Raw genomic sequence first — 68,285 nt, 5'->3', positions numbered from 1 at the left:
GCAGAGAGAGAGAGACGGATGGATGGAGTGGTTGAACGTATTGATAACTGATATCAGAAATGAATCGGTACCAGGTTCAGATGCTTCACCCCCCCCCCAACGCTTTCTGACCTCTCTGTTCAACTGTACATCTACTAAGCAGAGACTAGAGATGAGATGACTTGCAGCACAGGATTTGAATCCACATTGTGTTGGTTATATAAGGGTATGTGCCTTAGCCCACTGGTCCAGCTGGACGTGAACCAGATTAGTATCTGGAAGCCTCAGGCTTTTATCTGCAGTTCTTCCCATCATTTACTGAACAAACATGCAACGGATCCTTCAGCTCCATTTAAATATAGTTAAACAGTGGCTCACGGTGTCATGAGGAGGAATCGCTTCGCACGAACGCAACAACAAGAAACAACTTTATTCATCCCTCAGGGGAAATTCCCTTTGCTCAGTGGCGACAACATTCACACCCAAGCCCCACCAGCAGGCCGGCGTGAACACAAAGCCTTAAAGCCAACCTGAAACAGAGCAGCTGGGTGAGAATCCATGCCCCATCCCTCGACAACAGCAAACACACCAGATGCCTGAAAGACAAGGATAGAAAACCCAGAAGCGGGACGGCAAACAACATGATGGAGCCGCTCCAAAAGTCAGGATTTGGTACGCCGTCCTAAGCTGACAGCTTTGGTTCGGGTCAGGTCAAACATTTTAGATGATGCTTTACTGTGTATTTGGATGCTTACACATGCTCGACAAACAAACATGACATTATTGCGAATGCTGTAAATGAGTTGATTTGAGGCAAACGGGGCGACCTACAAATGGAACTGTGTGGGCGCTGACTTCAGCCGGCTGAAACGACTTTACCCTACGTACAGCCTGCACAGCGCATCAATGTCATCCCACTGGTAAGACTGACATCTCTACAGGGTTGTCAGCATAATCCCTGTGCATTAAAGACAGATAATCACACTCCTATATGTAGAGTCAAGGTTAATCGAGATGAACCCTCCTGACATAAAGTTGACGTTTCCCCCAATTCAGTGTTAAAACCTCTGCATCCGTGAGGGGGGATCTGAAACACTAATACTGTAATCCCTCACGCATTCACGCGTCAAGACGCACGACTTCACCTCATCGCGGATTTTTAGTAGCTAGTCACATGATACTGTACTCACATCCTATTGGCTGACAGCATCCTGAAGTGTTCTACGTCTCAGTCTCTGACTTCTGTGAGACACAAAGTGTTTTAAACAGTCTATCAGAGTGTTTTAAAGGTAATACAGATAGAAGGTGGTTTAATATCAGTATGGGGGGGTGGGTTCAGAAACGTTTAGATTACCCTAAATAATAAGATAAACTGTCCCACGGAGGGGTATCTATACATCAGCGGACCCTAAACAACCTCATGATGACAGGTTCAGAGGTTTGTCCACTCAGAGAACTGTGGTTACAGCGGGGTTGTTACACGGTTCTCAGGCACACAGAATCATTTCCACGACGGAAGGACGACTCTCTTATGAAGCTTCACCGCTTCAACTAAAACGTCAACATGTGAAGCTGAAGCAAAGAAAAGAAAGAAACCTTGAGAAGGACCCACAACCTCTTTGACCTGACAACCACAACCAGGTCTTTCAGCCATTGGACCACTTTTGGTTGATGTTCCTGCTGCGTTCCATTTTGAATTCCTATTTGCTTTCATGTCATTATGGATCCATTTGCTCTGTTTTCAGTTTCTCATGCAGTTCTCCTGGTGTTACTGGGGTGTGGACACGTCCATCATGTCAAGCACCTCTGCTTTAGCAGCAGCAAGCTGGCTACCAGTGTTAGCAACCTGCAGACCGAGAGCCTAACAGGCATCAGGCTAACTAGAAGGTATGGGAGATAATACAGCCAACAGAGACTAAGAACACACTACAGGTCACAAAAAAACTGGTTCTCAGGGGGTCAGAACCTGGTCAGCTGATGGCCCTCCAACAGCTCCACAGAGACAAGGGGACAAACAAACTGAACTGAGTTGGATGTTTGAGAGAACCTCAGGAGAAAGTCTCTCGTGTCACAAACAGATGCATTATGGGTAACATGACCAACCTGTAGATCACTAGTTTGTGGCGATGCACACAGGTGCCTTAGATAGACTAGATTATTAGCTGAAGACAGACCCCCCTCGTATGGATCAGACATCTGGGGGGAACATTGGTCTTGACCTTGGAGACAAACTCAGCAGCGCCCCCGCTGGCAGCATCCGTTCATTTGAAGGAAGCAGCGCCGCTCGTCAGGGCAGGATTTCACCTCTTCCAGACTGCGACCACATACGGCCGTCTGGGCTGTCCCACATTTCCTGCTCCCATTCTCGCCCCAAAACAAGGATAATGCCTTTTGCACCTGTCGAACTGCTGTTTATGCATTTTCATGTGACCTAGAAGTTAGATTGGAGTTTTCTCTGAGGTCCCGTGGCTTCGTCGGATTAGAGGTCCCCTGCAAAAATAGAAGGAAGGCACAGGAAACCATACGAGGGCTGGGACGGAAGGTTTTGCCTCCACCCAAGGGGGTAGGACACAACTGTTGCCGCAGCCTACGTGTGGTGGGCCATCAACTAACCTGTTTTACATCTGCCCACCAAAGCTGCTCTTGTTTTTTGGGGACATGTTCCGTCTACAAGCCGTGACATTCAGTAGTAAAATATGATCTATTTTCTGATAAATAATTAACTAAAACTGTAGACGGTCAGTAAAAGAAACGATTCTGTTACAAGCGTGAAAAACTGAAGAGCTCTGCTTGAGCAAACGATTTTAAAGCCACAAAATATAGATAGTTTAGTAAGTATATCCAGTAGATATGTGACAGCTGAAGCGTCTGCACTTTATAAGTAGAACACGCCATCAGATAAACCGTGTCTCTCCTGATATCTGTAATAACATAGATATCAGTTGATCGGCTGACTGATTGATCTATAAACCTTAAAGCCACATGTGCCAAACTCACGGCCCGGGGGTCAAATGTGGCCCGCCACATCACTTTATGTGGCCCGCGAGAGTATAAAGGGTGGCTAAAAGTAAATAGGTCAAAAGTGAGCTTATACCAAAAACTATATTTCCCACAATGCAGTAGTTAAGACCATTTTAACTCTGACTAGATGTTGTGAGCAAAGTTAATGTCCTAACTTGTGTCTGATGTTATTTTTCTTTATTGATTGATAGTTTGATCCTTGATTGATGGAGTTCTGGGTGTTCTTGTTTGGGTGTTTGTAGCTTGAATAAGTAAGTTAAATAATTCAGTTATTTAACATTAAGGAGTAGTTACATTTAGTTACATTACACTGAGTTACATTTAGTTACATTTAGTAGTTACATTAAGGAGTAGTTACATTTAGTTACATTACACTGAGTTACATTTAGTTACATTTATTAGTTACATTAAGGAGTAGTTACATTTAGTTACATTACACTGAGTTACATTTAGTTACATTTATTAGTTACATTAAGGAGTAGTTACATTTAGTTACATTACACTGAGTTACATTTAGTTACATTTATTTGTTACATTAAGGAGTAGTTACATTTAGTTACATTACACTGAGTTACATTTAGTTACATTTATTAGTTACATTAAGGAGTAGTTACATTTAGTTACATTACACTGAGTTACATTTAGTTACATTTATTAGTTACATTAAGGAGTAGTTACATTTAGTTACATTACACTGAGTTACATTTAGTTACATTTATTAGTTACATTAAGGAGTAGTTACATTTAGTTACATTACACTGAGTTACATTTAGTTACATTTATTAGTTACATTAAGGAGTAGTTACATTTAGTTACATTACACTGAGTTACATTTAGTTACATTTATTAGTTACATTAAGGAGTAGTTACATTTAGTTACATTACACTGAGTTACATTTAGTTACATTTATTAGTTACATTAAGGAGTAGTTACATTTAGTTACATTACACTGAGTTACATTTAGTTACATTTATTAGTTACATCTGGCCCTTTGAGGACAGCCGTGATGCTGATGATGTGGCCCCCAGTGAAGATGAGTTTGACCCCCCTGTTTTAAGCCTTCTTGTAGATTAATATATAAAGATAATATTGTTTTTCCTCCGGTGTCTCTACTGACTGCATTCATTTTCGCTGAAGCAAAGAAGCAACTTGAGGCTGTGCTGAAGTCCATTGGAGGAGGTGGTGAAAGTTGACCTCTGACCCCGGCCATCTTGGTTCTGTCTGAGAATCTGGGAGACAGCAGCTCAGCGTTGGGCTGGTATCAGTGATGTGTGTCTGTCCTCTGACATTAAGCTCTAATCTGCCTTCACATTGTAATCAATCTGTCGCTATGACATCCAGCCATCCGTCACTCCCCAGTCCTCATCCCATCTCATCCCCCCCTTCCTTCAGTTCCTCATATTTACTCCATCTGTTGCTGAGTGTGTGGATGAGTCTCCTGAACAATGATGAAGCGGAGACGATAACACACTAGAACTACCCTGACGGGGCGACCCTTGTGCATTAGTAGATGCATTATTACTACATCCTAACGACCTGATATTAACGCCACCATGTTTTATGTAGGCATCTAACAGGACTACTTCAGCGGGTGACCCGGTAACCCACTCCTCACAGTAAAGTTCCTCAATCCCAGGCATCAAACAGCAGCTTCAAAAAATATTTATGGGATGCACGAATCATTTGATACCAAAGAAACGTCAAACTGAACGGTGACGTCTTCAGCAGGTTGACACAGATCAGAAAAACCATCTTCTGATCCAGAAAGAGTTGGATAGCAGAGTTTTGTTAACGGGGGAGGGGCTCGGTTGAGTCTAGCTTTGTCTCCATCGAGTCCCATCGGATGAACGTGTGCCGCTGAGGTCGGGGTCCTACCTGTCCGAAGACCGAGTCCACAATGGGGCGCAGCTTCCGCCTGTCCCCCTCCTGCAGCCACAGGTCATCGGGGTCTCCCACGGGGGAGGACAGACTCAAGGACTTGGCCTTAGGCTTCGGGGGCCTCTTGATACTCGCTGAACTCCATCGCCTGAACGACTCGATCTTCTTCTTGATGGAACCCTGGAGGACGAGACAGGAAGCTGCAGTTTGAAAACTGTCCAGGAAATTAAACAAAGATGATGAAAAAGAGAAGAGAGGATGAACAAATAGGAATCTGTCTAAGTTGTCACACGGGCAGCCTGTAGGACGAGCCCCTGCATTGGTAGGATTTGGTTGAAAGAGTCAAGAACATCGTGACATTGATGGAAATCACTGTTTCACACACAGACTGGCTCTCAAATGAAATGGGAATGAAGCAAACAAGACATTCAGCTGGAAATTTCTGAAATGGTGAAGAGGCTGTTTGCCAGCCGGGCCTCTGGGTCACCGCAGGAAATCCTGTCGGTCTTGTCAAGGCACCGGTGTCAGGATTTAGGACGCTCTGAGTCCCGTTCTGGCGCCAGCGTCCACTGACCTTCTTCATTAACTTCCCCTCCGGCGCCTCCACGGATGAAACGCTCTTGGTGTCGGTCATCTTTGCTGCCCAGCTCACATGAACAGAGATGGTCCCTCCTGTCACACTCCTCCTCTTTATCTGTCTCTACAACATCCCACACCGGTTGATAATCTGAGGCATATCTCCTACTGCTGTTGCTCCTCCTTCTCTCTCTCGCTCTATCATCCCTTCGCCGGCATCTACATCCATCACTCACTGCTACATCCGTCCATCCACGTCCTCCACCACACGCCAATGATAAGTCAATCAACCGCCCAAATTCAGGTGGAGGGATGGATGTTTTGCTTCTGTTTTCTTAAATTTAGAGGTGTTAGAAATGATCTCCCGTGGGGAAAAATGTTTTTCAAATTTAAAATTAGATTTATTAAAAAAGGGGAAACACTTTGACGCATCCTGTCTTTTTCCTTTTCTCTTCGTGTTCGTGGCATTTCTTTTTCTTTTCTTATTTCCTCTCCAGACATCTCTGACCATCGTCAAAGGTCTGTGACCTGACGTGCTGACACGAGCTATTAGCAAGATAGTAGCATAAATACATTCCCAGGACTAACATGGTGGCTTGGACCACCAGGGTCGCCACCCATGATTACCAGCTGGGTAAAGTCAACCCTTCGAGGCGTCCACAGTCACAGTTTTTCAGGCGGATTCAAACTCGAGTGACTCTTGCTGCAATAATCTGACCTCCTCAAGAGGGAGCAGTGGAGTCAGGACTCATTAGACGCACGTTCAGTTTGATTCGAGGCGTTTGATTTGAGAATCATTCAAATGCATGATTTTATCCAGTGGCGTGCTCCAGATTCTGGTTGTTCTGTCTGAAGTCGGCTCCGTGGCGCGCCGGCGTCTTCCCAGTAGTGTACCCTTAATCATGGCCCAAGTCCGCTGGGAAAGGCTCCAGCCAACCCATGACCCGTGACGGCGGAAGAAGCGGGTACTGAAGATGATGATGAATGAGTGAATGTCTGAAGGCCTCGATGAAGAATCTCAGACGCTGAAGCAGAACGATCCGAGCGGCTGTTAGGAAATGTGTAAGATTTTGTTTAAGATTAGTCAACGTGTTGATTAAATGAATGACTTCACGGTGTTACGCATGAGGACTGAGGTAAACCACAGGGGGAAAGTACCGGCTCCTATTGACTGTTGCTCAGGGCTCAGTGTTACCAACCAAAGATGAGCAAACAGCGTTCACTCCCAGTCCTTCAAACAACAACAGTGAGTCGTAATCCATTCACCGTGGACGTGGAACAAAGCACTATTGTCCTCAGGCCTCAGCTGGAAACTGTAGACAAAGTCTGACAAACATTTCTTTGATATAAACAGGAAAAAGATCCAGCCATGGATTACTTTTATCAACCAGTAGTAAAGAAACCTTTTCTGCAGAAACAGATTGAGTTTGGAGCCTGGGAGCAAATTTAAAATGAACTTTAAGTTTGAAAGATTGAACTCAAAGAAAAATTGACCAAAAACAAACATGGCGTTAGAGAACAGTGCGCCCCCAACGCTCGCGACTTCACCTCATCGAGGATTTTTAGTAGGTAGTCACGTGATACCGTACTCGCATTCTATTGGCTGACAGCATCCTGAAGTGTTCTACGGTCCGTCCGTCTCTGACTTCCATGAGACACCAAAGTGCTTTAAACAGCCTGTCAGAGTGTTTTAAAGGTGATGCAGACAGAAGGTGGTTTAATATCAGTATGGGGGGGTTCAGAAACGTTTAAATGATAAGATGAGTTTGTCAATCTATCCCAGGATTCGTTAATCACGTGTGGTTCCTGGAACGCATTAACGACGAGGAACGAGGGCGTAGTGTTTAAGGGTGTATACTTCTGCGTGCACCACAGCCATGAGCTTTTAAAGAAACCCGCCCAGCGTGCAAAGAGTGTCACTTCTCTGGTGAGCATCTGTCACCCCCAGCAGAGGTACCGTGGCTTTAAACCCTTTAATGCAATCCTTACCATGTGCTCTCGCTCTCATTCGTTGCTCGTGGCTCATTGGTCAGCTGTTTCTCACAGCGCTTTATGTAATCTCTCTGGCTCCATCCGTCCCAACATCTTGCTCTGTCAATGTTCTCGCTGTCCTGCTGTTTCATTGTCTTGATCCTGATCTGTGTGTTTTACGTCATTAGCGGTGCTCCGTTAATCGCTTCTATAATATCCCAGTCATGTCTCAGAGATCGTGATTAACGTCATCTGATTTCATTTACCTCGATGTCAGTGAAGTTTGCTGACCTTCTTCTGACCCCCTGGTGTTTCTACTGCCTCCATTCACTCTACATGCCCCCATTCAAACTCTGCTTTACTTTACTGAGCACCACAACCAGCAAATCACACATTAGCCTGGACATTTTCATTTATTAAATGTACTTTACATCAGCCTTACAAATATTAATAAAAAAAACCTGTTGCTAATGCCCCCATGAATGAAACGCACAAAAGGGTCAATATATGTACTTAATATACAAAGTAGGAATAACTGTAATGTCCATAAATATAAAACAGGTGTTCTGTGTTTCACATACTGATAAAAATCACAATCAAATTTAAGAATTTGGATAGAAATATGAAATAAAAACCAGGCAAACACTCCACTGTTCATAAGAACCTTAAGAACCCAGAGAAAAGAACAGGACAGGAACTGAAAAGAACCAGTAGACTTAGAAATAATGAATACACAATGGGAAAAACTAAAAATTTAAATCTAAAAAGGAGGGAGAGAGAGAGAGAGAGAGAGAGAGAGAGAGAGAGAGAGAGAGAGAGAGAGAGAGAGAGAGAGAGAGAGAGAGAGAGAGAGAGAGAGAGAGAGAGAGAGAGAGATAATCTGCATACTGAATGGCTGAGAGGAGAGTGGAGCTTTATATTTCAGTCGAACCAGTTTAATCCTGCTCTGTCTTTATATTCTGAATCTTCACTCTGATATTCTCTACAAATTACAACTACCTCTGCCGTAATCCCACTCCGCTGTGGCCTACATTACACCTCCGCTGGGCGATGGGTCTGGCCAGGGGACGGTGGCGACAGCTGTGTCAATCAAAATGGTTATCAGAAATGATCAAATCCAATCATTCAGAAAGGTAGTCAGACAGTCAGCAGCTCAGATTTTAGATGCTCCTGGATTACAGGACCTGAAAAGCATAATCCCACGTTTTCATTTTATGTTTACGTTGTCACGGAAGTGCTGCCATCCTGTGGCCAATCTGGACACAACAACCAAAGCAACCCATGCATTCAGCTTCCAAGCCCTTCAAAAGCCTCCACGTGTTCAATTTCAATGCATTTAACTAACAGATATAAATGTAAATGTTTTCTTTAAAAAAAGCAACTTCAAAATGTCTTTCTGAAAAAACAAATCAACAAAAACAGAACAAAAGTCTCAGTCTGTACAAATGACTTCGACCTGTTAACACAACGCGCTCCAGACGAAGACGATCGTGACGGCAGTAAAGGAAACATCCACAAAACGATCTGGACAATGTTTCTCACAATCCAGGTGCGTCATCATGATCAGGTTCTGACTGCTGGCCCGTCATCTATGTTGTCCCAGGCGTTCCCGGACCAGCATCTCGACTCCTCCTCCTGATGGGTGATTTAAAGCTTCTCACTGGAGCCATCAGCAGCCCTCCTCCTTCCTCCACCAGTCCATCAAACACCGCCACCAGACTCTGTCGGATCCTCACGCAGAAGTTTGGACAGCTGAAGGCGTACAGGATGGGGTTCAACACTGGATTCAAGAAGGCAAACGTGGTGGCTATGGGCAGCCCCACCTCCACCAGACTGGTGTTGGCGATCTGATACTGGGCTATCACTTCGATTATGCAGAAGATGTGATAGGGAGCCCAACACAGTACAAATGCTGCAATCACAAATGTCACCATCTTGGTGAAGCTCTGGGAAAGCTGACTTTGATTGGCCTGCTGAGATGCCGACGGGGGGAAGGTAGCAGGGGGCTTAGCCAACGAACCGGAGGTAAGAGTCCTGAGAAAGATAACAGGGTGCTTCTTGGTGGGAGGTTCCTTCGTAGCTCCTGATGTCAAATTGTTGGTCGACACAAGAAGTGTATCTGTCAGCTTGTTGACACTCTGCCTCCTGCTCCTGCTTCTGCTCCTCAGGGTGAGATAGATCTGAATGTAGCTCCCAGCGATCACCATCAGAGGAAACAGGAACGCAAGAAGCAGCTTGGAGATGGCCGTTCCTGCCTGCCTCACATTGCAGTCTCTCAGCAATGTCGCTCGAGAGGTCGAGTACAAAGCAAAATCATGGTAGCACAGTTTCCTCCCATCTACTTTCTCAGTCACAGAGCGGAATACAAAGTAAGGTAGTGTATTGACCGCAGCCCACAACCAACCCAACGCACACACCTTCCACGCTCCGGCCACCGACCGATGATTCTGGCTCCACACCGGCTTGGCCGCCAGAAGCCAGCGATCCAGAGATATGGCTGCCAGCAGGAAGGCTGACACAAACATGTTCAAAAAGAAGATGGAAGCCTGTGTTTTGCAGAGCGGCGTCCCGAGTACCCAACTATGTGACGAGCTAAAGTAGAAGGTGAAGAGGGGCAGCGTCAGAGTCGCCAGGAAGTCAGACAAGGCCAGGTTGAGCACCCAGACAGACGCCACGGTGCGGCGTCGTAGACGGAATCCTATCACCCAGAGGACCAGGGCGTTCTCCAGGATCCCCAAACAGGAGACCAGACCGTGGAAACAGACCACCACCAAGTTGGCTTTTGTGTTGTTGTTGAGGCTGTGGTTCCTCATGACCTGCAGCAAAGGACAGAACAACTGTTCCGTGGCTGCTTCTTGAGTGAAGGATATGTTTGTCATCTGTGCTCTGAAAGAAGAAGAATCAGCGTTTAGGTGAGGGTAGATAGAGAGATAAGAGTACAAGTCTTTTCTTGTTTCAACGCCGTCTGCAACAAGCTGCTATCTACGGTGGGAAAGACGATGGTGTTGACGACGGTGATATGAACAGCAGGCTTGTCTTCTCCTGAATGCTTATAACTCCCTGACTAAATGATATGACAATCATTATCATCATCATCATCGTCATTATCATGCGCTTGGCTTATCTTTATTGCTCAATATGTCTGCTGTCTCATCCTTCCGAGGATCAAATCCAGCGTCAGAGGGATAACAAGGAAAGACAAGGTTATGAAAGACATGATTTCATGTGTCGTGTGTTCGTCTCTCTCCCTCTCACAGGCTTCTAAACACTACAATAAAGCAGTAAGGTATGGGGCACACCTACAAGGGAATTTTATATAGGAACTGTATAAAAACTATTTTCTCGTTAAACTAAAACACACAGGTTCTCCTTTAAAAGCAAAAAAAAATGAGCAGACATGACAGACTCTACAGCATCCAGCAGGGACAAACATGCCAAAGCCTGTTCCTATGCACCAACCTCATTCCAGCAGCTGCACATGCTTAGCTACATGTGTGGACATCCTAGCATGTCAGGCTGACAGTGTTAGAAGGTGGTCATGTAGTAAACTGACTGGTGTACTTACATTATCCCAAATATTTCCAGCAATTTTCAAGCTCAAACACAATAGTTGTAGGTCCTCAGCCGTCACAAGAGGAAGTGGGGAGAGACGCTCGGGATCATGACAGCAAAGTTTAGTACACAACTCGTCTGTCAACATTTCTGCCAGAGTCTAGTCAGCTAGATTTTCACTGACATTCATTGGCTGTTTGTTTAACGAGGAAGAGCAGCTCCCATGATTCCATTCAGTGTAGGTATCCTGCTGCTGAAGAGACCCCTAGTGGCAGATATGACAAACTGCACCTTTAAAGCTTAATAAATGCTACCATTGATCTGTTTACAGTAGCTTGTTAGCAGTGCTAACATTAACTAAGCAGATACAGGTGTGTAATCCTATTAGGAGATATTTAAATAATTATATTAATCAGGACAAACAGATAAATTGTATGCATGAGCAGGTGAGGTGATATCAGGGTTCGGGTTACAAGAGGAAGGCTGTGGAACATTTAACCCTTCCTAACAATTTATAAAATACATAAAAACTGAACTATTCACATGTATTCCCTTACATGACCCCATTGACGAGGCAAGCACCACCTCAGCACTAGTCTGCACACGAACGCAGACATATGAGGAAATCTGTCCATGCTAAGTAGCATGACTCATTCCCCTGTCTAATTTTCATATGTAGGTCACAACTGAACGTCATTCATTGCCGGTTTCCATCTTTGCAACTTATTTGGGAAGGTTTTGTCCTGATTTTCTGCATCAAATTCATCTCATGGTTGCATTAATTTTCTGCATTTGTATGTTGAGAAACATTCTTCAGGTGTTGCCCTCAAAGATTTGGATTGTGGATGAAAACCTCTTTGAGGAAGACAACTTTCCATTTGTTGCCCCTTCTTGAGGCTGCTGCTGCTTACTGACGTGTAGGACTGGGATTACAGTATTAGAGACATCAACACCTCTCTGGAGCCGTTTCAGCAGAACTCTAAACATTTCAACTGAAGGACTGATTTGTCAAAATGACTCAGAACATTTTCCCAGCAGACTTTGTGTTGTGAATGATATCTACAGGTTATTCTGAACTAGCAGAACATGATCTGACGAACAGCTTAAAGAAGGTAAGAAGTAAATGGAAATGATAAAATAATCACGATTCTAAGGTGACTGTAAAACTTACCCTGATCACAGCAGACAGAAACAGTCAGAGTCCTGATTGGTGCCCCGTCTGTTTGCCCTCATGCCACACTCATCCTTCCAGGTGGAGACACCCAGTAGATCAGACACACCCATGAGGTGTACCCGTCCTCGCTTCCTGGACTTCCTGTGTGGTGGATTTCAGTTCACAAATGTTGGGGGGGGGGGCGTCATACTTTCTTCTGAGTTCCAGCTGAATGATATGTGTGATGTCTGAGTCTGTCCTGAGAGTCACGCCACGGCTGAACTGGTGTGGACAGGTTCTCCTGAGATGGTGCTGCAGTTTCCATGACGATGCATTGCATAAACACAGATTCACTGAGACGTCTTCACGCTCATTGACACAACAGTAGTGATAAATGTTGATCCACGACAACAAAATGAGAGCCCATAAAATTTAGTTGGAAAACGAGTCGAAGACTTTGTCGCCACCTGGTGGTGAAAACCCCCTGAGAACAACTGACTTCCTGTCCTGATCCAATGTGGAAGAAAAACAATTCAAATTATAAAAATTCAAACAGAAAATCCAACGAGATCAATTTTTGCACGCTATTATGAGCAATCAGGTAATGATTCTGTGTGACAACAATCGTTTTCAAAAGATCTGCTGACACTTAAATGGAAATTCTCAAAGCTTCAACTAAATTACAAAGTTAAATTCTAAACTGGCACTGCAGGTAACGGAAGCCAAGATGTATGGAAGTTTAACAGATTTTTTAAATAAAATGTATTCCTCATTTAGTTTCATTTATGTGCCATACCCGATCAATTCCAGCAAACGTTCCAGTATGACTCGATACAAAAAAGTAAAGACATAAAGACATTATCACATTGTATTTAAATGATTAACTATTATTTTATTCCATGTTCCAAACATACATCAGATTGCAGTGATGTCTGTGGTCTCTTCATATTTCTTTTAACATTTTAGTAAATAAGCAAACAGTCCAAACTGAAGTCTAGCCTGGAGCTGGCTTGGTGTGTGATTTCAGGCTGCTGATTGGCTTATTTTAACATCATCAACAGATAATATGATGACCAACTGGTTACTGAACCAGTCAAAGGTTTTCTGAAGGCGCTGTCATATTTACAGGAAGGTTGTAAGGAACTAGGTTTTCTTGGCAGCTGCTGTAAACACCCGTTGAACCTTAGTGCACTGCAGCTGTAATGGAGCCGTGACGCCTTCAGTTGTTGAAGCAAAAAAGTCCCCGAGTAACAGTTAACAAGCTCCGCAACCCAATTCATTCAAGATTTAAAAAACCAAACAGAACAGGAGTTATTAATGCAACACAACAAGTCACTGAGGAAAATATCAAACCAGCACCCCTCAACAAATTAGACCAAAATCTGCCCCCACATCTGGATTCAGGTCAGACCGACAGAGAAGGAATGACAGACACACTGTATGTTAAAGGGATTTGAATCAAAACACAGATTCAAATGTGTCTTTACTTGTTTTCAACTGACTCGTCAAAAACAAATGAATACAAAGTCTAGATCAGAGATAGTCTATCAGAGGCATGGCGCTTTAGTCCAGCGATGGGATGTCAAGGATATACAGTTATATCCCAACCTTTGTCAGCAATAAACACGTTGATAACTGGTGTGGCCCTTCCACACATCCTGGTGGTTTCTTGATACTCATTTATAGTAGAACTTAAATCCATCGTGATGTGAATTTGATTAAATGTGTTTACCTCCGCTGTTTAAAACCAGGAAACAGTTTGAGGAAACGTACTCAGATAATACTGGTGTGTGTGACTAATGGTGATAGCACAGCGCCGCTAACAGTAAACTGTGACCCCCTATGTCTCCACCCATCATAAAGGACTGTATATATAGGCTATGGACGGGGGGGATGCTTCTCCAGAAGTTACTGCAGTCATCACCGCGGCAACACGACCAGGTACAAAGTTCTGTTTCTTATTATTCTGACATGATAAAACATTTGGCTTTGAATGTGGAACTCTTCAACCAAACAAATTAGTGAAAAAATATTGAACTCATTTACAATTGTAGAAAAATATCGATTATGGAAGATTTATAATCGAGCTGTGTAAAATTCAATTACTTCATTCCATAGGTATTCTACATTCCACAGGTATTCTACATTAATATTTGAAATACTGTATATCAATGTGTTTTCATTTGATTTGTTTTTTACATCTTATTTTATTGTTTTAACAAAATATAGCAAATAGTTTTAAACCGTATTTGACAGGTCTTTATACGCTGGTGTGTATTTCCTTTGATTCTTTATGCGATCACTGAATAATCTGAGCTCACATCTAATAAACGAAGTGATTTGTTAAGGCGCGTCGGCCCGTTCTCTTTCTCCTGTCTACTCCACTGAGCTTTTTTCCTATCAATCCTCACGTCACATTAAACCAGCAAAGAGACAAAATGGGCTTTAAATGGGAATTGTTATTTTGTGGGACAGATATTGATATATATTTGATAGATGTTTGAGCGTATGCTTCCCTAAAAAACTTTAAAAAGGCAGCAAATCCTTATTTACAATTTTTTTCTCTCACTTACTCTGATTTTATGTTTGATGATTTGAACATACGGCTTGGGTTTTAATCTCTGATTTAATGACTCTGTTTGTAAACCAGTCATGCGATGATAAAAACTCAGAAGACCAATGAGTCAGCTATACCTTCACCACCCCGTCAGCAGATACCTAATCGCTCCTGTCTTCCCATAGATCAGTTATGGCTTCATTGCTGGGCACTGCCCTGCTGGCGTTGGTCCTATCAGGGCCAACCGTGGCCTTCGCCCCCATCGGCGGGGGCTCGTCCACTCACATCAGCATGACGGGAACGGTTCTCCTGCAGACGGTGACAGAGACGTGTCGGGCCGTGGCCGAGGCGGCCGGTCATGAGTTCAAACCCACGGTAGGATGGAGGACCCGTGAAAACAAAGTCGTGTAAGAAAAGCAGAGACACCAAAAAATCAGAGATTCAGGCGATGAAACACAGCACGTAAATCACTGGTGTTGTTTTTATATTTAAACTGTCTGAGTTTAAGGATAGTTTCATGGCTCTATTGGTGGAACATGTTGGATATTTGGTCCTGCAAGTATCACAATTTAGTGGTTGGTGTGAAATGTTCTGCAGACATTTGTGGTTACCCAGGGTTTAAGTTTTTTTTAATATATGCAAGATTCAAATGAGTAAAATAACCACAATCACATCGAATATTATAAGAATTTACCAGAGACTGACTTTGTGCCATGAAGATAAAGCCTGAGACTTTATAGAAATACATTCTTAAGGCAGACATTCCTTTCTCGCTCACTTCTTTTCAAATAAGGGAATCTTTGACCTTTAACCTCGTGCCTTTGACCTCTGACGACAGGGTTCGTCCCCTGAGGAACTGGTCCAGGCTTGTCTGGGCCCCAGAGCCACAGGAGACGTGTCTGGCGCCAAGTTTCACTCTGCACTTCAAGAAATCTACATCCAGAATGGGCTGGTGGACCGCGACTTCGTCAACAGGTGGGAAAGAGATTCACACCCAAAAGATTGTTCAAAGCATTTAAACTCCACACATTCCGAGGCATTCTACTGTTTAGGATTTACTGTAATTCGGTTTCACGGTTTCACTTCAAACAAATATTTCCAGCGCTCCACACCACTTCAACTCGGAGGCCTTCCAGGAAGGACGTCTCCTCATCATGGAGGGCATGGCGTCCATCAAGGCGAGCATTCGCTCGAAGAACTTTAAAGCTGCCAGAGAAATGCTGGGCAGAGTCCTTCACACCCTGCAGGTGACAAGGGGGGGTCCATGGCCATAGGATGAGGGTGTGTTGAAGTTGTGTGGACGTGAAGTCTTAGGTGTGGTTAAGTGTCGTTGTGTCTCCATGTCAGGACTTCTACAGCCACAGCAACTGGGTGGAGCTGGGCTACACAGAGCCCTACGTCAGCCTGATACGTCCGGATCTGCCTCTGGAAAACCTGGCAGGTGTGTGTTGATGTTCTCACACACATAGCAACCAAACCAAAGAGCAGCTGATTGTGTCTTTAGAGTGCACAGTCCTGACGGCGGTGCATGACGTGACTTTGCTTGTGTAGGTGTCGACGTTGCCACCTGCAGCGACTGCAGCAGTGGAAGCTGCCCCAATCCCATCCTCCCCAACATCCTGGAGGAGAAGATACTCACATCGGGCTACATGGGCATCTTCTCTGATGCCAAGCCTAAAGGTATCAGCCACAAACATGTCTGGAGCAGGACTCGCAGACAGAACACCTGTTAGAACACTCTTAGAACCTGCTTGGACAGGAAGACAAGTTTCCTTTTTCCCACCTCAGGCAAATGCAGCCATGGTGGTGAAGGTGACCTAACTGGTGAGGCCGTTCCTCGTGGAGGCATCAGCAAAGATGAACGTCGCCCGGACAACGCTGTCCTCCACGACACCGCTGTAAATATTGCCACAGCGGCCAGCCTGCAGCTGCTAGAAGACATCCGGTTGGCTGCTGGGGACAACGACTTTCTGACGTGAGTCCGGTGGAACCTGATTAGGGCGGTCGGTGTTTCGCTCTGTGGTGAAGACGACCAGCGAGTAGAGTCAGGAGGTCCGGAGCGTCAGAAGGGTTTTGACGCTGTTGTCTCTCTCTGGTGCTCATCACAGGATGATGGGGATCGCCCGCTCCTCCGTCGTGTGCTTTGTGATCGACACGACTGGCAGCATGTCGGATGACATCGATGAAGCCAGGAGGGTTGTTTATCAACTCATTGACCTCAAAAAAGGATCACAAGATGAGCCATCGGAGTACATTATGGTGCCTTTCAACGACCCTGGTATGAACTGTTCTACCACACTAGTGGATCACCACTGGTGGAGGTTTGGTTAGTGTTAAAGACTTGGGTTAGGGTTAAGGTTAGGTTTAGGGTTAGGGTTAAGAATAGGGTTAAGGATAGGGTTAAGGATAGGTTTAGGGTTAGACTTATTCACCCTAATTTCTTTCACAAATTTCACAAAATCAATGTTGGTGAGCATTTGGCCTCCATTGGAATCCACTCACCATCCATTCATTGACGGGTGTGATCCAGTACAGTAAGGTGCTGATCGATCATGATTATTGGTTGGGTGACAAGAAACGGTGATTCAATTTTCAGTTTTGATTGTGACTAGAAATGCTGTGTCCAGGCTAATGAAGGAACGTGCACCCGTCAGGTGGGTGGATCTCCTCCATTCACGGTCAGTGCTCACCTACATAGATTTTTATAAAAGATTGTGAAGAAGCCTTTAGTGTAATAAATCCTATGTGCACATTGACAAAGGTTTAGATATTTTTTTTCAGCTCATGATAAAGGGAACAATTTGATTAAAAAAAAAAAAAAGATAAAAATGAAGTAGATGAAACCACTTATGAAAATTGAAATGTGTGTTTTACAGATTAGAATTGATATAAAGGAAGATGCATTCAATCTAAAACACTTTAAAGCATGGGTTATTTGGTACTCAACCCTATTTTGTGCTTTGGATCAGAGTTTGGACCCACGTTCAGGACAACAGATCCCGAGAGGATGAAACAAGAAATTTCCAAGCTCAGACCGACAGGAGGTGGGGATTACCCTGAGATGTGCTTGTCAGGCCTGCAGGTACAAAGACGACGATACTGCCGTGTAACCAGGGGTGTTGAACTCCAGATGTGTGTGTGGATTCCTGTCAGAGGTGCGATGGACTGACTGGGTTCATTCCCTTCCTCCAGTTGGCGCTCACTGGGGCCCCGCCCTCCTCTCACATCTACGTTTTCACTGATGCAACAGCGAAAGACATCGAGCTTAAAGACGCTATTGTTGCCCTCATCAGGAGCACCAAGTCAACGGTAAACCCGACCGTCACCGATGACTTGTTACCTCATTAGGCCGAAGTGAAATCCATCCTCAGGATCTTTGCAATCTCAACAGCTTTCATTCTTCATGACTGGGCACGGTCGTAGGAATCGTCGATCCCTCAGAGCCTCCTTTCAAGACTACAAGGACCTGGCTTTGACTTCTGGAGGCCAGGCCATCCAGGTGTCTAAGGGTCAGCTGTCCCAGGCCACAGAAATCATCCTTGACACATCCACCTCAGCTCTGGTACAACTATGGACTTCTGAGCGTTCATTCCCTTTTGTGAATGGAGCAGGTTAAAAACTGGAGATAAATCTTTCATTCCACCCTCCATCAGGTGACAGTCCTTCAACGAGATATAAACCCTGGGAAAGATGTGACCTTCCCCTTCACACTGGATGAATCCCTGAAAAACATCACCATCTACATCACAGGAACCTCCATTAGCTTCACACTGACCAACCCTTCTGGTAACACACAATTCTCAATGCAACGCACACCCCCCCTGAATGGAAATGCTGGTTTTTGACACCGTTTAAGAGCCTCCAATGGCCTTAATATTTGTAATGACTCTATCAAACACCAGGTGTGACCCAGAGCCACGTTGAGGCCAGCGGTAAACTGGGGACCATCCAGACTGTCGGTAACCTGAGGAGAATTTCTCTCAATGCTGACAAGGAGACAGGAAACTGGCAGATACGCATACAATCCACAGATCCATACACCGTTAAAATCACAGGTAAAAAAAAGGTTCATCTTTTTTGAAATTTACATTTACTCTTTGAGCTCTTTCTGGGCAGTTAGCATAGTTTAACATACAACTGGTAAAAGAACTTATCAGAGAATTTATATAGTATAATAAAGCACATTGTTGTTCAACAGTCAGGAGACGCTTGTAGGCGTAATGAAATGTTAAGGAATTCCCTGATCGCTGTTTACCCACGGTCTATACTTGTGTTTCCAGGCCAGAGTACGATTACCTTCATTTATGACTTTGTGGAACCTTTCGCGGGACCTCACCCCGGCTATGCAGTTCTCAGTGGGCGTCCACAAGCAGGTACACAACACACAGGGAAGCAGTGTTGGTGTTTAACAATGTTAGTCCAACCTTAACGCCCTCGTAAACCAAGAGATAACCTGTTCTCTAACCCTAAACGGAATGGTTCTACAGTGCGCCTCGGTCTTTGCGGTCAATGCGATTGAGGAATCCGCGATCGAGATCTATTTATCTTACTACTTACGGTAATTTAAACATTTCTGACCCCCCCCCCCCATACTGATATTAAACCACCTTCTATCCGTTTTACCTTCTCCCACACTGACTGTTTAAAACACTTTTGTGTCTCACGAAAGTCCGAGAGTGACAGAACGACGTGCACTTCCGGGACCCGGAAGTGAATGCGTGCACGGAATCACGTGACTGCCTACTCAAAATACGCAATGAGGTGAAGTCGTAATCGTTGATATTAAGTTATTAACTTTTTAAAGGGCTTTTTGTTTCACATGAAGTCCAAAATAAGTCAGAAAGGGATGCTGGACTTACACTGGTCAGGTGCCCAAAAACATAATGAATGCTCCTGGTGCCAGACTGGTAAATGAGCAGCTTCTGTCCAGTTTGCCATCAGAATTAGCTCCCATCTGGAGAATGCAAATCTGATCTCCCCTCGTCCTGAAAGAAACAGTGAGACAGGACAGGAACAAATCTCAGTTGATGGAACTAAACCGTGTTTCTGCATCACTATTTGTCCTCCTCTTCTTTCCCCTGCCCTGCTGCCTGATTACGGTCACCTGGAAACCCAGGACGGCCAGCCAACCTGATGCTCACAGCGATGGGAAGGAAAGGGCCGTCCTCCATTACTGTGGAAGAGGTTGTCCTGGTAACTGTGTCTAGCTCTGGCAGTTCGGGCAGCAGCACATTGACTGACATGGGCAATGGAGAGATCCTGGTGACTGTGGATGCGGTCCCTGGGGGCGAGTTTGTGGTCTCTCTGAGAGGAAGGGACAAAGTGTCAAACACTGAATTTCAGAGGCAGTCAACAACCCTGATGTCCGTCTCCAAAGTGAACATCCAGGTCAGGCTCTTCCCCTTCTTAACATCATGTGTGCTAATTTATGAAGTGGTGCTTCAGCTGCAGTGTCATCATCTCTTTCTCCTCGTCCATTTACATCTAGGCTGCGATCAGCAGCAGCGTGGAGCCAGGAGAGACGTTTAAAGTCCCCTTCAGCGTCATAAGCAACGGCCCTGGTGGCATATACACAGTCGATGCCAGAAATGACAGGAAGTTCCCCATGAGCTTCCCAACCAGGTGAGGAGAAAGCAGCTGAAAACAGTGTCCTCACGAAATGTCCTTATCCACATCTCTTACCTAATGCCGTTCCAGCTGTCTGAAGCCCATGGGAAACCATTTCCTGTGGTTCTCAAAGGAATACTTTGAGCTTCTCATGCCTGTAAACTAAAGCCCCTTAACTATGTCCACTGACTTTATTATTATTATTACATCCCACTTCGAAGCGGTGATGTATTGTAATGTCAGTGTTCGTCTGTTAGTCCACCAATTATCTTCACAACCGCTGCAGATAGAAATACAGAACAAAAAGCACATGACTCAGGCAGCAAAGGGGTTAAAAATGAGATGACCTTGACCTTGAGAAAACTAGGTCTAGGTCAAATTTAAACTTTGTACACTCAGGAACCAGATGAGGGAAAAGGCCAGTAGATCTGTAGATCAAAGCTAGTGCTTTGATCAGTGACAGTAGGTCAGAGCACTAGTGTGGATCTTTGACCTATGCAATATGTCAGGGTAAAATTGTTAATTCAGGGTGTCGCGAGATGTTGCAGTCTGTGACTGCATTGGTTCTTGTTATTATGTCTTTGTACTTTGACATTGTCCTATGACTTTGTCCTATGACTTTATTATTATTTTATTGTTATTATCCTGACTTCATTATTATTATTATTTATTATTATGTCTTTGTCCTATGATGTTGTCCTATGATTTTACTATGTCCTATGTTGTCTAAAGTAATGAATCCAAGCTAATCTGACGTGAAGCCGTTGTACGCCACAGACTCAGGGGGGTTGAATGCGATGTATACCAACATTTCCTCGTTCTCCAATGTTTTTATACCTTCCTCCCCCATTGAGACCCTTTTCAGGCCTTGGGTGAGTGGTGCTTGTTAACGCTCCACCTCAGTGAGTGGCAGTTTGAATATTGTGTTGACAAATTGAACATGACATTATTACTACCATTATTATTCTTTAGAATCATCACATTCAAAGTCTTAATGAGAAAACTGTAGAACTAAGGACTCTGACCTTCGGGTGGCACTTATTGCTCATTAGCAAAGGCCGGCATGGACAGGTGACACATGATGCCTTCCTGACATTAGCATGTTAGCATCGTCACAGCGAGAACGTTAGCATAGACATTTGCATGTTGCTCAAACCACTCGCGTCCAAACGTTTCTCTCGTCTCCTAACAGCCTCAACTTGGTAACTGGAGTGTATGCTAACGGTACGCTGATCATCACACCGCCCGCAGACACGCCTTCAGGAACCGATGCCACTCTGACCATTGAAGTCAAGTCACCCGGCGGTGCTGACAACAACTACATAGTGCTGCGACTGTCTGTTGTTACCAAGGTAACCATTCATTTTCTGGTTCACGCATGTGGAAGGAGGGTAAAACACGTAATGCAGATTCTTCACATCAGGAAATGAATGCCTTTGTTGCTCTTGAGCTTTAATTTTTCCCGCGTCTCCTTCCAGATTACAGACTTCGATCCGCCTTCGTGTGAAATCGTCAGCGTGCCGTATGGCGACTGCCCGCAGGACGCGGAAGTGTGTGACCTTTTTGAGTGGGACCTGGTGGCCTACATCGCCGACGGCAACGGCACTGGGATCGACAGCATCGCTCTGCGTCAGGGCATTGGGAACTTCACCCACGGCCCCCTCAGCGATCCCATCGTTCGTGCAGAGTTCAGATTCTCCTGCTGCTCGCGCGACGTGGAATTTGTCGCAGTTGATAAAATAGGAAATGTGGGCAAGTGTTATCACTCCATTGAGCCCAACGCCGGTCCGGCTTTGACCCTGTCGTCGTCTTTATGGCTGTGCCTGCCGGTGTCTGTGTACGCAGCGAGGCTCTAAAGACCTTCGATTAGGTTGATCAGATACTGTACTGAAATAAACTATCAGCACTGATTGAGCCCTGGATGAATGTGTACTTGAAGTTAAATATTTATAAAAATACAGTGTTTGGATAGTCCTCTAGTATTTGCAGCACTTTTATTCTGAAATGAATTCATTTTGAACAAATCAGTTTGAAACTATTTTTACGTATTAAAATGCACACGAACATGCCTGTAATGTCTTTTGTCAGACGCTTTAAACAGATGATACACACAATAAATTCAGACTACTCTGAACCCGAAGCAGAACTTTGTTTTAAACACTCGGCTGTCTTACCCTGAAAAATATGCACGCAATAAAGTAACTTATCAATACATGACTAACGTCAGACAATATTTTTTAAATAATAAGGTGTGGAGGATAAATACAACAAAATAAAATAACCAGCAGAAAAAGTGACCGACTGACCCACAGACCGACTGACCCATAGACTGGTACCAGTCCACGACTCGGGGGTCAGGGACCTCTGCTGTAGCAGCGAAGCAGCTACGGGTCGTATCTTCACGGTCAGGTCTTCCGGTCTGCCTCGTATCGCTGGTATAAAACTGTCAAATCAAACTTTGGCTGTGAGCAAACCAACACCTGATAAAAACGGTTTCAACACCGGGCCACAAGCGTGGAACGGATTCCATCCACCCAGAGAATCAACAGTGAATGATGATGTCTGCTCAGGTGTCAGAGGTTGATTGACGACAGAGGACAGAACAGCTGGAAAGTTTCCTGCTGAGGAAACTCAATAAATAAAATCTCAATAAATCTCCATAAATAAAAGCAAGGAAGGCGGTTAGCTTCAAACCTTTCATTTACGGTGATTTAGAAACCATACATCTTGACTTGAAAGAAATTAAATGATTTCTTGCACCGATAGAGCTTTTAATATTTATCGCTGTTTTTGAAACAACATTGAAAAAGTAATCAAATGAAAGACATACAAAAATACAACTCTTTAAGCATCTGTACTTTTACAGAGAAATAGCAAAACCCAAATGTAATTATCTTTTTAGATAATCCATACCACAAATTAAAATTAGACCACCTGCTGACAAAACAGCAAGAACCATCGAAGGATTACAATAAAAATAACCTGTTGTTTTGAAAAAGCAGGCGGTCATTGGAAACGCTATCTGAACACTATTATGAATGGCTGAAGAAGTCATGACACTTAAATATCCATGACTGAATTAATTTATTTTTCAACATTGAGCGTGTAAAATTTTTCTTTGACGATAACTTAGCAGTCATCCAGATTACTCATTTACTAGTACGCCAAAATAAAGATTTGTCCCATTCCCCGTCGTGTGAACGTCTCACTTTCCGTGGACATTCTTCACGTGTTTCTTCAGGTGTCCTGACTGGGAGAAGTGCTTTGGGCAGTGTGGGCAGGGGTGTGGTTTCTCCCCAGTGTGGGTGTACTTGTGCCGTTTTAGATTGTTGGAGTCTAAAAATCCTTTCCCGCAATACGGGCACCAGTGTCTCTTCTCCCCATTATGCCATCTCAAATGTAAATTCAGATCACCCCTCCTTGCAAATTTCTTTTCACACAGGTTACAATGGAATGGTTTCTCTCCGGTGTGGATGCGTATGTGGGCTTCCACATCCAGTTTGGTGAAACACCCCTTGTTGCAAATCTGACAGACAAAAGGTTTCAGCCTCCTGTGCACCATCTGGATGTGTTTGGTGAGGCCGAAGGTGTAGACGAAGCCCTTCCCACAGTGCTGGCAGACGTGGATCCTCCCGTTGCGGTGCGCCCGGCCGTGCCGTTTCAGACCCTTGGAGTCCGCGAAGGACTTCCCGCAGAGTGGACAGGAGAAAGGTCGTCGACCTTTGTGGAGACGGACGTGGCTTTCCAGAGCGACGTTGCTGCTGAGGACGCGGCCACACTCCCCACACTGGTTCTTCAGCAGACGCCGTCCAATGACCGATAAAGGCTGCAATGGTGACACGACGGGCGGGGCTCTGAGAGGTATTGGGTGCAGGGGAACGCTGGGAGGGTAAACTAAAGGACGCTCCTCGGATCTTGGGGACTTGGTCTCTTTCCGTGCAGGTGAGTGTGGAGGTTTTAAGTCTAAAGCAGAAGATTTGGGAGGAGTCCAAACACCTTTAGATCTACATTTTTTCCCAGCCTTACTGCTAACATGGTGTTCTGCTAGCCGTCGTTTTTTAGCTTCATTCTGTAACTGATTACAATTTTCCAATTTGTATGCCGTTTTCGCTTTTGCTATTGGCTTGGTATTCATCTCTCTGGGATTCTTTTTAGCATTAGCAGCATCCTGATTTAATCTGGCTTTAACGGAGGTGCTTTCCCTAATCTTTTTAAGAATGGTGCCACCGTTGGCCTGTTTGGGCCCCTCTGTCCGACGCTCGGGGCTTCTGGAGTCGGTTATCTCTTTGATGCCAACAGTACTGGACTTATCTGAAAGGTCATTTTTGGTGACGTTCAACATCCTACAGATGGCAGGAAGTGATGCATTGGTAGAAATTTTAGGGCTATTTGAATTTTTATCCAAAGCCGATGCTTTAGAACTAACAATGGTAGATTTTGTCCTTTTAGGAGTAACACTATCTTGACTCAAACTAGTCTTCCTCGGTCTCCCAGGAGTTCTTTTATTGGTTGGGCTACCATTGATTTTTCCATTTTTCGGGCTAGCATCACGTCTTGCTGGATTATTTGTCTTTGGATGCATAGAAATGTTTTTGCTTGCTGAATTTTCTTGAGCTGAGCTTGTCCGCCTCGGACTCCCAACAGGAGCTTTTTCATTTTTGGAACCAACTTGACTGGAACTAAACATCTGGTGATTTGCAGAAGCAGAATCATTATTGGCCCCAGACCTCGTTGATCTGACAGATGATTTACTAGTAGTCCCCGTGGGTTTACCACCATCAGTAAACTGTCTAGACATTTTGCGACTAATATGAGTTCTCTGACTATTTGCTGCGATTGCACTAAAGGAAAAACGTTCACCCAGCTTGTTTTTCTGCTTTGGACAGTCATCGTCTAATTTCAGTTTCTTTGGTGCCATTTCTGTTGGCGACTCTTGATCTCTTTCCATTCTTCTAGTTTGCAAGTGGGTTTTGATGTGACTTCGGAGACGGTCTATTAGTGGGGTTTTGTGAGGCCTGTTCTTGTTGCTGGATCCTGCACCAGAAGCTCTGGTGTCCAATGATTCATTGGATGAGGGCTATGAGGGGGAAAACCACATCAATTTAGTTTGAAATACTCTGATACTGAAACATTAATATATCTTAAAATATAAAACATGCTAGCAACCCACCGAACTGCTGGTGTATGAGTTTCTCAAACACCACAATCACCATCCAAACTGATTATTCTCATGTTATATAAGAGACTATACTTTTTGACCAGAGCAAAAACTATTTTATCCCAACAAATTTCATATTTCTGAATACCATGAGATGAGTTAATGAATACATTACCTTTTCCGGTTCTTGTGAACGAGGGTTCGAGGTGTCCTCAGATGGGGTCGGATGCAACAGGGTAGCAGGTGGTTGCTTGTCGTCCATGGGTCGGTCTTGAGGAACAGAACAATCCTCCACCACGATCATCTCCGTATCCACATCAGGAGTGCCAGCTACTGCTGGAGGCTTAGTTACTATGGAAGTCATTGGAGGGTTCTCCAAAACTGGTTTTGACTTATCGATGGATGTTGATGGTGGCGTGATCCCACTGTCGGGTAACTCCACCACCCTGGACAAGTTCTCAGAGGACAACGATAACTTCTCTTGATTATCGTTTGGCTCTCTTGACATGACTGGGGTATTGATAGATCCAACAGGAGTCTTGTGTAAACCAGGACAAATGTCAAGTGTTCCTTCTGGCTGTGCTAACATACGATCACATGGTGCTTTGTCTTCTATGGTTACTCCTTTTGAAAAGACATGAGACTCCAAAGAACCGTTTGCAGGCAGTGTAGACAAAAAGACAGACTCGTTGGGCGACACTAGGAATGGAAGCCTGGATAATCTGACCACACAAGAGAGTTTCTGCTGTGAACGTGTTTCTGTATGCAGACGTCTCCCAGAAACAGAATCAGTGCTCTTGGGAGATTCCAAGCTGTCCTCTGCGTTGTGCCTCTTATGAGACAACACGGTGGTTTGTGCACCCTCAGGAGGATTCGACTCCTGTGATGGAAACACAACCAATGACACCGAAGATGGTGCAATTGACTTGTTTGAATCATCCCCAGCGGTCACGCGTGTAGATTTAGTGTTCGACTGTCTGAGAACTTTTAGACATGTGCGAGACGTCCCCTTTATTATTTTCTTAGGACTGAGGGAAACAGAACGTGTTCTGGCAAATAAGTCATCAGCTGTAGATCCAGTTGACACAAAAGAAAGTTTTCGAGGTGGCGGCGGAACTGATGATTCAGACCTTGGCACAATAATTATTGTATGAAGCAACGTGCTACGCAAATTCCTGGATGGTACAGAGGTAACAGGAGGACTGGGTCGACCGCACGAACTCGTTTCAGTTGCTGAGGACACTGATGAGGTTGTGTCCTTGGTGACAGACTCAGGATGAGCTTGCTTTGGTGTAACCGCTTGAATGTGGGCCTGAACTTCATCCGTAGTCTGGTGACACTCCACCAGTTTCTCTTTTGTCGACTGCGTTGTTTTGGATGGCTCCACTTCCTGCTGGTCGACTTCACCTCCATGACTTTGAACAGAGTGCAGGGGGGTCTGAGCCGAGGCCTCATCCACACCCTGGGGAGCACACTGGGTTTTGAGCTTCGCTACCATCGTCTGCGTGGACGATGATGCTTTCTTTTCCACCGACTGATTCATAGCCTCAAGTAGTAGCATAGCATCCTGAAGAGGTACAGAGGAGCCACAATCTGTGGTTTGAACCGATGATGTCTGGGGTGTCTCAGCTGGTGGAGGGTCGACCGTTTCCTCCGTAGAGGAAACTCCATCAGCACCCTTTTCTTTCTCCTGCACTGGTGGAGCGACAGTAGCTGAAGAGACGTTAGTCTGAATTGGAACAATTTGTGGAGAGTCGACTTCTTTCTCTGCTGGAACATCAGAAGTCAGTGGCTGAAGAGTGTCTTTGGCTTGCCGCTGCAGACGTTTCGCTCTCTTTGGCGGTCTCCCTCTTTGACGCCGTACTACCTGAGGCTGGGAACTGGTTTGTTTCTTCACCGATTGGCTCTCGCTTCCACACTGTTGTGACACCAGTAATGGCTGCTCTCTTTCAATATTTCCAACTTCTGGTTGATGTTGAGCAGACAAACGCTGTTTTCCACACGCCGCGGTTTCCCTTTGTGAACAAACGTCCGATATCTTCAGGCCAACTCCAGACTCCTCACTCATGTCCTCTTTGACTCCAGGAAGTGAGGCGAGCGATGAACGCCATGATTCCGCTGACTGACGCTCCGGTCTGAGTGAACCATTATGTATTCCCGAAATGGAATTATCTATGACCAAATGGATCTCTTCAGGTCTCTGAGGCTGCATTTCTCTATTTGAACATGGGGTGTTCAGTAGATGCTCTTCATTTGGAATTCCACAAACAAAAGCATGTGATGACGTACATGAGGTACAGCAGTGATAGACAGGAAAGAAAAATATTAAGATGTGAATTGTGAGAAGAAAACCTGACCCAAATTGATTGCTGTTATAAAAACATTCAAAAAAAATCACTTCAGTTGTAAAATTGAAGTTGTAACTTCTCACCTGCTTCATGGTCATCATGTTGTTCACAAGCTGGACTGGATTTGATGTCCTCTTGCTTCCGAACAGACTGCGGAGAAAAATCATCATGAGATACTGAGAACAGGTAAAAGAAAGTTCCCTGTTGTGACACACGTACCTCCTGCTTGATGAATGGAAGCACCACATGGAAGTTGTCATAGTCGTGCTCCTGCAAAGCATACACCCTCCCCTCACAACCAGGATGCCTTATACTTTGTAATGGTGAGGAGCTCACTGGTTCACATTCCTCTATCAGCAGGTTACTGGAAGCCACCAGATCTGTTAAAAAGACACAAGAGTCCCGTGAGTGACTTTTGAGGCTCACTGCAAATGTCCTAAAATAGAGCAAAAGGTTAGGGGAATGACTGGTATGTGTCTTTTTGGCACAAGTGTAGGGTGACAAAAATGGTTTTTTTTAACGTTATTGGTGCAGTCTTATCCTCTAACTAGCCAATCACCCAGCAAGATTCATTTTCTTTAAACCTGGATTCATGAAATACAATTTCACCTGCAGTCTAGAGCATCATTCTGCACATCTAGCTTCAAGTTCATTTCCTCTGCAGACAAAATGTTGACTTTTTCCTCTGCCATCCCTCACTGATGTGTCCCTAAGTTCTTGTGAACATCTTTCATGCTCTCCCGGATCAGGCAGTGCTGAACATTCTAATGGTGTCTCCTGCAGCAGCACCTGCTTTCCTCACAGGAGAGCCTCACCTTCAATCCGTGAATTAAGAAACCTGTTTTTCCCACTGATATAACCAGAAGTCAACACAGAAAATCACTCTAATAAGATGAGAGCATCACGTGTTACAGTCACACCGCGCAGGAAGTAAAGACCATCTGTTGTGTTCTGCTCCGGTATTATTCCAGAAATAATAATAATAATAAAAATAATGATAATGGAATAGAGTTTATGTTAATGTGAAGGAGCCTTGATTAGAACACGTCTTGTCGCCCTGATGCTAGCTCTAATGCTAGCTCTGATGCTAGCTCCGATGCTAGCTCTGATGCTAGCTCCGATGCTAGCTCCGATGCTAGCTCTGATGCTAGCTCTGTGGTGCTACAGTATGGTTTCCCTCCTGCTCCTCTTCGCGCTAACGCAGGGCTAAGCTAACCGATGCTAACAGCCTCTTCCCCACGCATGAAAACCACTTTCTCTGCCCCGGTGAGAACACCGCCCGACATTACTGACACGGACACGGACACGGACGCCCACAATGAAGTCGTGACGCGGGGAGACCCACCGCACTGGACCGCTGTGTCCCGTCTCTCCGCGCCGCCGCCCCGGCCCGGAAGCGGGACGCCTCCCCGGCACGCCGCCCGGCCGCCCCTCGCCGTCTCGAACTGGCTGCACCTCGCCTTCAGGTCCTCGTTCTCCTGCCGGATCCTGGAGATCTCCGCCTTCAGGCCGTCCACCATAGTTTCAAAAAGTTTGGTGGTCTCGGCCACGGCGCTCTTCAGCATGCTCGCCATGACTGACGCGTACTTCGTCTCAAAATCGTCGGCTGACATTTTGGAGTGATTTCTTGTTCGGCGGATTTTCAACTGAAACACGCTAGAGTAACATTCACGTTAAAGGCGTGAGGTTTTCCTGTCACGGAGGGGGTCCTGTCACAGAAAGAGCCCTCTGCTTTACAAGGTCTTCTTCTGCGTCTTTATTTATTCGTAATATTTTATGGTGGTTGGTGAAAGGCGCGTCGCATTACCGCCCCCTTGAGGACTGGAGTGTGAAAAATAAAACATCAGCTTTACGTCACTCCACTCCACTTTACGTGTGTCTGCCACAAATATTGGATTTGTAAAGTCACTAGTAAACGTTAAAAGCATATAATATCATGTTGCTGTACAATAAATTAGAATAAAAACACATACTATTATATTATATGCTGCTAGCAACACCCGTGACCTGCGGAAGCGGGTGAAGACGAGACGACGTATGAGACTTTTTCCCCCCCCAGAAATATATAAAAATCTTTTTAAAAAATGTGTAATTGTTTATATGCTTAAATAGATTCGGACTAAACAGATATTATTAAAACACATTCATAAATAAAGTTGAGAACGTAACTGGGAATGGTTATGTTAAGTTTAGCCTGGAGACAAGTTAATTGAACTTGAGTCATTTTTTGACTTAAGTCACATCTCCTGCAACTAGTTAACGATTTGAGCTGAGGTTCACCTGTAGTTAAAAATCAAGAGTAAGTCAAATAAAACAATTACTTATTTGTAAAATATTACGTAAATCCAACTGTACTTTAATTATTTAATTAAAGTGTATTTCAATTATTTTATTTGCACATCTGGGATCTATCTATCCTTCATTGTGATTTCTAGGGTGGACATCAGTGGAGTCTCTCGACATTACAGATTATAAAAAACAAACGAACAAAAATCTTCACATCCCCTTTTGGGCATTATTCTAACAAATATTTCACAAGTTAATGTCAACTAGTAATTCTATAATAGTTTGTAAGAAAACGGTTTCTGCCAATGCGCATGCGCAGTCCTCCAGTTGCTGCTATGAAGATTGTCCCTCATCGCGATCTGTAGGAAGTGCGATTGTTTACGGAATCAGTGCAGGAAGGAAAGCTGAGTGGAAAACAGTTTCTGACGTTAGAAAAGCTAAGAAAACCAGTTTATTTACTACCGGATATCACGTATGTGCATATTAACACGCTTATAGCATGATTTAGATAACATCTTATGGCGCAGTGCTGACAATAAATTACGTTAATTGTTTCAACAAGCTTCAAGCTAGCTAGCTAACGGTAACAACACAAGCCAGCCAGCATTTGTTCTCATGGGAATTAACCCCACGGTCATTTCTAGTGAACTCATCTACATCTATAAACCCACTCACACTGAAAACTGACTGACTGGAGGTATAGAGAGAGCTCCCGACTAGCGCACTGTTAGCACAATGGCCGAAGCGATAGTCACGTTCCAGTCCCAGCTCTCTGGGGTGATGGAGACGGTCTTCAAGGCTGCCATGTATGAGATCACCCGGCTGGTGGAGGACAGCTTTCTGGAGGAGATAACGCGGTGCAGGGAGCAGGTGGAGACCCTGAAGAGGCGCTTGAAGTGGTCGGAGAGCCGGCATAGAGAGCGAGAGGGAGACCGGAGAGGTGGCAGCGGGATACCCGCTGAGGAAGAGCCCAGAGGGGCAGGTGAGTCCTGCGTGTTCCCGGTAATGTACGGAAGGTAACGGTTATTCACTGAGTCACTGGTCACTGATCAGCTCGTCTGTGCACATCGATCCGTTATTGTTACCTCAGCGAGCTGAACTGTGATGCTGCATTGATTAAGACTTGTAATAACAAGTGAAAACATGGATGAAAACCAGAACCAATGCAGTCACAGACTGCAAGAACCCGCGACACCCCTGGATTCAAAATGTTACCCTGACCTACTTTCATAGATCAAGGCACTAGCTTTGATCTATGGTCTTACTCACACTGACCTCCCTCGTCTTGCCATCTTATCCGCTTCCTGATTGTACAAAAGTTGAAATTTGACCTTGACCTACTTTTCTCAAGATCGAGGTCATCATCTCTTCTTCATCCCCTCTCCTGCCTGAGTCATGTGCTTTTGGCTTCATCTTTCTATCTGTAACGGTTGTGAAGATATTTGGTCAGCGAGATGTAATCATGGATAAAAAGCGACTTTTGTCCATACGAAGTTGCTGAATCTGCTTTTCAAATACTCCACAATTCACTGATGAACACTAGAACCAGTTACCATGGAGACGAGATGCTGATGCTTCAAACGTATTTTGATGTAATTTTCTTCCCACATGTGCTGGGGTGATCGGGAAAATGTAGGCTAATGGTCTTGGTGGCAATTTGCTTTCTGTTGACCTGTATCTGTCATGTCAACAGAAATACATCACAATACATGATGAGTATTCATGTATTGTTACATGAATACACATCTGTTTTAACTATAGCAGGTAAAATTTTTTTTAAATGACTGAAAATGTATTTAACATTCCCTGTTACAGAGAAAACCTTTAAACAGGAGAGTGTGCTGCCAGAAGAAGAAGTGAAGAGCTCCCAGGACACTGGTGGAGAGACACCCAACTTTGAAAATGAAGGAGCGTTAAAGCAGGTATAAGATTGCGAATTTCACCGTTTTCTAAGTTTGTTGATGTGAACTTCTCAGGAGTCCAATAATATCTAATATTTTACACTACAGTGATCCCTCATTACTCGAAGTTAATGCGTTCCAGGCCCACCCGCAAAAAAACAAAATTCCACAATATAGCGACCAAATATTTATTTAATTAAACAGTTACAAACCCTCCCCATACTGATTATAAACCGCCTGACATCTGGATTACCTTTTCCCACACTCTGATAAGACTTGTAACACCCTCTGTGTTTTTTAACGGTGGGCAAGGATGACACACACTTGACCGGTCTTTATTTGGCGTCCAGCCACAAAAGGGAACAAACTACATCTGACAACAAGCTCACGCTCTCACGCCCCCTTCTCAGTCTCGCCAACACATGCAGAACACACACACGTAGGCCAACTCAGGGCAACACACACACAACAGAACAACACAGGTTATCAGACATTTCAAAAAACTGTTGTATGAAAGGAATGGGAAAGTCAAAATGAACCTGGGGTATTATTTGAAGTACATAATTAAAGAAAAGTTTTGGTGGCATTATTATTTTTTTATGATCAAGGGGAACCTTTGCCAAACAATGTATATCATAAGTTAATGTAAGATGCATAAGATGCTGTCAGCCAATAGCATACGCGTACAGTGTCATGTGACTACCTACTAAAAGTCCGCAATGGAGTGAAGCACCAACGAGCGGGGGATTACTGTATTGTCTTTTAAATGCAGTCACATCAAACCACGGTGGTCTCTTGATGCATTGTAAAGCCGGTGTTAATCTCCCTGCATTGATGCTACTTCTCTACTCGTCTGCCAGTCTCCAGGTGTGCAAAGTGAAAAGCTGGATAGACTGCTTAAGGAGGAAGCCCTTCGGATCACGTCAGAAACTAATGAGTCCCCAGAGAGATGGGGAGTCAGTTTGGAGGGTCAGTCTCTTCATGCACACAGAAAAATTCATGGAAACTCTTTTTTTGATAGAACGTTTAATGTGAATAACGTGCAGCAAATTTAAAGTCATGTTTGAATGTAATACAGTGGAACTGAATGAAGATCTGGTGATGCATTGATTCTATTGGTGGTGTTGTGGTCTCTGTGTCATGTATTCAGAAGTGAAATTTTCTCCTTCTTGCAATGTTTAGAAACAGAAGCATCGAATCTACCAGGTCCCAGCAAACCATACAGTGACCAGAAGATTCCAAAGAGCCATGTTGACTGGGAAACTGGTTTTGTCCAGAGGCAATCAGGCCAAGATGAACCCTCAGGTGACCCATCACTTTACCAAGTATATGGTATTAAAGATTTGGGTGGCTTTAGCAACAACAAGGTCATCTACAAAGATGGAAATATGGTGGACATGGGTAACATGGAGGACTTCCAAGGATCGCCATCCCACCTGGGTGAAGATCTTGGTTATATGGGGCACTTGGAAGGGGAAGCTGAAGCAACTGAAGGAACAAAGCATCAGGCTTACCAAGAAAGTACTCTACGCAGTAGAAGGGCCACAGCGAGCTCAAACGCAGGCTCGCCTTCAAGGACTACCGTTGATGTAGGTGGAGAGTTTAGCTGTTTATTGATCAATGAAGAGGGGTATCTACAGGACCTGAGTATTTTGCACCCCGAACATGTGTCTAGTGAATCAGGGGGCAGGTTGGGTCTTCGAAGCCAGGCCACCGTGGACGTGTACGGGCCCTCAGACGCCTACACTGACACTTTAAGCTTGGATGAGAGGATGCAGCATCATGTGGGAACGAGGGCAGGGAGGAGACACGCATGTAACCAGCCCCCCATATCCTTCTCTGATACAGCCTCATTAAAGGCCCATAAGCACTCACAGAAAGGCGTTGGGCAGGGGCCGCCCTACTCCTGCACGCAGTGTGGAAAAACCTTCACTCAGGCCTGCAACCTCAAAGTCCACCAGAGGATTCACTCAGGGCAGGGGCTCCACCTCTGCAGCCATTGTGGAAAAAATTTTCCTTCTTTCACTGACTTAAAAACACACAAGTGTGAGCAAACCGGTGACAAACCGTTTTGCTGCTCTGTATGCGGGAACAAGTTCAGTCGTCTTTGGAACCTGAAGCTGCACCAGAGAATCCACACGCAGGAGAAACCTCACAGGTGCACGATGTGTGAAAAGAGCTTCACCAGGGCAGACATACTGAAGGTCCACCAGCGCACCCACACAGGAGAGCGGCCCTACTGCTGCCCTGTTTGTGGCCTCAGCTTCAAACGCCTGGATCATCTCAAATCACATCAACGCAAACATATAACCGATCTTTAGAGCTTCACATTTATGGGAGCAAGGATCGTGTAATTTAATGTAGACGGGTGGCACAGAAAACATAGAAACATACTGCTTTTATTCATGAGCCATTCATCATCCAAACTCACATTTGATTTTCTCTCCACTTTTATTTTTTGGTTTATATTGAAAAGCTTATCAAAAAACATTGAAAAAATGTACATGTACACTTTGTGTTTGATGATATAGATGTTATCTGTACCCATTTGCTGCTGCGCATTTTGTTACCAAACATGAATCACTGTAAGTAAAATTTGCTTTGTTACAAATTTGAAATAAAACTGAAAAATATGTCTGTAAATGTTTTCTTTCAGCAAAACAACTGATCATGTTTCATGTTCATTGCTAATGTCATTAATTAAAAAAATCAAGTTTGTATTTGGTCGTTTTTTTCTTGAATTATCGAAAAAAAAATTAGATAAGTCTTTTGAACTATTAAAGCAGGGATTCCCAAGGTGTGGTGCGCACACCCCCTGTGGTGCGCGAGCTGCCGCTAGGGGGTGTCCGAGTGTAATGGTAGCTGAGCACCTTGAAATACATAAGTAATTAAATCATTTAAACACTCTTTAATGGAGGATTAACATTTTAAATATTTAAATTCATTCACGGAATTCATTTCAGGCCGCGCACCCACTTCTACCTCCTGACTTAGCTGACGCCCCCCAATGCCCGAAACATGAAAAAAAAGAACAGGCTTAGTCTTTGTAGACATATAGGTATCAAGTCTAATAATATAGGCTCCTGTTAACAGAATAGATTGATCAATAATGGGCCTAATGATCTCTGACTTTAGGAAGGGTGAGGAGAATAATAGTAACAATATAAAGATGACAATAATAATATTTTAAGTCAAAATGGTCGCCGAGCGAGGAGACTACAGATGAGTGATGAACAGCAGTTTTTACTATGTAACAAATAGGCCTATTTAACAAACTAACAGTTATTAAATGCTAACAAACATGCTACTCCGCCACAAAGAATCAAAATAACATAGGCCCAAGTTCAACATCACGTTTTCTCTTTGGAGTACGAGTCTCATTGTGTTCTTTACCCCCTTCTCCCGATGAAGTGTCCGGGTGAGTTTTCTGTGTTCTGTGCTCCTCATCTTCAGTTTCCCTGTCTCGTCATCATCACTCTCTGTTTCCTGCTGGGTTTCTTCATCCTGGTAGACCTCACAGCTCTCAGTTGGGCCAAAGTATCCTGTCCTCTTTCATTCCTCCCTGATTTAATCCCCGACAGACTGCCCGTTTTTAACCAGTTATGCATTTCGGCATATTATTGTTGTTGCTATCACAACAAGCTAGCACGTAGCTAGGAGAAAGCCAAGTGCATTTTGGGTTTTTTTTTTAATTTAAAATTTTCCCAAAACATTTTTTAATTGAAAATTAAAAATGATTTACATGAATGAATTTAAATATTTAAAGTGTTAATCCTCCATTAAAAAGTGTGTAAATTATTGATTTAATTACTTATGTATTTCATGGTGCTCAGCTGCCATTACACTCGAGCACCCCCTAGCGGCAGCTCGAGCACCACACTTTGGGAATCCCTGATACAGTATGTAACCAATTACATCGGGAAATCCTCAAAGAAATGAAAGTTACTCATTCAAGTCTGAGGTTACAGCATAATGTCATTAAGTATCACATGATACACGTCTGTTGTTCTCCTCTAATAGAGGCAAGAATCTTAAAAACTAGAACCAAGGCAGTAAAGACCGCAGCATCCCGCGACACCTCTGAATTCAAAATTTTACCCTGATCTACTTGCATAGGTCAGGGTAGATCAGAGCACTGGCTTTGATCTACCGTAGATAAAAGCACTGGCTCTGATTTACGCTAGATCAAAGCTCTGATCTACCGTAGATCAAAGCACTGGCTTTGATCTACGGTTTTATTCACCCACCCTTTGTATGCATGTTTTACTGATTTGTTTATTAAAACAGCCTCAGATCGCCCCACAGACGTCAGCCCCCAGAGGTCATGGTTCCAGTGGCGTTAGCCTTCAGCACAGCCAGCTCCTGGTTGAAAAGGATGATCCCCGTCCTCCTTGTGGTCTCTTTGCTCCTGTCCGGCGGTGAGACCCTGGATCTTGTCTATTCTTCACTTGCTTCCATTTAATGGTTTGTCTAACTGTGTTTTCTTTTCTTGACCCAAGGCGTCGTTCAAGAGACAGACGCACTGAAAGGTAAGTATGATCTCCAACCAGAGACACGTCCACACAGATGATGAGATGATGAACTTTCTAGATGAGGTGTGGTGTTTTAGAACAACTTTCCACAGTGAAGACCTTTCTCGTGTTGGTTACTGTGGAAAAGCATTGGGAAACTGCTGGTGAACAGAGTCCCACACCTTTTTAATCACATGATAAAACCTGAGGAGTTCTATAAAAGCAAAACAAGGGCTAAAACTCAGAGAAACATGTTTTTAAGAGAATTAATGCAATACAGGTGAACCTCGGTTTACTGAACTTTATTAATGGATGCATTTTAATAATATTTGGTTGATTATGAATCTATTTTAAGTTTAAAATTGTTTTTTTTTTTCATATAGTATGGAAAGTCGTTATTGAACGCATCATCCTGTCCATTGAGCCCCATTCTGAAGTCCTGCGAGACACCAACGTGATCCTGAGATGCCAGCCCAGAGTTGATACGTACGGGCAGGAGTTGACTGGTGAATTCACCATATATAAGGGCAATAAGCCCCTGTATACCAAGATCTCAAAGGTGACAGAAGACGTGCTGTTCTCATTGCCCAATGCCCGAGTCTCCAACACCGGATCCTATATCTGTGGCCTCAAGGTTCAGTGTAAAGAGAAGATGAGCAGGGAACAGAAGCTCACAGTGAAAGGTGTGCTTGTTGTCATGCAGCTTTATCTCAGGTGGATTTGAACGTGTGCATTTCCATTTCCAGGTTTTGTGTTTCAGATGCTAAAAAAAGTCTCATGTTTGCAGGACCGGAACACGACCCGGTTCCATCTGTTCTCATCTCACCACATTTCTGTTCCAGGCTTGGCCAAACCCGTCCTCCAACTTGACAAAAGTGTGGTCATGGAGCAGGAGAAGATAACAGTCACGTGCACAGCGCCTGGAGAGACAGGTTATATTACAATCAGATTCTATGACAACGGCACAGAGATCGCGGTGGGGAGGAACTCCAACAAGGTGGAGGTAAAGAAGGCCCTTAAAGGCAAAGGCTTTCACCAGATCCACTGTGACTATGAAGTCACCACCCTTAAGTCCAGCCAGAGTAACTCCGTCATGGTTCAGGTCAAAGGTGAGAGGCTTTCAGAATCCCTTTGGAAACACCGGACCCGTCTCAGGGCTTTGTATTCATGTGGTGTCTCTCCTCAGAACTGCCCTTCACACTGGTTATGGAGATCACCCCGAAGTCTGGGATCAATGTGGGAGACCCGTTCTTCATCTCCTGCACCGTTAGCAACAGCTCTGAAGACCCCTATCTCAACTCTCAAGAGCCCATGCTCGCCCTGTACCAAGGTGAAAGGAAACTCGCCAAAGGAGCCACTGAACTCACCCACAGAATGGTGGCACAGACCAGTGGCCCCCAGGAGTTTCAGTGTGATTTCACCATTGGATATGTAGAATTAGAAACCCTGGAGACGCTTGTGGTGTCAGGTGAGTGGATCTTTAGAGACCCGTTTATGCGTTCTGGTTATTCACCTACACAGGCTCTCATGGTAGGAATGTTGTTGACCCTCTTGTTTTTGTTGATCTTTTATCCAGAGGTCGCCCCCCCCGATTATTACACCATTTATTGAATAGTGGGCGCAGTCGTGACCCTGGTCGCCATCATCGTCATTGTCGGGACATGGCAGTCAGAGCCACAGACGTCAGGGCGACGGGTCTGTAGTCGCGCACCATTGTCATCTTTATATTGTTACTATTATTCTCCCCACCCTTCCTAAAGTCAGAGATCATTAGGCCCATTATTGATCAATCTATTCTGTTAACAGGAGCCTATATTATTAAACTTGATACCTATATGTCTACAAAGACTACGCCTGTTCTTTCTTTCTTTTGTTTCGGGCATTGGGGGGCGTCAGCTAAGTCAGGAGGTAGAAGTGGGTGTGCGGACTGAAAAGTTTGGGAACCGCTGTGTTAAAGAATCACCTTGTAAGATTTCAATTGTTCCTTTAAATTATTGCATCCGCAAGCCTACATTTTTACAAGACCACTTCCTGGTGATTTTCCACTTTAAATTCTTAATTTGTTAAGTTAGTGTCTTGTGGCAAAGGTACTGAAACTGTCTTCATTGTAGAAACCACTGGTACACTTATAATTAAATACATTAAGCTTTCATGTAATCTTAAAAAGTATTGAAAAAATACTACGTAAATATTTTAGAAGTATTCAGTGAAACAACAGTATTTTCACATCTATGAGACAGGACGATGATGATGATGATGATGAGGACGAGAGGAAGGATAACATGATGGAAAGTTTCAGTGCGTCTAAAACCTTGGTCAAATTTAAAAACGAAATAGTCACCACTGTGTTTTTTTTTAATTTCATAAAGGTTTGGTGCAAATTTCTCCTTTTCATTGACAGTGGCTGAGTATGAAATGCAGCTTGTATTTTAAAATGAGGTTATTGGTTCTTACTCCTCTCCAAGGAACCATCACCTTAACGTGGTGGAGAGGTTTGTGTGCCCTAAGGATCCTGGGAGCTATGTTGTCGGGAGTCTTGTACTCCTGGTAGGGTCACCCAAGGCAAACAGGTCTCAGGTGAAGGGCCAGACAAAGAATGGTTCAAATATCCCATGAAAAACGGAAAAGGGAAAACTGTGACCCTGCCCGGAGGAAGCCCGGGGCCCACGTCTGGAGCCAGGCCTGGACGGAGGGCCCGTCAGCGAGCGCCTGGTGGCCGGGTCTGCCACGGGGCCCGGCCGGGCTTAGCCCGAAAAGGCAACGTGGATTCTTCCCACCCCTGTGGACCCACCACCCGCAGGGCAGACCGATGGGGTCGGGTGCGCTGCCATATGGGTGGCAGTGACGACAGGGGGTCACGACGAACCAGACCCGGGCGGCAGAAGTTGGCTTTGGGGACGTGGAATGTCACCTCACTGGCGGGGAAGGAGCCGGAACTTGTGTTGGAGGTGGAGCGCTACCAGTTGGATCTGGTGGGGCTTACCTCCACGCATAGCCTCAGTTCTGGATCCAAACTCCTGGATAGGGGTTGGACCTTGTTTTACTCCGGAGTTGCGTCAGGCGTGAGGCGCAGGGCGGGTGTGGGGATACTCACAAGCCCCCGGCTGAGCGCCGCTGTGTTGGAGTTTACCCCGGTGGATGAGAGGGTCGCTTCCCTACGCCTTAAGGCTGTGGGGGGGAAAACTCTGACTGTTGTTTGTGCATATGCACCAAATATCAGTTCAGAGTATTCGGCCTTCTTAGGGTCCCTAAATGGGGTCCTTGAAGGGATCCCTGCAGGGGACTCCATTGTTCTCCTGGGGGACTTCAACGCACAAGTCGGCAATGATGGAGACACTTGGAGGGGCGTGATTGGGAGAAATGGCCTCCCTGATCTGAACCCGAGCGGTGTTATGTTGTTGGACTTCTGTGCTAGTCACGGATTGTTCATAACTAACACCATGTTCGAACACAAGGATGCTCATAAGTGTACCTGGTACCAGAGCACCCTGGGTCGGAGGTCAATGATTGATCTTGTGATCGTATCATCTGATCTTCGACCGTGTGTTTTGGACACTCGGGTGAAGAGAGGGGCAGAGCTGTCAACTGATCACCACCTGGTGGTGAGTTGGGTCCGTTGGCGGAGGAAACCTTTGGATAGACCTGGTAAGCCCAAACGAGTAGTGCGGGTGAACTGGGAACGTCTGGAGGAGGACTCTGTCCGTGAGGCCTTCAATTCACACCTCCGAAGGAGCTTCTCGTGCATCCGTGTGGAGGCTGGGGGCATTGAACCTGAATGGTCGATGTTCAAAGCTTCCATTGCTGAAGCTGCAGCTGAGAGCTGTGGTCTCAAGGTCTTGGGTGCCTCAAGGGGCGGTAACCCTCGAACACCGTGGTGGACCCCGGTGGTCAGGGAAGCTGTCCGACTAAAGAAGGAGGCCTTCAGGGGCATGTTGTCCCTGGGGACTCCTGAAGCAGTTGCAGGGTACCGACAGGCCAAAAGGACTGCAGCCTCGGCTGTGATTGAGGCAAAACAGAGGGTGTGGGAGGAGTTCGGAGAGGCCATGGAGAAGGACTATCGGACGGCACCAAAGTTGTTCTGGAGGGCTGTCCGACACCTCAGGAGGGGGAAATGGGGAACCATCCAAGCTGTATACAGCAAAGATGGGACACTGTTGACCTCGACTGAGGAGGTTGTCGGTCGGTGGAAGGAACACTTTGAGGAACTCCTGAATCCAACTACCCCAACTGACCCGTCCTCTGTTGCAGAGGCAGAGCTGGAGGATGATGGGGGATCAGAGTCAATCTCTCAGGGCGAAGTCACCGAGGTAGTTAAACAACTGCACGGTGGCAAAGCCCTGGGTGTTGATGAGATTCGCCCTGAAATGCTGAAGGCTCTGGGTGTTGAGGGGCTGTCGTGGATGACACGCCTCTTTAACATTGCGTGGAAGTCTGGGACAGTGCCGAAAGAGTGGCAGACTGGGGTGGTGGTTCCTCTTTTTAAAAAGGGGGACCAGAGGGTGTGTGCCAATTACAGGGGCATCACACTCCTCAGCCTCCCTGGGAAAGTGTACTCCAAGGTGCTGGAAAGGAGGGTCCAGCCGATTGTCGAGCCTCAGATTGAGGAGGAACAATGTGGGTTCCGTCCTGGTCGTGGAACAACGGACCAGCTTTTTACTCTCACAGGGATCCTAGAGGGGGCTTGGGAGTATGCCCATCCAGTCTACCTGTGTTTTGTGGACTTGGAGAAGGCATATGATCGTGTCCCCAGGGATATACTGTGGGAAATACTGCGGGAGTATGGAGTGAGGGGGCCTCTCCTCAGGGCCATCCAATCCCTGTACGCCCAAAGTGAGAGCTGCGTTCGGGTTCTCGGCAGTAAGTCGGACTTGTTCTGAGTAGCTGTTGGCCTTCACCAGGGCTGCGCTTTATCACCAATTCTGTTTGTGATTTTCATGGACAGGATATCGAGGCGTAGTCGTGGTGAGGAGGGGTTACAGTTTGGTGGCCTGAGGATTGCATCGCTGCTTTTTACAGTGATGTGGTCCTGTTTGCGTCATCAGCCTGTGACCTGCAGCGCTCACTGGTCCGGTTTGCAGCCGAGTGTGAAGCGGCGGGGATGAGGATCAGCACCTCCAAATCTGAGGCCATGGTCCTCAGCAGGAAACCGGTGGACTGCCTTCTCCGAGTGGGGAATGAGGTCCTTCCACAAGTGAAGGAGTTTAAGTATCTTGGGGTCCTGTTCACGAGTGAGGGAACAATGGAGCGTGAGATTGGACGGAGAATTGGGGCAGCAGGAGCGGTGTTGCAGTCGCTTTACCGCACTGTTGTCACAAAGAGGGAGCTAAGTCGAGAGGCAAAGCTCTCCATCTACCGTTCAATCTTCGTTCCTACCCTCACCTGGGGTCATGAGCGATGGGTCATGACCGAAAGAACGAGATCGCGGATACAAGCGGCTGAAATGGTCTTTCTCAGGCGGGTAGCTGGTGTCTCCCTTTGAGATAAGGTAGAAACACTGCTGTTCAGAGTAGAGCCGCTGCTCCTTCGCGTGGAAAGGAGTCAGTTGAGGTGGTTTAGGCATCTGGTGCGGATGCCTCCGGGACGCCTCCCTAGGGAGGTGTTTCTGGCACGTCCAGCTGGGAGGAGACCTCGGGGCAGACCCAGGACCAGGTGGAGGGATTATATCTCAACACTGGCCTGGGAACGCCTTGGGATCCCCCAGTCAGAGCTGGTGGATGTGGGGGGAAAGGGAAGTTTGGGGCTCCCTGTTGAAGCTGCTGCCCCCGCGACCCGATTTTGGATAAGCGGTGGAAGATGGATGGATGGATGGTTCTTACTGTGCTGTAACTACAACCTGCTCTTAAATTATTTGAATGGACCAGTAAATATTTTTAAACTGTATGTCTAAGCACATTGGTTAAAAATGATTTTCCACACACACTGTATATAACTCATTAACATTTTTTCAGGCCATTGATATTTCTTACCCACAATAAATGAGGAAGTGAATGCAGATTATCAACAAGGCAGTCAGAGACTACAACATCCCGCCACACCTCTGACTTAAACATTTGACCCTGACCTTAACATTTTTGTGCCTCTGGCTTCCTGAAAATGTTGCTTTTTGTTCTGTGATTATATCTCATCAGGTTTCAGAGATGTGTATCTAAAAAGGTATAAAAGTGAACATTTGACCTTGACCTTTTTCAAGGTCAAGGTTGTGATCTAATTTTCATTCCCTTGTCTCCCTGAATATAATGCGCTTTGTTTTGTCTTTCTATCCAATACGGTTCTGGCCTTAACAGAGTTTTCTCAAGGTCAAGGTCATCGTCTCATCTTCATCCCCTGTGCTGCCTGAGTCATGTGCTTTTTGTTTCATCTTTCTGTCTGCAACGGGTGTGAAAATATTTGGCGGACGGGTGGACGAACACACGAACACTGACAATTACAACACATCACCGCTTTGAAGCAGGATGCAACTACAAATTTGTAATTACAAATTGATAAAAAAAATAAAATAAAAAAACTTGCCCAGCCACATATGTTGGTACCAAAATTAAAAATGCAGTGACTCTTCTATATTCCTCAACCATCTTAAATGGTTTAAAAATATATAATTTCACTGTTTTGTAACAGTAATGAGGTCTGACTGCTGGGCGCAGCCTTCGGGTTTCACCCGGAAAAAAACAAAACAAAAAAACGCGTTTTTAAATTGAGTATTTCCAGCGCAGGCCACCGTATGAGGTCACTGTGACGTCACGAGCAAAAACAACGACCTCCAGCTATTTTTCACAGGCTAGCGGAGCTCGGCTGAATGTTCGGTGGACGAGGACTCAGCGACCCGGTGGAACCGGCGAACAGGAGTAAACACACCGGAACGTTCAGTGTTTTGTTTGTAAACAACCGTGTGACGTCACCAGGCGGACGCCGCCGTGAAGCTAAGCTACGTTAGCTAGCTAGCTGGCAGCCCGGACAGACATGCATGCTAACGGGACGATCTAACTCAGACCTGTTGATTGGTCACCGGAAGTCGTCACACGAGCCGCGGGAGTCTCGCGCCACAACCCCAACGACCCATGGTAGCGCGTGACGGGCCGCACACACCCATTCCTCAGAGCGGTGGTGGTCGGAGCCGCGGGCCGGGGTCGCGGGTCTAGACCCCCGGGCTCTCCGTCATGTCGGAGCTGGAGGCCCTCATGGTCGCGTTCCAGACGCGGCTGTCGGACGTGATGGAGGCGGTGGTGAAGACGGCCGTGGTCGAGGTCACCAGGCTGGTGGAGGACGGCCTCCTGCGGGAGGTGAAGCGGAGGAACCAGGAGGTCGAGTCCCTGCGGGTCCAGCTGCGGTGGGCCGAGAGGAAGGACGGTGGGAAGGCCGGGAGGTGTGCGGACTGCGGCAGGGAGGACGCGGAGCAGAAGCCCCGAGAACAGGAAGGTGAGGGCGGAAGTGTGTGTCAGGTGTGCACATGTGGCAAACCCAAGGCCCGGGGGCCAAATGTGGCCCGCCACTTCATTTTATGTAGCCCTTGAGAGCATAAAGGTCAGAGTCTAAAAATAAATAGGTCAAAATGCGCTTTGATCAAAACTACATTTCCCACAATGCAGTAATTGAGTCTATTTTAACTTGTGTTTGATGTTATTTTTCTTCATTCATTGATAGTTTGATCCTTGATTGATGGAGTTCTGTGGGTGTAATAACCTGACAAAACATGAGTGACCATGTGAGGCTGGTGGTGTGGACAGACCTGCTTCACCACAAGCAGGAACAGAAAGATCAGACTTCTCTGTTTTGTTCTAAATGTGTTTTTCTAGACATGCTGAGAGACGGAAGTGTGAAAAAAGAGGGAGATTCTGCGGGGAGGTGGACAAATGTCCAACAGGAAGTGACGCCTGAGATGCCCCGGTTAGCAGACAGCCCTACCCCTAGTGACAGCCCTGAATCACAGGTAGGTCATGAGCAGGCTCCAGTTGGATGTGCATCATCATCCAACCATTATCGTCTAATTTATGTACATTTTACGTGCATCCTTCCATTTCCAGTGTCGTGTTTTTTGTTGTATCTGTTTTTGCAAAAGAAAAACCAAATCACACCATGTGCAAATGAAAGTGAGGTGTGTTTTCTGTGTCTGACAGGATGCCAAAGAGACCGATGTGTTGCCAGCGGTGGACGTTAAAAGAGAGGAGCTGAACAAACCGTCTTGCTCTGCTTTGCTATTGGTCGGGTGGAGCGATGGCGTTGATGGTGAGCACTGCGCTGCGTTTGTAATGGAAAAACACATTTCCTCAAATCCAAGGATGGACATGAAGGAAAACAGCAGTACTGTTTAAAAGTTTCTCACCTGAAGAGATTTGAGAAACAGTTTGTGTTAAACTGGGATTGTTTCATTATTGGTTAAAAACGGTTTAGCTGCTTTAGAACCTTGTGCACAGAATTAGATCAGGTAGGACCCAAACAACGTCTCGGGTTTGGGACTTTTTTACAAGACTGGAACGGATTAAAATGATTTTAGTTATTTTAAATGGGGCAAAGTTCATTCAGAAAGGATTCAGCTCGTATCTCCAGGTTTTACTGTCTTCGATAAATACGTAGATGGAGTTTTGTCGTTCTAAAACGGCGTCACTGGGTAAACTGTTCATGACCTGACTGACCTTTATGGTGAATGTGGACCACGGACAGTTGAACCCATACTGTAATCATTTTGCAGAAGCAGTTGGAACTGAGTTCCACGGTGCTCCTGAGATGATGGAGACTGGACCAGAACAGCCTCAGGAGACCAGTGAGGACTTATTGAGGAACAGTGTTAAACAAGACCTACAGATCTGCACCGCCTACGTCCTTCACGAAGAGCAGGAAGAAAAACCGATGGTTCCAGACCGGGGTTTGGACGTAGATGGTGGCTGGACGGGCATCGCTCTCCCAACAGCTGGGCTGCTACAGACTCACGGCCACGCCCCTGAGAGAGACTGTGATCCAGCCCACGCCAGGGGGTCTCTAGTAGACCGCGAGTCGTCCACCTGCAACACAACTGACATGAACGCGCTGGCCGCCCCAGGTAGAGATCCGATTTCAGCCTCCGCGTCTCCCACAGCGAGACGGAGCAGCGACGCGCCGGGCGTGACGGTCAAGCAGGAAGTCATTGTGGATTCCGATGAGTGTGTGGAAACCGAGCGCAAAGGAAAGAAGATCAGAAAGTCTGGGACGACGGCGTTCTCAGTGAAGTCACATCGGGTCGGTTCGGAACAGTTCAAGCAGAACCACATTTCCCATAAGGCCACAGCGCAGGAGGTGATGAGGCTGCATTCCAAATTCGGGGCGGGTGTCCGGCTGCAGGCGGCGCTCCAGCATCTCCACCGTCCCGTGAAGAAGCCCCCCCACATGCTGTCGCACGGCGCCTCCTCCTCTCCCGCCCACTCGCAGGCCGTCAGCTTGAACCCCCTCCACAGAAACCCGTCCACGTCCAAAGCCCTGCCCCCTCCACTCTCCATCCAACGGGTGCACCCGGGGAACAAACCGGCGCACAGTCGCACCTGCGCCCCGTGGGTCAGCATCAAAACCCAACTCCAGTCGGCGAACTCCCATCAGGCCAACCCGCTGACCCACCCGGGCTCGCACCCGCACGCCACCCCCAGGCACCTCCTCCGCTGTGGGCAGTGTGGGCGGTGCTTCCCACACCCCAGCAACCTGAAGGCCCACCTGCAGACTCACACGGGCGAGCGGCCGTTCTGCTGCTCGCTCTGTGGGAGGAGCTTCACCAAGCTGAGCAACCTGAAGGCCCATCGGCGGGTCCACACTGGGGAGAGACCCTACAGTTGCTCGGCCTGTGGCAAGTGCTTCACCCAGAAATGCAACCTGAAACGACACCAGAGGATCCACTTGGACGTATGATGATGGAGAGGGAGGTGTCGTCTGCGTAAGGTTTTTATGACATGTTACAAAACGCTCCTCACGGGCTCGTCTCTCCAAGTGATCGTCACAAGTTCTTCTGTGCATTCCAGCCAGGAACCTGCCGTTGTATCGTCGTGTTGTTAAAGGACACACGGCTGCGGGTTGGGAGATATGTTGCACACACACGCAAAAGGTCAGGTGTCATTTTCCGATCAATAAATAATCATTCTGTGTAAGCTCATTATCAATCAGAAGCCAGACTTTTTGGATTTGTGTGAGGGATAAGAGGCATTTCACAGAATCTAAACTCCTCAGCAGCTTTAGGTGAGCACACGCCTTCCAGCAGGAATCCATCAGTTAGTGCAAAATGTTCACGCTCCGTTTTATTGAAGACATTTCCTTGGATACGATGGAGTTTGTTTCCTTTTCCACAAATTTCATGTTTCAACCTTTTTCTATTTCCATGCTCCCACAGGATGTTTTCATTTACACATGTGATTTTAAAGGTCAATGAGTGAAGCATTTTAAAGAGATAGTTTAAAATTAAACAATAATAGAAAAACAAATAAATATCATGGATGTAATATAATTTATTGAAAATGAAGAAAATTTGGTTTCTTCTGTTCAGAGCAAACCTGTGAGTATGTGCCACTCATCAGCACGACTTTATAAAGCTGAAATTCTCTAGTATTTATGCGTCGCCAAATTTAAAGTCCAGGTCTGGTTTGTTTGTTTTTTACATTGAATATGCTTTTATTGTGTTAAAATATTTATAATGTTCCATTTGACTGATGAAAAGCATTGTCCACACCCTGAATGCCCCCCGTCATGTGTCACATTAATAGTGCAGTATCCGAAATGGCCACCAGGAGTCAGCCTTTCCCCACTGGTTCCAAACTGCAGGACTGGAGCGCAGATCTGCAGATGAAACAGACTCTGGTCTGCCTGCTAATGCTTTAATGGAACAGAGGAGTGCTCTCACAGACCCCCCCATTAGAGTGAGACGTCATCCTCACACGTGACTCTGGACATTGTTTCTCCCCCAGCCTGTCTGTGTGCATAAAACATCTCAGGTTCAGATGTTGGATCTGCTGCTGCAGTCAGAGAAGCGCTGCGCCGGCGGTCCAGCTGATAACGTTTTAATCTTGTTTTCAAAGTGAGGTAAATGCTACCATAGGGTACCCACACACACACACACTCGCAGTGTTTGTGTGTGTGAGAGAGGAAATTGTGGATTAAAGCAATGCACAGTATCTTATCTTTTGATGTTTGAACCAAATAACATGAGAAGTTATCTGTGAGGAGCAAAGAAATGCTACTTAACTGAATTTGCAGTGAGCTTAATAGATAGGAGGAATGTGATGTGATGGGATTGTGGTCGTGCACAGTATATATTAAACATTCCTGTGTGTTAGCCAACATGTGTGTGTATGTGGGTGTGTTTGAGACTTATCTCAATTCCTGGTGGGATTTTGCTGACATGCAGGTGAGCTGCTCTGAAGATGGACGTGGAAACAGTTGAAATGGAAACTCTTGTTATGAAGGGAATAAGAAGGAAGTCATGTGACGTCAGGAACCAGATCCCAACAACATGTCAGACTTTAATGTTAAGGATGTTTCTCCTTTCTTTGTCTGAAAAGCAACACCACCATCAAGCCCAACCTCAACCACGATTTTATTGTCACCATGACAACAGGGTCCTCCAGCTTTAACGAGAAAAAAAAAAGCCAGTTTGTTATTTTGCTAACCTCGTCAAAGTCCGTCTCACAATTTCCTCAACAAATCCTACACAATGTAATCCTGTCTTTAAATAAGCCGGTTAAAGAAATAAATGCTATTTAAGCAGCTTCTTTTTCAACAGCGACGGTCTAAACAGTCACAGCGTTAGTCGTTTCATCTTGAGGACATGTTGGAAAATAAAATGTCTATTTTGTGTTTTTATCCGTCAAACCAGGACACACAGCAACCGCCTAGGAGAGGGTTGTGTGTGGCGTGTAGGGAGGGAGGATAACGAGACACACACTACTAGACGGTGGTGGAGAGGCATCCCTCTCTGAACAAGAAGACAAACATTCCGGTTTGGGGACAACTTCCAGCTGGAATGGAGTTGTGTGGATTCTGGAGCTGTCCTTCCCGTCTGAATGTTGGTGATTATCAGAGAGAAAGATTCACGTGTTGCAGAACAGTGTTCCTCATAACACCTTCATATTTTATAAAGAACTCTGGGAGAAGAAACTGAACTTTGAGGCGTCTGTAGAATAAGTTTTATTGTTTGTTGTCAGACCACTAAATCCATTAACCCTTGGATGCACAAGTTACCGATACCTCCACTCCTCCACAAGTGGGGTCAAAAATAACCCCAATTCAAATCAATGCGTTTTTGCAATAAACTGGTTGTACTTTGGCAAAGAATCAGCAATTCATAATTTGTGCTAAACCAAACATCCAACCTTTAGGATGACTGACTAGGCCGTTTCCAGTCTTGCTGATTTTGTATTCTAAAATAACATTCAAGAGCAATTCTACCTCCTTGTCGCGCTACACAAACGTACCTGGCGCCATCTTTCAATGTTCTGACAATTGAATACTGCTGCAATACTGCTTCCACATCCATAGAGGCAAAATCAGAAGACACAAGAAACCTTGGAATGTCCAACAAACTAGAAGGTGAACAGGCAAGAGTCCAGAATTCAGGCAGGGTCCAGAGAACAGGCAGACTGAAGACATGAACAAATTACAGGTAAGACACAGGCTGAAGAGTCACAACGGGAACTAACAATCTCGCCCAAAACTAAGGAGACTCCAGCTTAAGAAGTCTCAGGCTACTCAGCCTCTTCAAGCACAGGTGTTGAGATGAGGAACAGGTGTGGAGACAAGACTCAGCACAAAAGTTTGGCTTCTTCGGCCACGCCCCAGTACAGCAGAGCATCATGGCACAACCACCGAACTGTGACACCTTGGGGTCATTTTTGACCTCACCTGTCAAAATGACGCAGTAATAAACACGACAAGGCTAAGGCTAACTATTTTATGCAACGTTTGGTGGGGGGAGGCAGGGTTCTGATGGAAGAATTCAGTCCTTATATCATTGCTTCATTATTGTTTCATTATTTCATCATTAATCACTCACATATATCATAGTTAACCAATTACAATTAACGAGGTTCCAGGTGTCCATTCACCGGACACCTGCCGATGAATGGACAACCTCTCCCCCCTGAGACATTGACCTGTGCAATAAAATCTGGCAGAGTGGTGAGTGGCCCACATCATGGACGCTGTCACTCATTAACACACTTACAAAAAACGGCAATTTCCACGTATGCCAAAACCACCGCACCATCTTATTAGCCATCCCAGCAAAGTCCAACTGAAAATAAGTTCTTGCCAGAATTGCTCAAAAAACGGCTGCTCTAGCATCTAAGGTGAGATTGCTCCACTCCACTTGTCATCTCAACCTTTCTATATACTTGCAACACTTGGACCCTTACAGTTGAGCTGCAGAAAAGAATACAGAGCATGAAGATGAAATGCTACAGAAGACTCATCGGTATCTCCTACACCCAACGTGTCACAAATGAGGAAGTCCAGCAGAAGATCAGCCAAGCCACCGGCCCACATGAGGACCTGCTTACCACTGTTAGAAAGCAGAAACTGAGGTAGTAGAGACACATCACCAGATCTTCCAGCCTTGCTGAAGCCATCCTACAAGGAACTGTACAGGGTGGCAGGAGACGAGGGGGCAAAAGAAAAGATGGGAGGACACATCAGAGAATGGAGTCACCTGACCCTCAGTGAGGCAGTGACAGCTGCTGAGAGCTGGTCAACAGATCGTCTGTGGTGCCCCAACAACCCTCCGTGGTTATGGGATAGGCTAGGCTATGCTAGATCCACGGCTAACGGGGCTGACCTCGTCTAAGTTGTGGAACCCCTCGGGTCCAGGTGTACCCCTGAGATACTCCTACTTTTACCTGCACGCGCCTCGAAGATAGACGCTGACGTCATCCCGTGTTCCATCACGGTACCCCCGAGACTCAGGACTTTACTGATCAGTGATTGGATGAATGAAGTGTGCTCATCGATCATCACCTGATTGATTACCTGTTGATTTTAAACAGCCTCACCTGGAAAGCATCAAGGACAAAACACATTTATTTATTGTGTTAAATTACTTTAATTTTCTATAGTGATGTAAAAAAACCTGAAAGTTCTTTAGAGCGCATGACTTTTTTAAACACCTTAAGTGCTGCCTGCACTTGTTTGGTGGTTCATCACGTGGGCGTCACGTGGAGCAGGTGGGTGTGTGCACAGGTACATTCTCAAAACTGGCAAATACATTTTTTGATAAATGTTATGACTGGTTAGAAATGTAAAACACCCAAGAGCCACGCCCATCCCACGTTCTCGTGTTTTATTCACTGTTTGATTATAACTGTCATTTTGGGGGGTTCAAACTAACACATCTTAATATATTCTTATAACACAGTACAAATCATTGTCTAAAATTAGCATAAACATCAATCAACAGTTAAATCCTTCTGTTAAAATGGCTCTATGTCCAACACTCATTAAACTACGCCGATGTCATCATGGCAAAATGATTTTCAAAGCCTATAAAGTAATAATATCTCCTTTCATGTCCATATAAATACTACTGACATGGCAGAAGCCACTCTAAAGAACAACCAGCGGTGACAGGAACAGGCTTGTCCAGTCATCCAAGAGTTGTAAACCCGTCCAAACTCAGAACCTGTGTCCAAACAGTAAGGATTGTCCTATTTATATTTCTTCCTCAGTTGAGTCCAGTATCTCAGAATGTATCCGAGTCCACTGTGGGCACCTGAAGGCAACACTCAATAGTCAGTGGACTCTGTCTTCATAGTAACGGTCAACAACAAACTGCAGAGACACATAGCGGCTAGATGTTAGTTTCTGACATAAGTAACTAATGGCTGGAGTTTGTGTTTTTGGGGGTGAACTGTGCGTCACAGGGGCAGCGCGGTGGCGCAGTGGGTAGCGCTGTCCTCGTACAATACCACAGTTCCTCTCTGGGCACCCTGTCATCAGCTTTCTCCAGATCTACAAAAACACAATGCAGCTCCCTCTGGCCTTCTCTGTACTTCTCTATCAACATCCTCAAAGCAAATACTGCATCTGTAGAACTCTTTTTTGGCATGAAACCATACTGCTGCTCACAAATGTTCACTTCTGCCCTTAGTCTAGCTTCCACTACTCTCTCCCATAACTTCATTGTATGGCTCATCAGCTTTATTCCTCTGTAGTTGCCACAACTCTGCACATCTCCCTTGTTCTTAAAAATGGGCACCAGCACACTTCTCCTCCATTCCTCAGGCATCTTCTCACTATCTAAGATCCTGTTGAACAACCCAGTCAGAAACTCTACTGCCACCTCTCCTAGACACTTCCATACCTCTACAGGTATATCATCAGGACCGACTGCCTTTCCACTCTTCATCCTCTTCAATGCCCTCCTCACTTCATCCTGACTAATCTTTGCTACTTCCTGGTCCACAACAGTCACCTCTTCTAGTCTTTGTTCTCTCTCATTTTCCACGTTCATCAACTCTTCAAAGTACTCTTTCCATCTTCCCATCACACTACTGGCACCTGTCAATAGACTTCCATCCCTATCCTTAATCACCCTAACCTGCTGCACGTCCTTCCCATCTCTGTCTCTCTGTCTTGCCAACCGGTATAGATCAGTCTCTCCCTCCTTACTGTCCAACCTAGCATACAAGTCATCATAAGCTTCTTGTTTGGCCTTTGCTACCTCTACCTTCACCTTACGCTGCATCTCCCTGTACTCCTGTCTACTCTCCTCAGTCCTCTCAGTGTCCCACTTCCTCTTAGCTAACCTCTTTCTCTGTATACACTCCTGTACCTCCTCATTCCACCACCAAGTCTCCTTATCTACTTTCCTTCCAGATGACACACCAAGTACTCTCCTACCTGTCTCCCTGATCACATTAGCTGTAGTTGTCCAGTCATCTGGTCTTCTCCTCTACGTGTGGAATATTAGCTTCCGCTCTAAATCCGCTCTAAATCCGAGACAATCCGTTAACAGCAAATGTTTTATTAAATGGTCGTTACTTTGTGACAAAATGTGTGTAAACGATCATCGGTTCGTATGTTTCCTTCACGATCAGTTTAGACTTCCATCATGGTGTTAGCCGACTTGGGGAGGAAGCTCACCTCAGCGCTGAAGTCACTCAACGAAGCCACCATCGTCAATGGAGAGGTAACGGACACACGGAGGTCACGTGACGAGCGATGAGCGAGGTTGACTTTGATGAGGAGTAAAATGTGTTTGTGCTCCAGGTGTTAAACGCCATGTTGAAGGACGTGAGCGGTGCTCTTCTACAGGCCGACGTCAACGTCAAACTGGTGAAGCAGCTCAGAGACAACCTCACGTGAGTGGAGATCACCCGAGTCCGGATCCGGGATGGAACCCGACCCGGTCCAGCAGCTGAACCGTGTGCTTTTTGTCCCTGCAGGTCTGCCATAGATCTGGAGGGGATGGCTTCAGGTATGAACAAGAGGAAGATGATCCAGCAGGCCGTTTTTAACGAGCTCATGCAGGTGGGGTTGTCACACCTGGAGGGGCAGTTTTCTAGAATTTACATTGGATAAATATTTACCCCCCCCCAAAATATACTGTGTATTTAACAGCTGCTGGACCCCGGAGTCAGGATCTGGACCCCCACCAAAAGAAAGACCAATGTCATCATGTTTGTTGGTCTCCAGGGCAGCGGGAAAACCACCACCTGCTCCAAGGTGAGGTCACACACCAGAGGCATGGCCCCGCCTCCTGCCTTCATTTACATTGTGTTGTATTGTGACGCAGAGCGCCCCCTGCTGGTTTGACTTCTTTTTTTTGTAGCTTGCTTACTACTACCAGAAGAAAGGCTGGAAGGCCTGCTTGGTCTGTGCCGACACCTTCAGAGCCGGTAATCAACACCTCACACACACACCTGTGACACCTCACACACACCTGTGACACGTCACACACACCTGTGACATGTCACACACACCTGTGACACCTCACACACACCTGTGACAAGTCACACACACCTGTGACACGTCACACACACCTGTGACACGTCACACACACCTGTGACATGTCACACACACCTGTGACACCTCACACACACCTGTGACACTTCACACACACACACACACACACACACACACACACACACACACACACACACACACACACACACACACCTCACACACCTACGACCCGTCACGCCCGTCTCACCTGGTCTGCGTCAGGTGTTTTCCTCCCGTCTTCTCCTGGGGCCTCAGAGTCTGACCCCTGACCTCCTTCCTGTGGTCTCTGACGCCCCTCCTCTCGTCTCTCAGGCGCCTTCGACCAGCTGAAACAGAACGCCACCAAAGCCAGAATCCCGTTCTACGGCAGGTGAGTTCTACCTGGATGGCTGGAGGGGCGTGGCCCTGGCCGTGGTGTCACGGTCGCTCTTTGGCGTTGTGTTCAGTGACACGGAGATGGACCCGGTGGTGATCGCCACAGAGGGCGTGGACAAGTTCAAGGCGGAGAAGTTCGAGATCATCGTCGTGGACACGAGCGGCCGACACAAACAGGAGGAGGCGCTGTTCGAGGAGATGCTGCAGCTGTCCTCCGCCGTGGTGAGTCCCTGAACGCACCGCCTCCAGAGAGGAAGGTGTCGCGTTGACCTGCGACTGTTTCCATAGAAACCAGACAACATCGTTTACGTGATGGACGCGTCCATCGGCCAGGCCTGCGAGTCCCAAGTCAAAGCCTTTAAAGACAAAGTGGACGTGGCGTCGGTGATCATCACCAAACTGGACGGCCACGCCAAAGGAGGAGGAGCTCTGAGCGCGTAAGGCCGCCGCCCTTTCTCCCGTGTCGGCGTTGTGTTGACGTTTGGTCGTTGACCGCTCGCCGTTCTCGTTGAGTGATGTCATTCGATGCTTCCCGTCAGTGTGGCCGCCAACAGGAGTCCCGTCATCTTCATCGGAACCGGAGAACACCTGGGCGACCTGGAGCCCTTCAAAACCAAGCCGTTCATCAACAAACTGCTCGGTAACGTCTTTGTGGTCGGGGACGTCTGGGGCAACTGGGCGTGGTCTGAGGCGTTTCCGTGGAAACCTGTCGTAACTTCTCTCGTCACCATCAGGAATGGGCGACATCGAGGCTTTGGTCGACACGGCGAACGAGCTGAAGCTGGCCGACACCCTGAAGAAAGGTGAGACCCTGAAGCTGGACGCCGCTGTCAGTGAACATGCAGTGCATTGTGGGTAAGAGCACTGACCTGTGACCTGTGACCTCCAGGTTCGTTCACGTTGAGAGACATGTACGAGCAGTTCCAGTCCTTCAGGAGTATGGGATCGGTCACACACATCCTGGTAAACACCCGGGTCACATGACTTCTTCATCGCTGTCACACGTGTGTGTGTGTGTGTGTGTGTGTGTGTGTGTGTGTGTGTGTGTGTGTTACTCATAGCCGTGATGCATTTGTGTGTCTGCGATGCGTTCAGGGGATGATTCCAGGGTTCGGTCCAGATGGCATGAATGAAGAGGATTGTCAGAAGAAAATAAAGAGAATGCTCGTCATGATGGACAGCATGAACAACCACGGTAACACACACACACACACACACACACACACACACACACACACACACACACACACACACACACACACACACACACACTTCTTCTTCGCTGCTCCTCATTGGTCCGTGTCTCCTCTTCCTCTTCGCTGCTCCTCATTGGTCCGTGTCTCTTCTTCCTCTTCGCTGCTCCTCATTGGTCCGTGTCTCCTCTTCTTCTTCGCTGCTCCTCATTGGTCCGTGTCTCCTCTTCTTCTTCGCTGCTCCTGATTGGTCCGTGTCTCCTCTTCCTCTTCGCTGCTCCTCATTGGTCCGTGTCTCCTCTTCCTCTTCGCTGCTCCTCATTGGTCCGTGTCTCCTCTTCCTCTTCGCTGCTCCTCATTGGTCCGTGTCTCCTCCTGGTCTCCAGAGCTGGACAGTGAAGAAGGAGCCAAGCTGTTCAACAAGCAGCCCGGCCGGATCCAGAGGGTGGCTCGGGGGTCGGGCTCGGAGATGGCAGACGTCCATGAGCTGCTGGCGACGTACAACAGGTACGCCAAGGCGTACAAGAAGATGGGGGGCACCAAGGGAGTCTTTAAGGGTAAGGGGGTGTGGTTTGGGTTGGGGGCGGAGCTTGCTGTAGGGCGGATGTGAGGAGGTGTGACCTGTCTGGTGCCTTTCAGGAGGAGACATGTCGAAGGGCGTGAACCCGTCTCAGATGGCCAAACTCAACCAGGGGCTCAAAATGATGGACCCCCGCGCCCTGCAACAAATGGGTGAGGCCCCGCCCACTCGCCACTGGCTCTCTTTGAGGCAGAGATGTCCCCCTCCGTCCGGTCGTCATGGCGTCTCCTTTGTTTCCAGGCGGTGTGGCCGGTTACCAGTCGCTGATGCAGCAGGTCCAGCAGGGAGCCGCCGGCAGCACCAAAGGCAAAGGACCCAAGAAGAAGTGACCGGCGACCAATCAGCTGCCTTCATACGTTAACCGTTCGATGCACGAGTTATACCCCCACTGTTCACACGTGGGCTCAAAAATAACCCCAACTACAAAGGATGCATTTTGGCAATAGATCGGTTGTTATTCTGGTTGTTAACCTCTGTAAGACAAAGAGTAGTCACGTGTTCGTATTCCAGACGTTGTTCATGAAACATGTTGGTGACATGAGGCCATTTGCATTTTAACAATGAATTTTAATTTCTTAATTTTAAGAATTGGCAGTTTTTGTACCACTACCCCCCCAAAATGACCCCAATAAAAATGTGAGTTGTTACAAGTTCCATTGAGAGCTCCAAGAGGAATTGTCTTCTTCCTGGGGAGATACCTGCGTGACCCTCAAGGTGCTGAGCCCTGAAAGGTGTTCAGGCATTCAGAGGTCAGTCATGTTCTACCAGAGCACCTTGGGCCATCTCTGGGTCTGGTGTGGACAGGTGTCGTTTCCAACCATCTGGTCCATCACCTCCACTCCTCCTGTGGTCTGATTGTAGAGGAGGATCGCTTCTGGCTTTTTCTTTGGGCTGGTTTCATCCCCCGTCCTGCTGTGGTGCATTCGGTGCTGTGGACCTCTCTGGACCTGGGAGCCTTCATGACGGGAGGAATGTCTGACTCGTTCTGTCACAAAGTTCCCACAATAGTCTGACCCTCCTCCAGGAGATGTTCTGCAGGAGGGACGCTGGTGAAGAAGTTGTCCGTGGTGATGTTGTGACCTGTGTGTCTGAATCCACTGCACAACTGAAGGACAACGTTTTCTCCAAGTTGTTCATCCACCGTCACACAATCACTGGGGATGACTTTGTACCTGCAGTTGACCAGGAACAGGTCCCACATGTGGCGCAAAGCTATCATGTGGTCTGTGTTCAGTCGGTCGCCCTGGTCCACTGGTCATGAAAATGAAAAAGGATTGGGGGAGCAGTAACTCAGTCCACTACGTCTTGGACTGGGGACTGGGGGATCGGTGGCTCAAGACCCAAAATTTTGGAGTGGGAACTGACAGTGTGAGGTGTCAGTTCACCTCCTGAGCATTGCTGAGGCGCCCTTGAGCAAGGCGCCGTCCCCTTTATTAGTTGCTCATTGGAGGCGCATAAAGGAGCTGTCTGTCACTTTACCGCCCCCTCACCTGCATGCCCACAGGCCCTTTGTGTGTGTGTTACGGGCCTACACGCAACTACTAACTAGTCTGTGTAGAGTGGACTACCAATTTTCCTGCGGGTATCAATACAGTTAATTAAAAGGAAATAATCAAAGCGTAAGAACCGGCAAATGTCTTCAAATCTTCAAACTGACATCGTGGCCTCGTACAACGGGTTGTGGAGTCATAATCTGAGTCAATGACCGCGTCTGGCTCGTCTGGCCCGTGTAGGTCACGGTCCACAGGGATCCTAGCTGGCCTCCCAACCTCTCATGATCTTTTCCAGGTATCAGAGACACAACATATATTCTGGACAACAGAAAAACTGACGTTTCATTCTGGAAGCAGCGTTTAAACTCAGTTATTCCCACTCAGCTAGTTTACTAAGAAAAACACGTCTGATTTAATTATCAGATGCTTTTCCTCTGAAAGCCTTTGGCTGTGGTCCAGAGCGGCACATCGTCGGTTCAGATCCTCCCTAATGAGGCCTCTTGCGGTGTTTTCTTTCAGTGGCGATGTGATTTTTATTTTGTCATTGAATGTTTTTGGCAATATAATGAGATTTAATGTAAGATTTATGTTACATCAGACAACTGGTTTAAGTTGTGTATGTAAAAACATCTGTATGATTTTATTATAACGGCTTTAATTATTTATTCATGCCCTGACAAACTAATATACAGACCTTATTGTACAGCTTTATTTTGCTTTCAGGGGCCCTGGAGCAAAAACGTGCATCTGATCACGTCTGTGCGTGACGTATAGATCCCACTATAGCACAGCGGTCTATACATGCAGATTAAATCATTTGCCCACGCATCCAGAAACTAGCCAGAGCCCCAGCGGTGAAGACCATCTGTGTTCCAGTGTGAATTAGATTGAGGTGTTTTAATTCCACACAACCTTGTTCGGTTGGGAATGTATAAAACAAAGGTGAGAAAAGTTGGAGCTCCGTGTCGACAAATCCCAACACCGATGAATCCAAGTTCTTTTTTGCAATGAAGCCCAGTTGTTGTCCAAAGGCCGACCTTTAAAGCGCCATCTAGTGTTCTCGTTTGCGCTCCTCTTTGCGTCTTTGACGCATATTTTTTTTACAGGAACGTACGATCGTCAGACAGCATGTGTCCCTGTGACGCGAGCTTTAAATGCACTTCATTCAACAAAGAAATTCACAAGTTCTCCATCTCCACCTAAATTTCAAACACAGAAATCGCTGTTACGTTTTGAACTCACACCAGTTTCTCAAAAAAAAAAAGACATCTTATTTTATTCGTAAAACTGTTTTAATAAGACTAATATATAATTATAATATTCATAATTGTTCTTCTTTTTAATCGAAGTTATGGTGTTATTAATAAAAACATAAAATTTGTTTATTTTTCACATTGTACTATTGGCAAAACTCAATCCCAAATTTTTAAAATTAATTTAATTCAAATTTAAATTTTAAATTATTAATTAAAAAAATTAAAAATTGAAATTGAATTTAATTGAAAAAATTGTGTACGCTTCTACCGTATATCCTGTTATTACTTTTGGGATGCATAAATATCAAAGTAGTGCATCCCAGGGATGCACTACTTTGTGGAGGTAACATGAATTCTGCCGTTCAAGATTTTTCTCCAGATCGGACCCAGTGACCGATGTGGTGGTGGGGGTGGGGGTCGCTGATTTGGCTCAGACTAGTCGTTTCCTACCTCTGAATGCTCTTTCCTTGCGGTCCGGTTGGGTTCTGGCAGGGTTCCGCGGGCCGTCTGGCTCCTGGATGCTGATGCAGCTCCTTCACCTCATCCCGATGGGCTCGCCCATCATGTCACTCATCACACCCATCCGTCTGGGCGATGACTGAACGGTCACACGCTTCTCTGAACACCCACTCCATCCAAACGTTTTCCATCTCCGTTCCACTTAATGTAACCTGGCTGTCATTGAGTGTGTTTCTTCTTCTTTTCTCCTGCTGGGCTTCCAAATCTCTCTTCTTTCTCCGTCTTGTAATATTGAACCCATTTTCTTTGCCTGACCTCTCTGACCCGCCCCTCATCATCTCCTCCACAGGTTCCTCCTTCACCTGTGTGAGAACAAAGCATCCATCAGCAGGTGGAGACATTGCTGGGAGAGGGTGATGGATTGTCTGAGACAAAAGAAGACAAGGAGAGAATCCAGTAGTGAACTTTAAAGGCTGGACAAACGTGTGAGAAGCACACCTGAAGCAAACATCATCACCGCAGAGCTTCATTTTCATCCCGGTACTGGATTGCGTTCGTGGAGCTGGCAGCAGCAGCGATGCTACGGAACGCTGAAAAAGTGCCATTCTGACTTGTCATTCCTCCTCATTTAGCTGCAGGCACAAACCCACCCACACTCCCAACAGATAGCGGCTGTCGCCACCGTCATCAGGCTGTGGTTTTATTATTCTGTTTAACTACTTCCTCTGTCTCCCTGCCAGGACGCCTCGAACGCCATTTGTGTGTGGATCCAAACGGCGCTGGGTGGGTTTTGAACACGTCTGGAGTCGCAGGAGGTTGATTTCATTCTCCTTTGCTTGTCAATGATTATAAATGTTTACAGCGGTACCTCTACTTACAAAGTTAATCGGTTCTGGCAGAAATTTCGTAAGTAGAAAATGTCGTAAGTAGAGAAGGGTTTTCCATGCAAACGCCCTAATATGTTCCAAGCCCCCCAAAATTCAGACGTAAATGTTTTATAAAGCATAAAAATGCATCAAAACATGTAACAAATACATGTTACGATTAAATTAAATGAGAGTTGTGCATAATGTAAAAAACAAAGAATAAAGAATAAAAATGACGGTCATTAACCTTTTAACTGCTGTCCTCATTGTTTTTTGCCCTCTTTGGTTCATGCCCTCTTGCCCCACCATGAACAACAGAGTGAATTCCAGTCCTCCTTCTGAACTTCTCCAACCACCCACGCGACGCCTTGAACTCCTTAAACTTCCTTTAGTTTTAATAACGTGGTGATTGTAGATGCATTACGGCCATATTCTTTGGAGAGATCAACCAAACGCATCCCTTTTTCAGGCTTTTCTATCATCTCTTGCTTTGTTTGTACGGACAAAAAAACTCTTTTCTTCGTCTTTTCTTTTCCTCTTTTCTCCGTCACTTTCTTGGGGTCCATAGTGAATACTCTAAAAGTTTATACATTTACGTAAAACTATCAGAACACCTCATGGGTCGAGGGCCGAATGACGAGGACGCTGCATAGACACCTATCTAGCTCCACACAGAGGTCCCTCTTAGCCAATGGGATGCCAGGATGCTAGGTAACAGCCAATGGCAGGACAGCTATGAGAATCAGTTCAGGAACCTGTGGGAGCTGAGAGTATCAGCCCATACTGTATTTTTACATTTCGTAACTCGAGGTAATATTTTCCCGTTGAGGCGTTTCGTCAGTAGAGGAACCACCGAACTCACATTTCTTCTCTAAAAACATGATTTTTGTAGGGTTAGGGTTAGAAGTCCCCTTGGCCCAGGATTCCGTGGTCTTTTTTCATTTTTAACCATCAGCAGGTCTCTCTTACCGGCCCGTGTTGGTCCCGTCGGTTCACACGCTGCACCACCTCTAATCAGGAAGCGAGTGACGGCCTGCAGATTATAGTCCCGTCTTCAAACCGCCGTTTGAAAATGTTGTCGGGCGAGGAACACGGCGGCTCACGCTCCTGAACATCATTATTTTCTAAGAGAGCAGTGAGGTCATTAAAAGTTTATCCGGCTGGAGACAAACTGGTTCGGTGAGAGGAGGAAGAGGAGGATGAAGAGCGAGCGCCGTCCTCAAAGAGCGTCGCTCTCCGTCCTCACGGCCCTTCATTAAACCCTCCGCTTCGCTGGACGTAGCATCCCCCACGTAGCATTCCTGCTAACCCATTCATGCTGCACAGTTTTAGAGATGGAGGCTCCGCCCCCAGCCGGACACCATGTGACCAAACTGAACGCTCTCCTGGTGGCGCCCAGGCCCGGAGTGTCCCACTCTCACCGGTGGAACAAGGTGGAGAGGAGCTGCCTTCACTAGGGGGCAGTGTTGCTCCACTGAAACGAAACGAACGTGTGTGTCTGTGTGTGTGTGTGTGTGTGTGTGTGTGTGTGTGTGTGTGTGTGTGTGTGTGTGGGTATTCCTGCTACAACCACGTTTTATTTACACTGACTTCCTTCACTGCTTCCTCTTTTCCAGCTTATTGGCCTTTTCTGCTTTGTGTTCCACCCTCTGGCCTCACACACACACACACACACACACACACACACACACACACACACACACACACACACACACACACACACACACACACACCTTCAGGTGAGATAGTAAAGTGAGGCAGGACAGATTTGAAGGTGTGTGTGTGGAGCAGGATGATAGTTATGGTCTGTGTTTTCTCTCTCGGTAAAGTGAGCCACCCAAAGCAAAGGGACACACACACGCACACACACACACACACACACACACACACACACACACACACACACACACACACACACACACACACACACACACACACACACACACACACACAGACACACAGAATTCCTACACGGACCAACCAACTGGTCTCACTTTGACGTGAAATGTCTCTCAGTTTTTTTTCCCATGGTGCACCCTTGTGTGTGTGTGTGTGTGTGTGTGTGTGTGTGTGTGTGTGTGTGTGTGTTTGCGTGACTGAACTATATGTGGGCATGTATCTGTATGTGTATGTTATCAGTGACAACCAGGATGATTTGGACTGCCTTATACCGGGGGGGGGGGGGTGTTCCTCCACTGTTGGGCTGAAGGTACCCCTCCTATCTGCCCCCCCACCCCCACAAGCAAAACATATTAGGAGGCTTGTTGTGGGGGCAAGAAGGACCAAATCCACGGCTCCATTTCCTCTCGCCGGGCTAAGAGGACAATCTAATGACGGTCTGAGCCGCAGACGGGTCTGTGTGTGTGTGTGTGTGTGTGTCTGTCTGTCTGTCTGTCTGTCTGTGTGTCTGTCTGTCTGTGTGTCTGTCTGTCTGTCTGTCTGTCTGTCTGTGTGTCTGTGTGTCTGTCTGTCTGTCTGTCTGTCTGTCTGTGTGTCTGTCTGTCTGTCTGTCTGTCTGTGTGTCTGTCTGTCTGTCTGTCTGTCTGTCTGTCTGTCTGTCTGTCTGTCTGTGTGTGTGTGTGTGTGTCTGTCTGTCTGTCTGTGTGTCTGTCTGTCTGTGTGTCTGTCTGTCTGTCTGTCTGTCTGTGTGTCTGTCTGTGTGTCTGTCTGTCTGTCTGTCTGTCTGTCTGTGTGTCTGTGTGTCTGTCTGTCTGTCTGTCTGTCTGTCTGCGCTGTTAGAGAGGCAGACGGGTCTGTGTCTCTATCAGGACAGAGAGACACATTGGATTAGCTGAGTAGCTGTTATTCCATTACCTCTTCACCTTGCATACAGGGGTATGCACTCAGACACACACACACACACACACACACACACACACACACACACACACACACACACACACACACACACACACACACACACACACACACAACTGAATCTGACCAGAGACTGCAAAAGCTGAACAGAAACGAGAAACAGAAATAAAAGAAAAGAGAGTGGAATAAAGAAGAATTGTGCTCCTTTAATTGCGTTCTGAATTTTACTTGTAGAATGTGAGTTTTGTTGGCGCTGGAATCCAGATGTCCTCTGACGATTGGCTCTTTTATGTTGCTTAGCAGCATAATATTTAATAACCCCTGAGTAAACACTGGAGGAATTGCTCCATAAATAATTGAAGGGAAATTTATAAATAATTTTCCGTCTTAATCTACTCCAGCGCTGCTCCGGGTCTCTAAAGTGATGCGCATCCCTTTGGACGGTCGGCTGGTCCGGCGTGCGCCTCATGGGGGCGCTGTGGTTATTCCGTTGGAGCCCGCTCCTCGGTTTACTTAAATAAATATATAAAGGGGTTCTTTCCCCCCCACCCCTAGAAAAACAAACCCAAAAACAACAGAGCGTGTTTCTAAGAACAGGCCTGAACCCTCTATTAAAATCCTGTTTTTTGGGAAGTCTGCTTTTGTTATCGGCGCCGTCTCCGATTCCGGGTCGTTTTCAGGAAATGAGAGTGTTTCTGATGCTCCCGGGCCGACGCCACGCCTCACCTGCCCGGTCTGGACCCCCCGACTCGTGCCTCATGTTCTGCTCCTCCGTAAACCAGCAGAAGTAATTAGTCCAATTGGCCTCCCGCTCCTGTTGACGACTTTCCCCTTCCTTTTTCCCCCTCATTCCCTCCATGCCAGAGCTGCCGGTGCCCTTGTACACAATTAATAACTGTTTGCTAATGAGAAAGCGTGGGGCTCATTATTCATTTTATCATTAACATTTAATTGGTCGCTGCTAATCCGAATCACCATCTCAACGGTTTAATTGCTTCTCTCTTTCTGGTGCGACCACAAACCCCCATGATGCTCGACGTGAGTTTTCCCGTGAGGCCGAGGTTAGATTGTGTTCACGATGAGCGTGTTCAGGTCAGAACTGGGGCTTTTAAGGTAATAAAGAATAATAACTAGGGGAATATTGGGAGAAGTTGCAGAGGTGTCAGAAAAATTGCCCTGTTGTCACTGATATGGTTGAAGAGGAGCTTTTTCTTTCCTTCTCTCTCGTCTCTTTCCCTCTTTATTTATTTCCCTGTGTGTCTGTTTGTGTCTGTCTTCCCCTCGCCTCGCCTCCATCCATCCCACAGCGCCGCTTTAATTGTTCCAGGTCCAAATGGTGAAGGATGCGGGAGATGCTGTGACATCCCGACTGGCGAGGAGGAAGAATGGAAGCGGGAGAGATTCTAACTCAATCACTCACCTGAGAAAAGAAGAAAGGAAGGGAAGACGGAGATGAAGAGACGCAGAGAGTGGATGGCTGAGAGGGAAAATTAAAGGGAGAGAGACACCGCCCAACACAGTCATTAACTCCCATCCATCCGTCTTCTGCCTCTGCCCAAAGCAGGGCTCCATTTCACCAGACCGCTCTTTGTACTCAATATCTGTGTAAGATGTAGTCTGAATGTGTGTGTGTGTGTGTGTGTGTGTGTGTGTGTGTGTGTGTGTGTGTGTGTGTGTCAATCCCATTCAGTGCAATTGAAAGTGCGAGACCCTAAAGTTCGTATTTCTCTTGGCGGGGGGTTTATTGTGCTGTTAGTCACATGAATCATGTTCAAATATCAAATCTGTAGTGAATTCCAAAGCGTTAGCGCCACTGGTGTTCACACACGTCACGGATCTCGGCTGGTTTCACGCTTACCAAAATATTTCACGTTCCGTGCGTCTCTTTGTATCAGAGAAGACTTTTGAGCGTGAATGATGGGGACTGGAGCGTATCCCAGAATGCATCAAAGTTCCAGGGGACACCGGTCGGATGCACGTCTGATGGAGACGCATCAGCTTCACCTGTGAGCAGTTGTTGTCTGTGTGTTACAAAGGAAGCTAGCGCTGGCAGATGGTTAACGTGAGTTAGCATACAGCTAGGATAGCTCTCTCACCTGGTGTCAAATGTTCATCTAAAGCTCCGCCTTCCTTCAGCTGAGACAGGAAGTCGGTTCCGTGGCTATTTCCTGTCAATCTTGCGTGAATTTGGAAGGCCAGACACTTTTGGGAAGCTTCTCTTCTTCAGTACTGGGGCGGTTCTTTGGGGGGGAGGGGGTCAGCCCCCAGAGGAAGGATGGACATTTGTGCATGCTGATTTTTATGTTGTTGCCATGGTTGCAGGAGGTAGGCTGAAAACACACATGGCAGAGAATTGTGCACCAACATTCTGACATATAAAGCGTGACTCATGGTTGTGAAGCACTGCAGACATGACAGACAGCGAGCACCAGTCTGGCCAATGGGAGGACACGAGCCACTGAGGTGTTGATGGAGCTAGACAGGAAGTAAACCGACAAAACAACACAGTATGACGTGAATATAAACTCAAAAATATCAATCAGACGACAAAACTATTAATCCTGTGTTTGAATCAGCCTGTTTAGAGCTACTTACATTACCAATCTATATTCTAGTTTAGAATCTTCTGTTTAAAGTTCTCTTATTTTAATGTACTAATGTTATGAGTCTTTTTTATGAGGTCTATTTAAGTTATTTGTTTTTATTTTGAAGGACTCAAGTTGTTGGATGTGGGGCAAAACAACTGCAAGGTTTTCCTACAAGTCCGTTTGACTTCATCCAACATACAGATCTACCCTGACCCCTTAACCATAAGTCACATGACCACCTTCAACCAGATCTACCCTGCCCCCTAACCGTAAGTCACATGACCATGTTCAACCAGATCTACCCTGACCCCTTAACCATAAGTCACATGACCAAATTCAACCCACCCAAAAGTTTCTAAAGCTACCTATGACACCCACTAACCAACCAATAACCAACTAACCACTAACCAACTAACCACCAACCAACTCACCATTAACCAAATAACCAACTCACCACTAACCAACCAATCAACCAACAAACCAACCAATCAACCGACCATTAACCAAATAACCACTAACCAACTCACCACTAACCAACTAACCAATAACCAACTAACCACTAACCAACTAACTAATAACCAACTAACCACTAACCAACCAACCACTAACCAGTTCACCACTAACCACCATAGTGGTTCTGCAAACGGTCCTTGAAGGTGAAGGTAATCCACCTCTGGTGGTCCAGCCCACGTCTTTACTTCCTTAGAGACAAACACGTCTCCACACAGCCCTGGTAGTTATCGGACGACCTTTGGGTTCAATACGTACGATTATTATTCAAACCTGCATCAAACAGGAAGAGCAGACACCATCAGGTGTTCCACTACTTCCTGCTTCCAGACAGGCGTCGACCGTCGGATCCTTCTCACCTCCATCTCCTCTCCTCTCCCGAGGAAAGGACGAATGACGGATGCTCGCCGCATCGACGCAGAACTTCTCCCTCATCCTCCCTCCTGCTAATGAGCAATGCTAGCTCCATTGACCTACTTGTGGACTGGAAGGGAATCCAATCACAAATGCCTCGGGTCGCTTTCTTCCCACTTTAGGAGATTAAAAGATTCAATTCTCTCTGCCTATCCACACTCATCATCATCATTTCTCCGACCTCCCGTTTTGCCTGTCGTCTCCGCCGCGGCCCCTCCCCTGAAAGCCGGCCCTGCTGACTGTCACTCTCTCCTCCCCCCTCTTTCCTCCTTAACGAAGTTTTGGGGCTCTTTTACAAACTTGCTCTTTGTCTTTCGCGTTCAGACGAGAGCAGAGCAGCCATGCAGATAATTATCTGCGAGAGACAAGGGTGTTATTGGAACACAATGGAGCTGGCCGACAGTCTAATCTCGTCCGCTGCTGAAGGACGATGAATCATTGGCGCCAGTGTCGCTGCAATGTGTACAAATATGCACAATTATGCACCCTTATGCACAAGTTACAGTTCTGTGTTCACATACAGTCAGGTGTACCTGAGAGCGGCGGAGACGTGTATGCTAACCTTCATCTCACTGCCTCCACACACACACACACACACACACACACACACACACACACACACACACACACACACACACACACACACACACACACACACACACACACACACACACACACACACCCCATACTGTGTCTAAAACGGCAGCGGGGTGCTTTGGCTATTGGGTTGTTGTTTGTGGTGCTCCAATGGGGGGTCTCCTAACAAACATATCGGACCAGCAACAACACAGGAGCTCTGTAGGGGGGGGGGGGTTCAGTGTTTGGATCACACGCGTGTCTTCTACATACATGTAGGTGGAGACTAGAAGAAAGGGCCTTGATTGACCATTAGATTCTTTCAAAGAGTGACTGAAGATAACGCCGGACAGCTTTTCTGTCAGATGGGGACTAAGTTTTAATCTCTATGTCCAAACATAACAAGTAAACACCCCCTAAATGAAATCATTTCTGTACGTCTTAGACTAACCCTATGTGACCCCTTCATCAAACCTGGATCAAATCCAGACCAGGGGCTCCTGGGTTCCCTCATGAAGATGCAGCTTTTCCTTCTTTTGTGTGATGTCAGTGTTTTATTTCTTTCCATCAGGTTGAGCAGGACAGAACCTTTAAATGTTTGAAAGGAAATCAGAGTAATTGATCAGCCTGGATCACACATGAAAGAGGAGATAACCAATCAGGTTTGTCAGATAAAGATTCACCATCGACCTTCAGATTTCAGCAAAAGAAGAAATGCACAGAAAAAGTTTCGGTTAAATGATGCAGACATAAAAAGAAATGTCATGTTACAGCTTCACATCGCAACCGTTCCTCAAATCAGTGTCTGTGTGTGTGTGTCTGTGTGTGTTAGTGTGTGTGTGTGTGTGTGTGTGAGTGTGAGTGTGTGTGAGTGTATGTGTGTGAGTGAGCTTCTGTTGGTGCTGTCTTCTAAAAGCAGACGTAATGGGTTGACTATAGGCCCCCGGCGGTTATTCTATCCTTGAGCAGTAAATAAAAATCAATATCATCAAGTGGCTGAAATGCATTTTTTGCCCAGATGGTTTGTGTGAATCTCCTACGAGTTTGAAGGAGGTGACTAAGGTCATTCTGACTGGAGCATTGCGTTCAGCAGCACCATCAACATCCATTCATGTGCACTAAGTGTCCATTTCAGTGTGTTGACTTCTCTCCTCCGGGGCAGACTCATCAAGACAAACGATGATGCACTTCCTCATTCTAACCACTCGTAGAAAAGTCCCATTCCCTCCATTTCAGACGTCAGACGCGTTTGGTTATGGTTTGAAAATGTTGGTGATTGGAGTAACATCCTGTCTGAAACCGACAGCTCAGTGTGCGTCAGTGAGGGCCGCTGTGTGAAATGTGCTTTTCCTTAAACGTTTAAACCAAAGAAAGACTTCTTTGTTGGCGTGGATTCAAAGTTAGATGAATGCGGAGGTGAGCAGTCAGATCTGGGCTTAAAAAGGCAAACAGGAACAGGAAGAGACTCTACAGCGGAGCCTCTGGTCCACGTGTAGATGAACGTCCACCAGTTGGTAATACCTTTTACAACCCAGACTGGAAACACGCACATGTCTACGTCCTCATCAGCAGTCAGCCAGAATGACGACAGCCAGAAATATTACAGCTGAGGAACGTCTTTATGTTTTCCCGTTTATCCAGACATAACCATGAAAACAATGTCAGAAGGAGGGTCTGGGAAGCCAGCAGAGAATGAGTCCGTGTCTAGTTCCATTCCAAAA

At 46.1% G+C, this 68,285-nt stretch overlaps 7 protein-coding genes across 12 annotated transcripts; 5 read left to right on the top strand and 2 right to left on the bottom strand.

Moving 5' to 3' along the window:
- Positions 1–8,274: 8,274 nt before the first annotated feature.
- On the bottom strand, positions 8,275–12,271 carry LOC137600062 (prostaglandin D2 receptor 2). Of its 3 annotated transcripts, none has more exons than XM_068321429.1 (2): positions 12,150–12,271; positions 8,275–10,242 (listed from the first exon to the last, which is right to left on the bottom strand). In XM_068321429.1, the coding sequence occupies exon 2, from the start codon at positions 10,237–10,239 to the stop codon at positions 9,016–9,018; it is 1,224 nt and encodes a 407-aa protein (XP_068177530.1). In that variant the 5' UTR covers positions 10,240–10,242; positions 12,150–12,271; the 3' UTR covers positions 8,275–9,015. The 3 variants fall into 3 exon arrangements, with proteins under 3 accessions (XP_068177530.1, XP_068177529.1, XP_068177528.1); XM_068321428.1 differs by having other exon boundaries at positions 8,275–10,312; positions 12,150–12,224; XM_068321427.1 differs by lacking the exon at positions 12,150–12,271 and adding an exon at positions 10,992–11,125 and having other exon boundaries at positions 8,275–10,312.
- Positions 12,272–13,032: 761 nt separating this feature from the next.
- Positions 13,033–22,217, top strand: vwa11 (von Willebrand factor A domain containing 11). The gene is made up of 17 exons (XM_068321476.1): positions 13,033–15,063; positions 15,527–15,663; positions 15,791–15,935; positions 16,036–16,129; positions 16,240–16,368; positions 16,477–16,663; positions 16,797–16,966; positions 17,658–17,770; positions 17,881–17,997; positions 18,080–18,250; positions 18,342–18,474; positions 18,591–18,743; positions 18,969–19,061; positions 19,805–20,076; positions 20,177–20,310; positions 21,488–21,647; positions 21,774–22,217. Exons 1-17 carry the CDS (start codon positions 14,881–14,883, stop codon positions 22,149–22,151), a joined length of 2,769 nt encoding a protein of 922 aa, XP_068177577.1. The 5' UTR covers positions 13,033–14,880; the 3' UTR covers positions 22,152–22,217.
- Positions 22,218–22,350: 133 nt separating this feature from the next.
- On the bottom strand, positions 22,351–29,535 carry LOC137600032 (uncharacterized). Of its 2 annotated transcripts, XM_068321370.1 has the most exons (5): positions 29,147–29,535; positions 28,021–28,181; positions 27,885–27,951; positions 25,629–27,700; positions 22,352–25,372 (listed from the first exon to the last, which is right to left on the bottom strand). In XM_068321370.1, the coding sequence occupies exons 1-5, from the start codon at positions 29,412–29,414 to the stop codon at positions 23,501–23,503; spliced, it is 4,440 nt and encodes a 1,479-aa protein (XP_068177471.1). In that variant the 5' UTR covers positions 29,415–29,535; the 3' UTR covers positions 22,352–23,500. The 2 variants fall into 2 exon arrangements, with proteins under 2 accessions (XP_068177470.1, XP_068177471.1); XM_068321369.1 differs by having other exon boundaries at positions 22,351–25,372; positions 27,885–28,181.
- A 939-nt stretch (positions 29,536–30,474) lies between these two features.
- Positions 30,475–34,777, top strand: si:ch73-109d9.2 (uncharacterized protein LOC565042 homolog). The gene is made up of 4 exons (XM_068321404.1): positions 30,475–31,069; positions 31,903–32,009; positions 32,849–32,957; positions 33,171–34,777. Exons 1-4 carry the CDS (start codon positions 30,823–30,825, stop codon positions 34,307–34,309), a joined length of 1,602 nt encoding a protein of 533 aa, XP_068177505.1. The 5' UTR covers positions 30,475–30,822; the 3' UTR covers positions 34,310–34,777.
- Positions 34,778–37,056: 2,279 nt separating this feature from the next.
- LOC137600075 (uncharacterized) lies at positions 37,057–38,208 on the top strand. Of its 2 annotated transcripts, XM_068321458.1 has the most exons (4): positions 37,057–37,182; positions 37,342–37,608; positions 37,686–37,967; positions 38,076–38,208. In XM_068321458.1, the coding sequence occupies exons 1-4, from the start codon at positions 37,152–37,154 to the stop codon at positions 38,108–38,110; spliced, it is 615 nt and encodes a 204-aa protein (XP_068177559.1). In that variant the 5' UTR covers positions 37,057–37,151; the 3' UTR covers positions 38,111–38,208. The 2 variants fall into 2 exon arrangements, with proteins under 2 accessions (XP_068177559.1, XP_068177558.1); XM_068321457.1 differs by having other exon boundaries at positions 37,686–38,126.
- Positions 38,209–43,235: 5,027 nt separating this feature from the next.
- si:ch73-109d9.3 (uncharacterized) lies at positions 43,236–47,777 on the top strand. Of its 2 annotated transcripts, none has more exons than XM_068321403.1 (4): positions 43,236–43,912; positions 44,290–44,423; positions 44,611–44,719; positions 45,186–47,777. In XM_068321403.1, exons 1-4 carry the CDS (start codon positions 43,654–43,656, stop codon positions 46,361–46,363), a joined length of 1,680 nt encoding a protein of 559 aa, XP_068177504.1. In that variant the 5' UTR covers positions 43,236–43,653; the 3' UTR covers positions 46,364–47,777. The 2 variants fall into 2 exon arrangements, with proteins under 2 accessions (XP_068177504.1, XP_068177503.1); XM_068321402.1 differs by having other exon boundaries at positions 45,183–47,777.
- A 4,108-nt stretch (positions 47,778–51,885) lies between these two features.
- LOC137600088 (signal recognition particle subunit SRP54-like) lies at positions 51,886–56,036 on the top strand. Its single transcript, XM_068321478.1, has 15 exons — positions 51,886–52,622; positions 52,703–52,794; positions 52,879–52,963; positions 53,054–53,158; positions 53,265–53,331; positions 53,750–53,807; positions 53,884–54,034; positions 54,101–54,249; positions 54,352–54,452; positions 54,547–54,615; positions 54,702–54,775; positions 54,908–55,007; positions 55,392–55,562; positions 55,645–55,737; positions 55,826–56,036. The coding sequence occupies exons 1-15, from the start codon at positions 52,545–52,547 to the stop codon at positions 55,912–55,914; spliced, it is 1,482 nt and encodes a 493-aa protein (XP_068177579.1). The 5' UTR covers positions 51,886–52,544; the 3' UTR covers positions 55,915–56,036.
- Positions 56,037–68,285: the final 12,249 nt, after the last annotated feature.

Source organism: Antennarius striatus, chromosome 8, assembly GCF_040054535.1.
Source record: "Antennarius striatus isolate MH-2024 chromosome 8, ASM4005453v1, whole genome shotgun sequence".
NCBI classification, from domain to species: domain Eukaryota; kingdom Metazoa; phylum Chordata; class Actinopteri; order Lophiiformes; family Antennariidae; genus Antennarius; species Antennarius striatus.
Note: the sequence above shows the minus strand (reverse complement) of the source record. Positions and strands in the feature narration are given on the sequence as shown.

What these genes read in the sequence shown, in the direction of transcription:
- vwa11 (XM_068321476.1), top strand. Translation starts at nt 14,881, where the DNA reads ATGGCTTCATTGCTGGGCACTGCCCTGCTGGCGTTGGTCCTATCAGGG. An exon ending in GACCGCGACTTCGTCAACAG is followed by an intron (nt 15,664 to 15,790) that starts GTGGGAAAGAGA and finishes AAATATTTCCAG; the next exon opens with CGCTCCACACCACTTCAACT. An exon ending in CACACTGACCAACCCTTCTG is followed by an intron (nt 18,475 to 18,590) that starts GTAACACACAAT and finishes ATCAAACACCAG; the next exon opens with GTGTGACCCAGAGCCACGTT.
- LOC137600062 (XM_068321428.1), bottom strand. Translation starts at nt 10,305, where the DNA reads ATGACAAACATATCCTTCACTCAAGAAGCAGCCACGGAACAGTTGTTC.
- LOC137600075 (XM_068321457.1), top strand. Translation starts at nt 37,152, where the DNA reads ATGAGCAGGGAACAGAAGCTCACAGTGAAAG. An exon ending in ACAGAAGCTCACAGTGAAAG is followed by an intron (nt 37,183 to 37,341) that starts GTGTGCTTGTTG and finishes TTTCTGTTCCAG; the next exon opens with GCTTGGCCAAACCCGTCCTC. An exon ending in CGTCATGGTTCAGGTCAAAG is followed by an intron (nt 37,609 to 37,685) that starts GTGAGAGGCTTT and finishes GTCTCTCCTCAG; the next exon opens with AACTGCCCTTCACACTGGTT.
- si:ch73-109d9.2 (XM_068321404.1), top strand. Translation starts at nt 30,823, where the DNA reads ATGGCCGAAGCGATAGTCACGTTCCAGTCCCAGCTCTCTGGGGTGATG. An exon ending in ATGAAGGAGCGTTAAAGCAG is followed by an intron (nt 32,010 to 32,848) that starts GTATAAGATTGC and finishes CTCGTCTGCCAG; the next exon opens with TCTCCAGGTGTGCAAAGTGA. An exon ending in ATGGGGAGTCAGTTTGGAGG is followed by an intron (nt 32,958 to 33,170) that starts GTCAGTCTCTTC and finishes TGCAATGTTTAG; the next exon opens with AAACAGAAGCATCGAATCTA.
- LOC137600088 (XM_068321478.1), top strand. Translation starts at nt 52,545, where the DNA reads ATGGTGTTAGCCGACTTGGGGAGGAAGCTCACCTCAGCGCTGAAGTCA. An exon ending in GATCGGTCACACACATCCTG is followed by an intron (nt 54,776 to 54,907) that starts GTAAACACCCGG and finishes CGATGCGTTCAG; the next exon opens with GGGATGATTCCAGGGTTCGG. An exon ending in CCGCGCCCTGCAACAAATGG is followed by an intron (nt 55,738 to 55,825) that starts GTGAGGCCCCGC and finishes CTTTGTTTCCAG; the next exon opens with GCGGTGTGGCCGGTTACCAG.
- LOC137600032 (XM_068321369.1), bottom strand. Translation starts at nt 29,414, where the DNA reads ATGTCAGCCGACGATTTTGAGACGAAGTACGCGTCAGTCATGGCGAGC. An exon ending in GGACACAGCGGTCCAGTGCG is followed by an intron (nt 28,182 to 29,146) that starts GTGGGTCTCCCC and finishes TCTTTTTAACAG; the next exon opens with ATCTGGTGGCTTCCAGTAAC. An exon ending in ACATGATGACCATGAAGCAG is followed by an intron (nt 27,701 to 27,884) that starts GTGAGAAGTTAC and finishes TTCCAAATGAAG; the next exon opens with AGCATCTACTGAACACCCCA.
- si:ch73-109d9.3 (XM_068321402.1), top strand. Translation starts at nt 43,654, where the DNA reads ATGTCGGAGCTGGAGGCCCTCATGGTCGCGTTCCAGACGCGGCTGTCG. An exon ending in GTGACAGCCCTGAATCACAG is followed by an intron (nt 44,424 to 44,610) that starts GTAGGTCATGAG and finishes TGTGTCTGACAG; the next exon opens with GATGCCAAAGAGACCGATGT. An exon ending in GTGGAGCGATGGCGTTGATG is followed by an intron (nt 44,720 to 45,182) that starts GTGAGCACTGCG and finishes ATCATTTTGCAG; the next exon opens with AAGCAGTTGGAACTGAGTTC.